The sequence below is a fragment of the Micromesistius poutassou genome, assembly GCF_964030765.1.
Source record: "Micromesistius poutassou genome assembly, chromosome: 9".
Taxonomy (NCBI): domain Eukaryota; kingdom Metazoa; phylum Chordata; class Actinopteri; order Gadiformes; family Gadidae; genus Micromesistius; species Micromesistius poutassou.
In genome coordinates this window covers 15129262-15188716 of record NC_140279.1, presented here as the reverse complement: position 1 = coordinate 15188716, position 59455 = coordinate 15129262, and the positions used below count along the sequence as shown (strand labels likewise).

Here is a 59455-nt window from a genome sequence, read left to right as displayed (position 1 = left end):
CTGACGGACAGATGAACAGACGGAAAGACACAGAAATGATCCCGCTCCTGATAATGCTATTTTGTTGTTTTAATCGATCAGTTGTATGACAACAACAAAAAAAACATTGCCATTACCACATCAAAAAAGAGTGAGACATTGCTGTGTCTCACTCTCCACGCAGCATTCCACTGTTGAGTCTTCAACCATGATAATGATGAGACGAAAGGTATATGCACATATATTTTGGAAAGAAAATGTTTTGTCCACTGTGTTATACCCACTGCTCTACAGGACAGAGTGAAGGAGAGAGAGAGGGAGTCAAGGAGAGAAACAGGTGTGTATTTATCAGAGAGAGAGAGAGAGAGAGAGAGAGAGAGAGAGAGAGAGGGTGAACAACAGGTGACAAACCCTTGATGATCTCTACTCCGCGTGTCCGGAAGGAGGGCTCCCTTCACCCAGACACACACACATGCCAGGCCGTGTGTGTGTGTGTGTGTGTGTCTCCCTCATCTTAGGGAACAGGCCGGAGGAGATCAGGGCTCATTGAGGAGAGTCCCCACACACACACACACACACACATGCACACACACACACACACACACACACACACACACCAACAGAAATAACTCCATAAGTAGCCCAAACAGATTATTCGGTTCCACTTCACTGAGTCGTAAACCCAATTTGAAGGGCAGATGGGATATGTATATTTACATACTGTCGGTGCTGAGCCAGGCTTTCAAGATAAAAGCATGGTAATCAAGTCTGATTGGTTCTTGTAGGCTATAGCAAGCCGTTGAATGTTGATTGGCACGCATGACGCAGGGACTATTCTGACCTGATGAGGATCGCTGTCTTCATTTCACATAAATATCGAAGGGGTATGGATGGGGATGTGTGAGGCACCACCACCATCACCTCCACCACATACAACTTACATATCGACCACCACCACCACCACATACAACTCCATATCGACCACCACCAACACCACCATTTCTATCAACTTTGCCACGATAATGTCACCACACACACCAAATCCATCATATCCATCACCAAATCCGACCCCATTTCTATCAGCACCACCAACATCACCAACACCCCACCCACCAAAACCATCTCCACCTCCAACACCACCGACATCACCATCACCCCCACCCACCAAAAGCATCTCCACCTCCAACACCACCACATACACCACCAGCATCTCCATCACCCACACCATCGCCACACCCACCTCCATCCCCAATACTATCATCTCCATCACCATCTCCTCCTCCACCATTCCAACCCCACCCAACACGTCAACGGCCTCACAGCCGCCTACCCAGCATGCCGGGTTGACTGAAGGAGTAGTAATCACTAGTAATCACTGTTATTGTGAGTTGGTCTCTCCTCACCGCTCGCCATCCCAGAACAGCAGGGGGCAGCTGAGAGGCTATTTAGGGCCGTGTGCAGATGGCCGCTCTCTCAGGTTGGACCCCTCGTGTGTGAGAAGCTTTAGCCCTCTGAGATAAAAGCTGATAAGAGCTGGGGAAAGAGGGCATGTGTTGATAGTGGCTTATTCTAACAATGCAATGCAGTAAAGGCATCCTATGCTACAGTCTTTTCTATTTTGTGCTATGCCGGCCCCTACAGATATGAACTGCTTCCACACTCACTGCTACACCTTTGGCACCTCTTAGAGAATAAGAAACACAGGGGGAAAAATATCTCGCAATCCGGGAGGATTGCTGGTTCAATTCTGTTAATGTTCGTGTGGGCGTGGTTAAGAAAACAAACGTTGAACTGCTCCTAGTGCGCTGGTTGTTGTCCCCGTGTGATTGAATGGATGAAATGTAAGGCATTTGATGCAACGCACTTCGACCGTGGCCACGAGGCTAGAGATGCCATTCATTAATGATGTCCTTATATCATTATGCAGAAGTACAAACATAATAGGTTCCTTCTGAAATGGCACTTGGTACAAAACGTGCTATGATTATCCACACCGCACACACACAAGAGAGAGAGAGAGAGAGAGAGAGAGAGAGAGAGAGAGAGAGAGAGAGAGAGAGAGAGAGCAAACACGTCTTAAGAAAGTATTAATTTCATTAATTCACTGGTTGTCATGGCAAAGCTCTCTGCTATTGGAGGGAATTGTAATCCGAGAGGCAGAAGACAAAATGCCTGGAAGGGGACCTTGGGGCACATGCTTCTGTTCTGAAGCATGACGCAGTTTAGACTGAAACCATGAACCAAACAGGGAGGATGGGATTGGTTCTGCCACAGTGGAAGCACTTTGAACACGCACCCAACAGGGTGATGACTAAAACGATACTCAGTTGGGAAATAAAACGTGAACTCAATCAAACAACGTGTCTTATGTAGGACCAGGGATTGATCATCCTCTGAATGAAAGATTTTTTTCCAGGAAATCATTTTAATTTCATATTTTACAACACACACAAAGCAGACTAATCAAAGAACCTTTCCCAGTGTGAACGTGGTTCTCTATGTTCTCTCTCCCCCCCGCCCTGTGTTTGATTGTCTGGAGTGGGAGGCACTGCCAGAGGACCAGGGCTGCAGCTAATTTTGAATGGAGATTTGTGTGTGTGTGTGTGTGTGTGTGTGTGTGTGTGTGTGTGTGTGTGTGTGTGTGTGTGTGTGTGTGTGCTTCAGTATATATGCAGGCGTATTCATGTTTGCATGGATGTGCCTGAGTGTGTAAATGCATGTGCCTGCATCTGTGTGCATGCATACGTTTGCGTCTGCATGTATGTGTGTGTGTGTGTGTGTGTTTGTGTGTGTGGACTTCATCACACACACACACACACACACACACACACACACATACACGCACACACACACAGGCATGCGCTACAGGACCATTGAAAAAAATAAAGCAGACCTGCTGTCTATATTCTGCTACAGTGCATTTTCCACCCATTATGCTTAAATTGAGAGCAGGTGTGAAAAGCCAAATCCAGCAGGTATTCAACCAATTAGAGCCTCGCTGGGTGAGGGTCTGGGTCTCGCTCTGTTGGGCGATGGGGCCTCAGCATATGCACCTCGTAAAATGGTTTACAACAGCTGCCCTTCGACGAAGACGCTCACCCACTGTCTCACCTCCGATGTGTCGGATGGGGGTGTGAGAGAGAGAGAGAGAGATTTCATGTTTTTATTGGAAGGTTGTACCGTATGTCGATTGCTCTTGTGGTTGCTATGGAGACTGCTGCTCTTGCGTCCTTTAAAAGATCTGAAGACCCTTTCTGTCCACTAAACTTGATTCATCTAGGAACTTCTGGATACATTATTACAGACATAACTGGGGGTGTTCAAACCCATTTTGTAGGATTGGTGTGGCTCCACCTGGCATCATTTGCAGTTTCAATACCATGTTTTACAATACACAGTGGCATTCCTCTGGTTTGATTTAAGTGTTTGGTTCCTCTTTATTATGAGCTATTCCAGCCGTTCTCATCACATTCTCATTTTTATTATGAGCTATTCCAGCCGTTCTTATCACAATTCAAAACCAGGGGGCATAATTATTTAAACCACCCCCTAAAGCAGACCCAAGCAAACTAAAAGGATAATATCCTTTTACCAACTGAAAACAAAATTGTATTGGTCCCCTTCTCCTCAAACTTGTAAATAGAATAAAAATCTCAGATTACTATTTGATTACTGTCCTTCCGAAGACAAATACAAAGTTGAAGTCATAACTGCACATAAAACAATGCACGATAATCTGTTTAATTTCCCATAAATACTCAAGTTGTAAATAAACCCTGCGAAAGTATTCGACTGATATCGGACACTCCGCTCACCACAACACCCTGGGACGGCAGTAGGGTCCATCTGCAGTTTGGTCCATCCACTCTGTCCTGCCTCTAATCTCATTGGGATAATGGAGCGTAGAAAATGCCCCGGGTCTATTTTCGGCTGCGGGCCTATTCGTTCACCCTTTGGCCCCTAACCATGTTAGGCAAGGCATGTTTTGCCTAACATTATGGATCATCAAACTTACCATGGCTCCACATTGCCTCGATGGAGCAATAGAATGACACGTTGAAGTCCAAGATGGAGGGAAAACAAGTCAGGCATTGAAAGAGTGAAGACAAAATCAAGATGGACTGTTTAGTGCTTTTCTAGCCACTAGGGTCATTCAAAGGACTTCACATCCTATCCCATCACATATCCAGGACATACATGTTATCCCTCATGTTCACCCACTACCACCATGTCAACCACACAAGACTTTAGGCCACCCATTAGATGCAATTTCGGATTTGGGCATCTGGCTCAAAGACACTTCCAACACAAGGGTGGGATTGAACCAGCAACCTTCCACTGTCCACTCTGGCTCACCCTGAACCACCGATTGTTGATGGTGACAAACTATGGCATCTGACATCACCTGGCAGTGGCACCCCTCCTGGCCAATCACAAACCACATAGAACTTAACCCCGGGATGTGTTGACAGTATCCTTGTGTTTTCTTGTGACAAAGTGACTTACAATGAACACAATGAATTTTGAACACGTTATTCAGGAGCAAGGTGGTCTACAGGTGGACTGTAGTCCTTGGGGGAGTCCAGCAGGCCATCCTAACCACCGCTAGACTGCTCTGTGCCTTTATGACAGCAAGGTGTTGTGGTGCTTACATAAGCAGGCTCCGGACACACAAAGGGGACGGCCCCGCTCCACTGGGACCCCGTACAGCTCCCACCCGCCGCCTCTGATGTCACAATAGAGGGTGAAAGCCAACACCGCGCTGACCTCCACTTCCTTCGTCTGCTGAACGCTTTGAAAGGTCATGTGATGCAGGTTGACATTTGTTTTCAAACACACACACACACACACACATGTAACACACACACGCACAGACGCACACGCACACACACACACACACACAACAACAACAACAACATGCAAGTGTGGTACAGAACTGCCATATTAAATGATAAATATAAGTGCTATTTAGGAAGTGTGCCTGATGAGTTATGAATCCTTTTATCATTTTTTGTTTATTGTATTTTCATGCTTTTCATTTTTGTTTTGTATTCTTGATATGTCTGAAATAAATTGAATCAAATCAAATCAAATCAAAAATCCAAGAAATGTGAGTAAACAGCTAAACTGTATTTATATAGCAGACAGTTACAGCGATTCCGGATAACTCCCGGCTTAAGAGACCTACCGTAGGTAGGTAGGGTAGGGGTTAGACAGTACAGAGACAGGTCATTAATGACCAGGTAGGGGTTAGACAGTACTGAAACAGGTCATTAAGGAGCAGGTAGGGGTTAGACTGTACAGATGCATGTCATTGAGGAGCAGGCAGGGGTTAGGGGTAATCTTGCTTGAGGGGTTAGATCCGAGTAACTTTTGCCTTAGAGTCCAAGTCCCTACACTACTCTTTCAAGTGATACTGCAGTGTGGGAAACAGGACAACAGGAAAAGGAGGAATCCTTCCTTTCAGGGATGGAGTGCAGTGTAATAGTTGCAGGGTGGGTGCAGAGGAAGAAAAGCTAAATAAAGCTTTTTAATCAGGAATCAAGTGAGGCTTTCAAATTGTAGAACAAACTCACAATGGGGTAATTTGCAGTTTTTTGTCTTCAAAATGATGATTTGTCATTTTCTTGCCAGTCGTGCGGGGTGCACGGTAGCGCTAGCATCTAATCATACAATCATTATAATTACTGCATGTAGCAGGCCCGACAAGCGGTTACTAATAGGCAGCGCAGAGGTTGAAATACACGGCTAATGAGGACAGTGATTCTAGGAACATTCAGAGACAAAGGATATAATTGGAGAAATGCTGTTATTATATCAATGGGAACAGTGTATCGTTCAGAAAGAAACCGTTGAGATTAATTTCCTTTGTTTGTGAACCTGAGAGACGTTTTTGCTCTTGCAAATAATAGTTCTATTAATGGGAGACCCGTTTTTTGGGATCGTGCAACTAGGAAACATAAGCTAGGGGCTGGCCATCACGTTCACGGACGCTTACAGGTGGGCTGAAGACCTTTGGGATCGAACCCGGGACCTTTCGGCTGGGAGTGAAACACCCTAACCACAGTGTGAATCATGAAGGGGAGGGTGGGAGGGAGGGGGGGGGGGGGGCGAGCCCGCAGGAGACCAGCCTCGGGGCGCGGCGCGGCAAGCAGCTCACCATGGCTGCTGTTTCAGCTGCTGCAGTGGTTACTGGGCGTCCCTATGGGCTCAGGCTCAGGATCAGCTACGGGGCCTTCAGTACAGGATCTTGGCACAAGCACCCCACTGGGAGACAGCTCAGTGAGGACAGCTGAGGCTCTGTCTCCTCCTCGTAAACCGCGTCGTGGTGTGGAGAGCTGCGTGACGTGCCCGACTGTAAATCATGTTATACTGCTTGTCGCATGTTAGGTTGGCCCTGAACCAGAAACACATGAAAGATCCGCTGAGGATTTTGTCTGCCGCGTTTTCATTTTAGGGAATTATTAGAGAATGAACTATCAATATTTATAATGCTTTAAAATCAACCGAAATATTACATGAGAAAAGATTTCCTGGTCACCCCCTTATTTCATGGAAGTCTGACAACAGACGAAGCCATTGCCATCCCCCTCAGGTTTCATTGATATTCTATCTGTGGCTCACACACATCATGTGAGGATCACCATAGTACCTCTCTCAGCCATAACAACACGGCACGAGTACAGTTAAGATGAGTTATATACACCATGATGAACTCAATGCTGAATCATTTGATGATTCCACCACTTTGGAAGTTGGAAGAGCAAGAGAGAGAGTGTGGGTGAGTAAAGGGAGTGAGTCAAATTCAGAGTTTGAATCAACGTTATTGTCAAGCATTCTCTCAACAAACACAAAAGCCAAATAAAATAAACTGCATGTATAAATTCAAGATAACTATGCAAGTAGATTGGAAGTGTAAATGCCTACACTAGGATTCTGGAGTGACACACTATGTAAACATAGACAATCATACACATAAACACAGATGCAGCTGACTGGCAACTAGACAGAATGATCTCTTCAGTGTGAAGACAGACACACACAAGTTAATGGGCACTGTTTGCACATGGAGGAGAACAGATGGGCAAATGATCCATGAAATGCAAACACACACACACACACACACACACACACACACACACACACACACACACACACACACACACACACACACACACACACACACACACACACACACACACACACACACAACCTGTTTATGAAAACACACTTATGCAAGTGAACAGACAAACACTGCGTTCTGGCCTTGTTTAGACTGAAAACCCTCTGATAAAACCCTAAATTGGTCACGTTATTTTCTCTCTGCTTAGTCAACAGCACAGCGCTAAAGTAGAACTAAACCCGGGAAATATGTTGGAAATACCAGACATTATCAACACGAAAATCCATTCCATCAACAAGCCTACCAAATGATGCTGGGATCTGCCTGCCATGTCGACCAATCAAACAATGAGGTTTTCTGCTGTGCATCTTCTGTTAAATTGCTGTAATATGGCGTTTTAAAGATGTACGACAGCAGTGGTCTCCAGGTTGTTTGCCAACCCTTGCACTCCCTCAATGACAACACCCTGGCAGCTCCTCAAGAAAGAAGGACTGATGTTTCATTGTTAATGATGAGGGATGTTTACGCTTTAAATTTTAATTTCCAACCGTCAACTTCCCGTGAGGGTCCGAGTATGGTTAAGGCCAGGCGATGGATCCGGGTGGCAAGCAATGCCTCGTTTCACAATGATCGCCAAAGAATTTTGTCCAAATGCACACACCATAAAATAGCTAGGCTGCTTTGTTTAGACTATCCGTCTCTTTCTCCTCCCCCACATTCATTCATTCATTCATTCATGCGTCTGGATGCAGAAACAAAAGCAATGCCAGGCTGATTATCCCTAATCAGGCTTTCCTTGCAGCCAGAATCTGCACAGCACGTTCAGCCAAGGCATCATGGGTGGGAGCGATTGGAGTTGATGAAAGGAGAGAGAGAGAGAGAGGATTTCTCTCCTTTAACTTTACACAGGTTTTAAAGAAAAGTCTTGTTCCCTCAAATTCAAAGTGACAATTATCGAAGCTGCCCTCTCTCATTCTGAATGAGAGAGTTTGCGAGTCATAGACCGAGAAAGAGAGAAATAAAGAGATTGTAGTTGATGAAAGGAGAGCGCGAGAGAGAGAGAGAGAGAGAGAGAGAGAGAGAGAGAGAGAGAGAGAGAGAGAGAGAGAGAGAGAGAGAGAGAGATGTGGAAGTGTACTACAAGGAATATCTTTTTTAACCGATTAGGTGTGAGCAATAAAGAGCTCAGTTAGCAGAGCTGTTGCGCGAAGGCATCACATAGCGTTTTGCCCTTTCCTCTCTGCCCCTCGCCCCCAGTCTGGGGCTCCTGTTAGCGTTCCTGTTAGCGTGTTCGCTAGTTTGTTCCCATGTCCATTCTGGTTGAAGGGTCATGTTTTATTAACTCCTACACGCCCTCCATGAAGGACCTCCATTGATCAGCGGACGTGACCAAGCACGGCACCACTTTGAGCTCATTTGTCCGTAGGAGCAGCAATAGAGGGTGCGTTCTGATTGGCGTTAGTCTTTGTGATTTGTTATTGTTGTTGTTCAGATTCTGTGTCGGGTCACTCAAAACAGTCAGGGTCCGTTGAGCTAAACACAGAACCACAAGCAAGAGGTGTAACATGAGTTCTGCACATTACAGAACTGTTAGCAGGAGGAGTAGCATCCATGCTGCTAAATACAGAACCACAAGCAAGAGGTGTAACATGAGTTCTGCACATTACAGAACTGTTAGCAGGAGGAGTAGCATCCATGCTGCTAAACACAGAACCACAAGCAAGAGGTGTAACATGAGTTCTGCACATTACAGAACTGTTAGCAGGAGGAGTAGCATCCATGCTGCTAAATACAGAACCACAAGCAAGAGGTGTAACATGAGTTCTGCACATTACAGAACTGTTAGCAGGAGGAGTAGCATCCATTCTGCTAAATACAGAACCACAAGCAAGAGGTGTAACGTCGGTTCTGCTAATTACAGAACTGTTAGCGAGAGGAGTAGAATCGACGCTGCTAAATACAGAACTGCTAGCAAGAGTTGCAGCATCACTTCTTCCAAGTCATTAACACAACAAACATCAATGCTGTTCCCCTGAATCCTAGTTCCTTACTCTCGTTACTCACTGTTGTTGTTGTTGTTGTTGTTGTTGTTTCATTGTGGTTGGGAAGGCCATATGATCAATATTACAAAACCGCCACCATCTGAAACACTTGAAATGTATTAAAAGTAAACAACCAACGACAAAGATTGCCAAACAGATAAAAACACCTTTCTCCCTTTTTCTTCCTCTCTCTTTCACCTGATTGTAGCTCTGCCCACAACCGCTAGACAACCAAACTAAGTCATGTGACCTCTGGAGGTTGTCTACGTATGTGGGTGTGACAAGACTTAAAGGTGCCATGACATGCCACCAGGTGTGGTGTGATTAGCCGTTACAGTTGTAACGGCTAGATGTGTGACGGATAGACAAGCAACGTTTGCTACAGTCCACTGGGTAGGCTGGTAGACTGATCTATCCAGCGCACATCTAGGTGGACACGCCCACTGTCTGCCCCTTACGATGTCATAAGGGGCAGGTTTCCAAAACGGCTTGTAACGGCTAATCACACCACACCTGGTGGCATGTCATGGCACCTTTAACCTGCATGGCTTGATGTTCACAGCCTATTTAGGTTATTAAGACATGTACATGTTAAGTGTTGTTGAACATCCAGGTTGCTATTTAGAGACGAGATGTGACGCCTTGAATAATGTTATTCTCATCAGGTCGAATGAGGAAGGAATGCACATAATAAAGTGTCACTCCCTTATAAAATGAATGAACGCTGGAAGTATGCTTCATTAAAGAAAAATGCCCCCCTTATCTGAGCAGCCTCAGGATCAAACTGTCCACTTCTTTCCATTACTCCTAGATTAGAGTCTGCACACACACACACACACACACGGACGCACACGCTCAAACACACACACACACACACACATGCACTCACACGCTCAAACACACACACACACACACACACACACACACACACTCCCTTATTGCACCTCGATCAAACAGTTCACACGTCGCCATGGCAACCCCATCTTCTCGAGACTACATATTTTCTCAACATCCTTGTTCTGTATGAAAAAGGAAGCCAGCATCACCTTGATCTTCTCTTTATATTTATATCTCTATATCACACACACACACACACACACACACACACACACACACACACATACACACACACACACGCACACACATACACACACACACACACACACACACACACACACACACACACACACACACATACACATACACACACACACACACACACACACACACACACACACACACACATACACATACATTCTGCTCACACAGTGACTCTCTTAAAGGTGAAGACATTCTATGGTAAACATTAACATTGTCCTGTGCTTGTGTGTGTGTGTGTGTGTGGGGGGGGGGGGGGGAGGGGGGGGGGGGGGGGGGGGTAAACACAACTGTGTGAACCCATCAATGTGAGGGCTAAAAAAAGTCACATAGACCCATAAGTTATGATCAAGCCAAACGATAAGCAATACAAAGTTTAGTAGATAATATGGATAATACTGATAAACGACTGTGTGTTTATATGTTGTTTGTTTGAGGGGATAGGATAAGGTAGAATACAATGATAAGAATAAGTACAATAACCTTTGTAATTATACAATCACATGGAATTATACAACAAATGTATAATCTAGTTCAGACCTCCATTCTTGGCAAAAACACACACAATTAGTTATCTTTATTGTATCATTTGAGAGACATTTTCATTTGAGGGACAAGTCAACAATGCTTTTTATAAATCTACAAATCAAGAACATTTGCTGTCATTCATGCTTCTGTGCCGGTGAAGAACTGTGTGACGTGGTTCATGTTTCTCTTCCCTCTCCACTTCATATTATTTTCACTGTCGGCAGAAATGACTCACCGGAACACGTAGCAGGCAAATGTTCATAGGGCTGCGCTGAAATATAAACCAGCCTGTATTTTACCACCAGGTTCACACACACTCACGCATACATAGAAAGACACACACACAACCACACACACACACACACAGAACCCTATGCACAGAAACACAGATACACAAACACAGAGAACCATCCACAAACACACACAAACACACACAACACACACACAATCCTACGCACAGACAGACAGACAGACAGACAGACACACACACACACACACACACACACACACACACACACACACACACACACACACACACACACACAGCTGTAGACAGTCTGTTATGGTTGGCTTGCAAAGTAAATGAGGTCTAAATGTATGAAGACTAATGCATCCCCAGGGAGACATTCTTAGTGAGAGAGAGCCCTGACAGCAGAGGGAAAGGGACCATAACAACAGAGAGAGAGCAAGAGAGACAGAGAGAGAGAGAGAGAGAGAGAGAGAGAGAGAGAGAGAGAGAGAGAGAGAGAGAGAGAGAGAGAAAGAAACAAAGAAACAAAGAAACAAAGAAACAAAGAGAGACAGAGAAATAGAGAGGGAGAGAGAAAAAGAGAGAGAGAGAGAGAGAGAAAGAAAGAAAGAGAGAGAGAGACAGAGAAATAGAGAGAGAGAGAGAAAAAAAGAGAGAGAGAAAAAAGAAAGAAAGAAAGAAAGAGAGAAAAATAGAGAGAGAGAGAGAGAGAGAGAGAGAGATAGAAAAGAAGATACAATACATATCATTCCATATCACTGTGAACATATCTCTGTACCAATCACATTCCAGTCATTATGTTTCTCCTATGGCTTACTATATTACTCCACACACCTATCCAAACTTCACTTCCCATATCAGTCATTATATCACTTTAATATCACAATATACACAAGTGACTCTCTTCATTTCATGCCTCACATCACTCTTTCTAGCTCCACATGTCACTCCTAATATCTCTCTGCATACCAGTCACTATATCACTCCCCATATCTAACTAAACGTCTCTCTCAATGCCACTCTATAACTCCTTACATCAAGTATACTTCTCCTAAAATCACTCCATAACACTGTCTTTATACCACTCCTTAAATCACTCCCACGCCTCTTCATACCACTTTGTATATCACTCCTCATATCACTCCTGACACAACAGTTATGGTTGGTGTCAGTGAGTCAGGCAGCTATACATCAGCCTTAATGACACACCGACCGCTCCACCGTCCCTCAGCTTAAGGGCTGATTATGGTTCCACATTCACGCAACGCAAGGACCACACAGACGCTTCGACGCAGTCGTGAACCTTTATGGTCCTGCGTCGGGTTTTAGTGAGCGGACCAATCACTGCCCTTGCGGCTGTGTCGCCTCGACGGAAGGTTACAATTTTTGGGAGGAGCCGCACGTCAGGCCCTTGCGCTGGATGCAAGGAGGGTCCGCAAGGACGTAAGGGGTCCGTAACCCCCTTGCGTTGCGTGAACGTGGGACCATAATCAGCCATTTACTCTTCCACTTGTTGTTTTGCATTCTTCCAGTGTATTACTTTGTGGATGACCTTTCCCAGACTCGGTAGGACATAATAAACCATAAGGCATCGTCCCCATGCCAGTCCGGTAATAGGCAAAGAGGCTGGATGTACTATTTCCCATCTCTCCGCCGCTAATAACATTATGCATTCCCTTGAGCTACACAGACACAAGCTGAACCTTGACCCCTGTTGCCACGGTGTCACTTCCCCGCCTGTCACTCATCACCATTGCTCCACCTCCCCCTGCTGGGTGAGCAGCCTGCACCTCTCAGCCGACCCACAGAGGCACCTTCAACCCCCTACTGTCACCCAGGAGCAGCGGGCCAGACGCCCAGAGCATCCCCAACAAGGCCTGTGTCTCTGGAGCCAGAACAATAACAACACACGGGACTTCATTGTGCATTTCTTGGTATAGGCTTAAGAAGGATATGTGGAAATTGAAACATCAATGTTAAAAAGAGCCACTAAGGATAAGAGGCTATAGGCTAAAACAAGTCAAATATGGAGAGGTTTAAGCCTGCTGTCATCATAGCATTCATGAACACCACTGCTGCACAAAAGAAATGCGTAGATGTATGAATGCATGTATGTATGTCACGTATGTATGCATGTATGCATGAATGAATGAATGAATGAATATGCATGTTACGTATGTATGTATGTATGTATGTATGTATGTATGTATGTATGTATGTATGTATGTATGTATGTATGTATGTATTGTGGCAACCCGGTCCACAAGAGTCAAAAGGTCTCACGGCAAGTACCATACAGAGGTTTCAAATAAAGCCGTATTCGGCGTTTGCTCACAGGTATGGTAGATAACAGGTAAAACATCAACTATACTATGGCCTCCGAGAGACTCGAGTGGTAGGATGTATCGTCGGCCTTCTGCTGGGTCGTTGTGCCTGCTTCTCCCTGGGTTGAGTTCCCGGTCTGCTTTTAAGATGTCCGCCCGGTCTTTTCCACCCTCCGGCCAGGTGTTCCCCATCGGGCTGATTGCGTGGAGTGAAGATGTGCTCACTGCCGCCGGCTAGTGGATGGCGGTGGTACACACCGTCCACCACTAGCCCACGGTTCCCCCTGGTGGGGAGCGGGTTGCCACACTCCTTCACTGCTGGCTGAAGCCTCTGGTCGTCTGGGGTCCAGCCCAGACATGCATCCCAGCGTGACAGAGCGTCGGCGTTGGCGTTCTCCTGGAGGGCCAGGAACCATCTCGGCACCCGGGCATTGGTGTCCTTGGAGCTGGCCATCCATTTCAGTGGGGCGTGGTCAGTGACCAGGGTAAACTCCCGACCTAGGAGATAGTATCGGAGTTTATCTAGGGTCCACTTTATGGCCAGAGCCTCCTGCTCCACCGTGGAGTAGTTCCTCTCGTTGGGCAGGAGTTTCCGGCTGACGTAGGTGATCGGGTGTTCCTCTCCAGCCCGGACCTGGGAGAGAACTCCCCCCAGCCCCACCTCCGAAGCGTCCGTGTGTACTATGAGGGGTAAAGCAAAGTCAGGGGTTATGAGTACTGGCTCCGAGCATAAGGCTCTTCGGAGTGTCCCGAAGGCCTTCTCGGCGGCCTCGGACCACCTGATCCGGTCCGGTAGGGCCTTCCGGGTCAGGTCATTGAGCGGGCTGGCCATTGTGGCAAAGCCGGGTATAAATCGCTGGTAATATCCTACCAGCCCTAAAAATGATTTCACCTGCTTTTTGGAGGTGGGTCGTGGCCAGTCCCGGATGGCGGCGACCTTGCTTTCCTGTGGCCGAACGTTCCCTCGTCCTACCTGGTACCCCAGGTAGGATGTTTCCTCTAGTCCAAGGCGGCATTTGGCCGGGTTGGCGGTGAGGCCCGCCTTTCGTAGCTCCCCCAGCATCGCCCGCAGCTGCCGGAGGTGGACATCCCAGCTGTCGCTGTGGATGATGATATCATCGATGTATGCTGCTGCGTAGGCCTGGTGGGGTCGTAGGATCTGGTCCATCATTCTCTGGAACGTGGCCGGGGCTCCATGGACGCCGAAGGGGAGGACGGTTTACTGGTATAATCCTCCCGGGGTCGCGAACGCCTTCTTCTCCCGGGCTGACCGGGTCAACGGCACCTGCCAATACCCCTTGGTTAGGTCCAGGGTGGTGAGGTATCTGGCTGGACCGAGTCTCTCAATTAGCTCATCCACCCTGGGCATGGGGTAAGCGTCAAACTCAGACGCCTCGTTCAGCCTCCGAAAGTCATTGCAAAACCTGTACGTCAGGTTTGGGCACGAGGACGACCGGGCTGGACCAGGCGCTGCGTGATTCCTCAATGACCCGGAGCCGAAGCATTCGGCCTACCTCCTCCTGGATGGCATCCCGGCGGGCTTCCGGGACTCGGTACGGAGGGACTCGTACCGTTACTCCGGGTGCCGTCCGGATATCATGGTGTGCGACCGATGTTCTCCCGGGGATCTCCGAGAACACGTCCTGGTGTTGCATGACGAGCTCGCTTAGGTCCTGCTTCTGGGCCGGGCTGAGGTCCTCCCCCACTGGAACCACTGGGATGTCGTGTTGGGCCGCCAACACCAGGGACGCCAGGTCTGGAGGGTCCGCTCCCCCCCTCCACTGCTTCAGGATGTTGACGTGATACAACTTGGTGGGCTTACGTCCCCCGGGTTGTCGTACCCGGTAGTTCACCTCTCCCACTCGCTCAATCACCTCGTACGGCCCCTGCCATTTGGCCAGGAATTTACACTCCGCCGTGGGGACCAGGACCAGTTCTCCTGGGTGGAAGGTGCACAGCTGGGCTTCCCTGTTGTAGACCCTCGCCTGGGCCTGCTGGGCTCGCTGGAGGTGGTCTCGGACGATGGGCCAAACTTGGGCCATGCGGTCCCTCACCTGCTCCACGTGGTCCAGCATGGTGCGGTGGGGAGATGGCTGGCTCTCCCATGCTTCCTTGGCGAGGTCCAAGATCCCCCGGGGCCTTCTCCCGTAGAGCAGCTCGAAAGGGGAGAATCTGGTGGAGCCCTGGGGCACCTCCCGTACGGCGAACAGTACATGGGGTAGCAACTGGTCCCAGTTCTTACCGTCAGTGTCCATGGCTTTTTTCAATATTTGTTTCAGGGTTTTGTTGAACCGCTCCCCCAAGCCGTCTGTCTGGGGGTGATACACCGACGTCCGGAGCTGCTCGACCTGTAGAAGGCTCAGCAATTCCTTCATTACGCGTGACTTGAAACATGAGCCCTGATCAGTGAGTACCTCCCGGGCTATCCCCACCCGGCTAAACAGTAGCATCAGTTCTTTGGCTACCGCCTTAGCTGTAGCCGCGCGTAGGGGTAGGGCTTCCGGGTACCGGGTGGCATAGTCCACTAGCACCAGGATATACCGGTGTCCCTGGCTGGTCTTGGGGAGGGGCCCCACAATGTCAAGGGCTATCCGGTCAAACAGGGTTTCTATAATGGGCATAGGGATGAGGGGATTCCGGACCGTGGCCCTAGGGGCTACCCGCTGGCATTCGGGACATGCCTGGCAATACTGCTCTACATCCCGCTTTACTCCCGGCCAGTAAAACCTAGCTAGGACCCTGTCCCGAGTTTTGTCCGTTCCCAGATGCGCTCCCAGGAGGTGAGTGTGTGCCATAAACAGTACCTTGCTGACGTATGGTCGCGGGACCACTAATTGTTCCGTCACCCCCCCCCCTCTTTTTCCACTACCCGGTAGAGCAGCCCCCCCGGTGCTAAAATGTGGGTGCGGTAAGCAACTCACCGAGTCCCGGGCTTGTCCGTCATGGGCGAGAACGTGGCTCCATGCATGTTTCAGGGCGTCGTCCTGGAGTTGAGCCCTGCGAACTGTCCCGACCGAGCAGTACCTTCCCCCCCTACCGGGAGAAAGTCTGAGAACTAGGTAAGAGGGGAACTCTCGGGCTCCTCGGGTGGGTCGTTCTGCTCGGACGCCGTGAGGGTGTCCGTGGTGCCGGGGGTTGGTCCCTGGGAACCGGAGCAGGCGGTCCCCCTGCTGTGTGGATCGGGGAACCCGGTGGTGAGGGTCTGTTCCCCTCGCTCCCCTGGTCCCGCCAGCTGGAAAACTGGCTACCTGCCAGTTTTCCAGCTGGCGGATCAGATCATCCACCACGTCGGGGTGGTGGTGGGCCAGGATCCTCCGCGCGTCTGGTGGCAGCTGGCGGATGGTGTTGTCGATGAGGACACGGTCTACCGGGCTGGGTCCCTCGCCGGTCGCCAACCACCTCCTCACCAGGCGGCCATGCTGGGCGATCTGTGTCCGCACCGCGCCCCGGATGTCGAATCGCCAGTCATAGAAACGTTGGGCCCTGGCCGCGAGGTTGTGGCCGTAATAGGCCAGTATAGCCTGCTTGAGAGCGGGATACTGGCTAGCAGTCTCGGCTGAGAGGTCCTGGCTTGCCTGCTGTGCGGGTCCGGTGAGGAAGGGCGACAGGATGTGGGCCCACTGGTCCTCCAGCCAGCTCTCTCTCCGGGCAGTCCGTTCGAATACCTCTAGGTAGGCCTCCACATCGTCCTCTGGGCCGAGCTTGGTGAGCCGACTGGTCGGGGCGGCGATCGGTGAGTTGCGGACGGTGTGTTGGGTAAGTCGGAGCACCGCTTCCCGGAGCAGGGCCAGGCTCTCCGCCGTCTCTCGCTGTATCGCTGCGGCCTGTACCTGGTGCTGCTGCTGTCGCTGGGCAGCCGCGGCCGCGGCCCCATCGGGGTTCTGCATACTGGGTGGGCGGGTACTCTACCGTGAGTTGTAGTAGGTTCTGACTGTCCGCATTCTCCATCATATGTGGCAACCCGGTCCACAAGAGTCAAAAGGTCTCACAGCAAGTACCACGCAGAGGTTTCAAATAAAGCCGTATTCGGCGTTTATTCACAGGTATGGTAGATAACAGGTAAAACATCAACTATACTATGGCCTCCGAGAGACTTGAGTGGTAGGATGTATCGTCGGCCTTCTGCTGGGTCGTCGTGCCTGCTTCTCCCTGGGTTGAGTTCCCGGTCTGCTTTTAAGATGTCCGCCCGGTCTTTTCCACCCTCCGGCCAGGTGTTCCCCATCGGGCTGATTGCGTGGAGTGAAGATGTGCTCACTGCCACCGGCTAGTGGATGGCGGTGGTACACACCGTCCACCACTAGCCCACGGTTCCCCCAGGTGGGGAGCGGGTTGCCACAGTATGTATGTATGCATGTTACGTATGTATGTATGTATGTTACGTATGTATGTATGTATGTATGTTACGTATGTATGTATGGATGGATGTATGTATGTTACATATGTATGTATGTATGTATATATGGATGTATGTATGTATGTTACATATGTATGTATGTATGTCAGTCACACTAGGTGGGAAGACCTCTCCTGACGTCTAGGAGGGGGGTACCCTATACTGGTTTCTCTTCGGCCCCGGGGCTTAACCTGTGCTGGCCCTCTTGTACGTGTTAGAGATCCTCGGCTAAGCTCGGTGCAGGAAGACTCCGGTCTAAGCTAAATTTAGGCTACACGCGTTTCGATCAAACTCTGGGGTGTCTCTTACCACCTCAGTCCCTGTGGGCCACGAAGCAGGGAACAAGTCTGAACCTCTTTATATTGCCTCACTCTCTGGACTGGCCATCAACCCGTTTGTATCATGCGCCACTCACCCCTTGTGCGAGGCTGGGAGAGCTGCGGGCTGTCGGTCGGGCCCCTACTGGGAAGCCGGACCAATGACTGAGGCACTGATTTAATCGCCAACTACAACACATAGTAAGGTAGTTTTATTTAGATTGAAAACTTGTTTACACAATGATAGAGAAAAGTATGGTCCTTAAAAAGAGCCTAAATGCTAACGGAGTCTAATGTACATAACCGTTTTACACAATCCTAGAGAAAAGTATGATTCATTGGAAGAGTCTAAATACTAAATCATCATGAGGGGTCCTCGTAAGAGGGCTACACGTTCTTTCCTCGCATGTCTGTTAGAGTCAACGAGTGAGTCTGTTAGACTGCGTGGGCAGTGTTTCGATAAGCTAGATCTAAACAAAATATGCACGATCCCCACAGCTTGAGTCTGTGTGGGGACTATTTCAATAAGCCAGGTATAAATGAAATAAGCACGGTCCTCACAGCTTGAGTCTGTGTGGGGGCTATCTCAATAAGCCAGACACAAATGAAATAAGCACGGCCCTCACAGCTTGAGTCTGCGTGGGGGCTATCTCAATAAGCCAGGTATAAATGAAATAAGCACGATCCTCACAGCTTAAGTCTGCATGGGGGCTATTCCAATAAGCTAGAAGGGGAATAAGGAGAAGAAGAAAGAAGCAGTGTCCTGGAAGATTCTGAACACGCTTTATAAACACAAGCTATGAAGCTATGTTCCGCTTTCTTTAGGGACAGAGGGATATGGGGGTTCCCGTTTGTACGAGGTAGTCGGTACACTTAGTGTTGACGCAGCAGATCAGCAGTACAACAGTTCAGTTCAGTTCAATAGAATTCACATATTGTTGTGCGATTAAAAGCGGAAGTCCTACCCTTAAATGGGCATCGGGAAGCTTAGGGCATAGGTGCGTCAACGTGTGGCCCACGGTCACACAACAGTATGTGTGTGTGTGTGTGTGTGTGTGTGTGTGTGTGTGTGTGTATGCAAGCTCACCAACATACATGCAAGCATGCACACATTCAAACATGCACACACGTGAAACATACATGCACTCAATGCACACAAAAACCGCAGCAAAACGCACACTCTTTCTCTCTCTCTCATACACTCAATATATACATACACTCTCTCATGTCTCTCTTTCTCTCAAACACACACACACACACACACACACACACACACACGTGCATGGGTGCGTGCGTGCGTGTGTATGTGCGGTGAGGGATCAGTTGCCATTGAGTATGGAGAAGGTAAGTCTGGAGTGCTGAGCCCTTGGAGAAGGTATCCATGGCAACGGGATGTTGAGGAGCCTCACGCTAGAGGAGCTGAGAGCTCTCTGGCAGACGGAAGGGCTCTAATAAAGGACAAACACAAGCTCCTCTTGTGTCGTCCTCCTCCTCCTCCTCCTCCTCCTCTCCTCCTTCATATCGCTCTCCTTCTCCCTCATTATTCTACCCCGCATGGGTCCAACACTGGAGCAAAATGCGTCAAACCCTTCGCTTCATTTGACAACTGCCATGCCATGGACTTCTTTGTAAATAATAATAATAATAATAATAATAATAATATTATTATTATTTTATAATAAGAAGAAATGCTGGTGGCCCTTCCAGGAACCAGATTCACCAAAATATTTCAAATGAATCTCAAGAAGTTTCCTGGTAAGAAATTTTCGAAGAATGCTTTGAACTGCATTAATCTTCCTTTTCTTAATAACTTCATAAATGTTTTTCTTAAGAAGTAATTTTATTCAGTTTTGGCTAAAGTAGGCCTAGTCAAACTTTTGGGCCACATCTAAGAACAATCGTAAATCAATCACTTTTAACTATATTGGGGAATGATAAACAAATTGTGTAGCTAGTTACATAACGTTTAGTCGCCAAGACCTATGTATTTTTCTTTCTCACGCACACACACACACACACACACACACACACACACACACACACACACACACACACGCAAACAACCTTTCACACGCACTCACCTTGATCGCACTGCAGTGATCAAAGACCAAAGCGATTCAATTACAATAACTATTCACGCCAAGGCTGATCCGGTTGTAATTATACTGGGGGCCTTAATGAGCAACGCTCGGTTGACTGCAACTACCAACTTTACCACATAAAACGTTCCGACAAACGTTCTCATTGGTTCAAATGGCACGGTAACATCAATTCATTAACGCTGTCCCTTCGGTGTGTGTGCGTGTGTGTGTTTATATGACACAGAGGGATCTAACGGGTCGGGGGTGAAGCCTGGGAAACATGCAGTTTGACAGAGAGAGAGAGAGAGAGAGAGAGAGAGAGAGAGAGAGAGAGAGAGAGAGAGAGAATAATAATTAAGAAATGCAATTCTGCGTGGTAAAATACTGCAGTCATCACATTATTTACAGCTAAAGATTGAAGGCCTTGTCGGTAATGAGCGGCCGGCCAACGGCCCGTGCTGTGAAGCTCACACGCTCACAGGCCTACGCCCGCTCCTCCCCTCACATACAAACAATGCTATCACTTTCTGCACTCATTTTCCCCTCCATTTCCTTACCGCTAGATTGCGTTGGGTTGCGTGTCTGGCCGTTGTGGGGTGTCTGAGTTGGTTGAATGTGTGTTGTCAAATCCATCCTCATTATTCGCTATTTATGGTTGCTTCACTACACATAGCTTTAGCCTGTGATAGGCCGGTGTGGGCGAAATGGGGCGGGGGGGGGGGGGGGGGGGGGGGAGAGGGAAGCTGGTAATTAGAGCGCATGCGTTGGGTAGGCTACTAATTGGACGTTTTGTAAATTTTACTGGAAGCTGTGGATCGCTCATGGTTTAACGATACAGGTCCTTCACATTGACTTATCTCAGCCCCTGTCTGACTACACATTTCCATCCGTGCAGCTTCGGTCAATGTTAGATTAACCGGCCACTGGGACTGGAGGGATATCTGTTATCTGTTCAAATGCAAAGGTAGGCTCTGCAATTGTTATTGGTTGTTATGGCTTATTCACATTTCAACATCGTCACAGTATGCAGCCCATATACGTACACTATTACGTCATTGTAAATTGATCTGAAGTTGTTCAGACGTCAGTAGATATTGCTAGGAGAAAACGAGTGCTGCCCTCGTGTGGCCGCTAGCCGTACACAGCACCGCCCGCACCCAAGGAAGAGTGACCCTGAGCGAGCGAGAGTGAAGGGCTGATTATGGTCCCACCGTTGACGCAACGCAATGAGCACACAGACGCTTCGACGCAGTCGTGAACTTTTATGGTTCTGCGTCGGGTTTTAGTGAGCGGACCAATCACAGCCCTTGCGGCTGCGTCGCCTCGACGGAAGGTTCCAATTACTGAGAGGCGCACGTCAGGCCCTTGCGGTGGACGCAAGGAAGGTCCATAAGGATGTAAGGAGTCCGTAACCCCCTTTGCGTTGCGTGAACATGGGACCATAATCAGCCCTTGAGACAATTGGCATGAAAACTGTCCAGGCCCTTGGTCCATCTGCTCAACACGTATTTACATAATCACTCTAAAAACGGCATCACGACAGGACTTTTCACCATGAATAGAGAAATCCATTTATTTATTAGTCTCCTCATTATGTGGTATACAATGACCCCCCCCCATGGGTTTAGTAGTGTTTTCAGTTCAGGGATTTGTGTGTTTCAAGGAGTTTCCAGGTGTGGTCCACACCTGGATGAGTCCGAGAGGCGCAGGTGGAAAGCAGCGAGTCGCTCCAAGGCCTCCTCCAGGAGGACCGAAGAGACCCCAACACACAGCCTGGGAGGAGGACACACACACAAACAGGCACACACACACACACACACACACACATGCACACACACACACACACATACACATGCACACACACACACACACACACACACACACACACATACACACGCTAATTGAGTCCATGTCTACCTAATGTTTCATTTCCATTAAAAGACAAACACATGTGTCTGTGTGTGTGTGTGTGTGTGTGTGTGTGTGTGTGTGTGTGCGTGTGCACGTGTGCATGTGTGTGTTACTTGATGGGTCTAACCTGAGGTGGTAGTCCCCGCCCGTGTTTCCATTCTCACTCCCTGCTCCGACACACACTCCCTGCTCCTCCAGGAGTTCCTGGCAGTACAAAACATCTGCCTCCACACCTGCAGCCTGGAGACACACACACACACGCACACACACACACACACACACACACACAAATACTCATGCAGGAAGCGAAGGAGGTATGCAAGTACCTTAAGTACTGTATGCACATCTATGGTAAGTATCCATGTATAAACGAGAGGTAAAAACACATAACCATTTTCAAATGCTTGCTGACATTTCTGACATTTCTACTGTTTCTACTGTTCCTCCATGAGGTTGAGCTGTGCTGCAATGCATAGGCAAGGCATATTTATTTGCACAGCGCATTTCATACACGTGGCAATTCAATGTGCTTCACACAAAAACAATGAAAAAAAAATAATAATAATATGGAACCATACACAATTTGAACGATAATAAAAGTAAAATGTAAAAGTGTGCAGTGTGTTGACCTGGGCCCGCTCCAGCACCCCAGCAGGTAGGTCTACACGGGGGTAAACGTAGACCCCTCCTACGGCTGGCTGGCAGCTCATCCCTGGGAGGGAGGCCAGGAAGTCTCGGGCTCGAAGAGCGTTTTCAGTCAGAGTCGTCCGGTTGGTCAGTACCTCCTGCGATGGACGGAAGTACTATGGTACTATGGTACTAAGTACTATGGTAGCTTACCTTATTGACTACATTTGTTGACATTTATTGGTGGGATAAGTTTAAATGATTGTGAGGCAACTCATTTAGAATAAATAAATCATTAAATGTATCTAGCATTTTATTTATTATGCCTAATCTTCATCATGAAAATATCATGAAAGTCTGGTCTAAATGGCGCAAACTAGTGCTTATAAATCATAGCATGATGATGTTCTCTGTGTGTCTTTAAAGACACAATGAAGCAGCTCAGCTGTCACAATCGGTCCCAGGTCCAACAGTGCTGGTGTTGGATGCTCAAGTGGCCGAGCTATAAGCTTGAGCAATAAGACAAAGACTTGAAAGGAACCCCATTCTGGGACCTCCACCACGCTGAGTCGCCTGCTGTCCTACCTGAGCGTACAAGTCGTAGGAGGGCTCAGAGGGCTGCGGTGGGTGGAGCAGGATGTCCAGAGAAAGCTGGCCTGGGACTGGGCTGCTGATGTCCATATTCACCATAGTCTCAACTAAGAGCATCACTTCCTGGTCCACGTTCACCAGCTCCATGTATCCAGCCCTCAGGCCACATCTAGGAACACGATACGGTATGATATACGCATGGTTCAATATGATGCTCCATATGAAAACATTAAACTGGTACTGGAACAGGTTATTTTATTCATTACAAGAACTCACTCTCCCATGATGCCATTGGATAAGGAGTCGAAGGATGCCATCTGCACTCTGTCCCGGTACTTCGGTCCCATATCAAACAGAACCTTCTTATAGGAAACCCACTGGATCCCTGATCCGTGAACAGTGTGCTGTTCCACCTACAGAATACGATCATTGAAGGGGAAAGGCTGTAGAAACAATTTGGACTCTGAAAGACGTTAGACATCAAATGTGATTGTTGTACTAATCAATGTCACTCAGTCACTAATTCATAGAGTTACCTCGTTAACCAGTAGGAAGAGTTTCTCAGCTGCAGCAAATTTGATCACTTCTTCGATTGACTTTCTGTTCTGTACATGGCCTGTTGCACGAAGACAACAGAGGACAATTAGCCACTTGATCAAATTTCAAATAGATTATAAATTGTTAATAAATTTACATAAATACAACACCTAACACGGCCTATTAACTAAACTGTTAAATAAAAGGTTTTACGGTAGAAGCAGAGAGGGTCCCGATACCTGTGGGGATTCCTGGGTTACTGATGAATACGGCTATTGGCCTGCAGCACCCCCTAGCGGTGCGAATGGCGCGTTGCAGCTCTTCCAGATCCACAGCCCAGCCGGCGTCTTCTCGTAGGCGGTAGGGCACGGGTCTGATCCCAGCCAAGCCCAACACCGTGGCCAGGGTGTGGGGGTAAGGCAGGGGGACCAGCACACCGTTCTGGGGCTCCCCCTCCGAACTACTGAGCAACTTGGTCATCATCTGTAGACAACCAACCGCATCTTTAGGATATCACTTCTATGAATACATGGACGGAAAAAAGTTGGATCATTGACGTCAATGGTCAAACCTTAATGAGTTGTTACATTTTAATTATTTTTACATTTGATCATATTCCCAAATGATTAACACCAAATATGAGGCGTCACCTAACCTTAAGAAAAACTGGATTTAAACATAACCAAAATACGTATCCATATCTAACCTAAACTCAACCTAACTAATTAATCTAATCTAATTCGATGCAATTTGCTACTCTCACAAAGTGTTAATATTCTATATAGAATAAAGATCTAATTAATCTATCTAATTATTATTTGAAAGGCAACCCCAGCCCCATCTAGGTATCATACTACAGATGTGTCACATTTTTCAGTGATTTTCTCAAATATATCTCAAAATATCTGCGTTAAAATTGGGCTTTTACACAACAATTCTAAAGACATCTCCTGAATAATGATGCCCCCAGACCCCACTCCAAGCTTTTGGTTGAAGCCACAGGGGTTTTTGTAGGGAATCGTGAGAGAAAGATTACGGGAGATTTTCTTCATCTTATATGTAGACCCCCTCTAATGCTAGGCAGTAGCCTAATTCAGACACTGCCTTGACTGAATCTAACTAACCCAGATGTCCCCTAACAAACCTAAAGTTACCTATACCAAATCAAGCGCCAGATACATTTTAACCAATTGGCCTAACATACAAACACAAAACACAATCCGGGCGTATCCGTGGTAACTAATAATTGGTATTGGGTATAATTGGTAATAGGGTCGAGATACATAGAGCAACCTCATATGGGGCTGAGGTGTACCGTCAGAGTTCTCCAAAACCCAGCGCAGATGACGATGTTGTGGGCGTCTGTGGGCACGCCGGCGTCTCTTCTAGTGATGAACTCAGCGATTCTGTGCTGGATGTAAACTAGGCCCGATGAAGGAGTGTAGCAACCTGGATGGATAGGTAATAATACTTGATTGATCCCAGGGGGGGGGGGAATTCATCTAGTCACAGCAAAAATATTTATTTTGAGAAAATGACACTGAATTATTTAGCATATCCAGTTAATAACTGAGCAGAACTTTGGAAAGTTCATCTGCTTTCTTAAAAATTAGCATTTGGCCACCACTGCCATCATAAGTTGCTTTATGCAAATAAGTTTGACCCCATATTACACTGGGGCTGGGACTCAAACCCTCTATGACAAGACTATCCTGCTACCTGTGGAATACATATGTACCAGAATGTGTGTGTGTGTGTGTGTGTGTGTGTGTGTGTGTGTGTGTGTGTGTGTGTGTGTGTGTGTGTGTGTGTGTGTGTGTGTGGCCGTGCTGACCCTACCCACGCTGGATCCCTCGCAGCTCTGCACGAGCCTCCGAGCTCTCTGGCGAACGTCCAGCGCAAAGTTCTCATCGCTGAGGAGCTCAGGGTAGAGACACACTGCCAGTACCTGAGAGGGAGAGAGAGAGACAGACAGAGAGAGAGAGAGAGAGAGAGAGAGAGAGAGAGAGAGAGAGAGAGAGAGGGGGGGGGGGGGGGGGGGGAGGGAGGGAGGGGGGGAGAGAGAGAGAGAGAGAGAGAGAGGGGGGGAAGGGAGGGAGGGAGGGAGGGAGGGAGAGAGGGAGAGAGAGGGAGAGAGAGAGAGGGAGGGGGAAAGAGGGAGGGAGGGAGAGAGGGAGAGAGGGAGGGAGGGAGAGGGAAAGAGTGAGTGAGAGAGGGAGGAAAAGGGAGAGGGATAGAGAGAGGGAAGGAGAAGGAGAGAGAGAGTGAGCGAAAGAGGGAGGAAAAGGGAGAGGCATAGGGAGAGGGAGGGAGAAGGAGGGAGGGAGAAGGAGGGAGAGATGTAGGGAGGGAGAGCGTAGGTGAGTTGGAAAGATCACACACAGACACACACACAGATTACATCACGATCCCAATTAGAGAGATTTTGGTAGAGAAGAACAGAATATAATGCCGTATTCGATAATAAATATATCGGCCTAATCTTATCCATGGACCCAGCAGAATAGAGTGGAGTATTCAAATTGTTATCCGTAGACCCAGGTGCTGACCTGTTTCAGGAAAGTAATGGATGGGACCCCTGCCCGCTGTGGATCAAATGAGCACAAGTCGACCACCCGGGAGAAGGCCTTCGGGACCCCCTACGGGTGGCGGGGAAGAAACATGTGAGAAGTTGCTTTTTAAATAATCATCTGTAAAATATAATTTCTGCGAGTTAACCAAACTGGAAACCGTGTGGGGGAGGGGGGAGGAAGGGGGATCAGCGCCCTACCTGTGCGAGCTCTTGGGTGATCTGTAGTGCGCGTGATGTCAGCGCATTGCACGGCGACTCTCCGATGGCTTTCAACCTGGGGTTGACGTCCCGCAGAGATGTCCTCATCCTTTAACCCCGCACCGAAAAGTACTACTCAATGAAAGCCGTTACTCCCCATTCGGGCGAGCTGCAAATGGAGCCCAATATATAGTCGCCGTGTGTGAATCGCGCAAGATGCCGTCCTTAACCAGAACCGCGCACGGTAACCGCTAGACGGTCAGCGTTTTACGTTGCAATGTTCTGGTTCAAGATGAACCATTAACTGTTGTCTGTCGCTGATTTGTCTGTCGCTGACTTTGGTCGAAGCACGTGGAAATTAAATTTTAGGTCAGCGTTGCAGGCAGCGCTCAACTTTATGCAGCAGCATTCATTTATCAAACAGTTCAGCTCCTTTTTAACGATATTATGGCAAGGCTTTTTCTACCGTTTCTACTTAAAGATTTTTTTTCTGAAATAAATTAATAAATTAAATCTAAGTCAATGGGCGGAATCTTCAAATCCTCTTCAATTAGGCCTACTTTGAAATGCTACTCCTTCTGCATTCTATCTGTGTATTGCGCTGCTTCGAGTATGATGTCACCAACTTCAACAGCTTCTTCAAACATTATTCTCACTTCAACCCTTGTAACATCCACAACTTTCACCTCTCATACACAATGTAGCCTATACATCAAAACGTAGAAAAATGTACACATATTTTTAACATCTGTAACTATTCAAGGGCCCTCATTGTGCCTCATTGTGCCTAAAGCACAATGAGATATCACCATGATATTTGATATCTCTCTCTGTCATTTCTAACCTCATCCACACAAATGACATTGCTGCCGTCTTCAGGAAGCTCTTCCGGTGCTCATGGTGAAATATGTTCAGGTATACAGCCTACAGTTATTGAGCTATGGTATTTTGTTCAACTGGTACCTTGCCAGGGCAAGTGTGTTATAACCAGTTCTGCTCAACAATGACTCTATCTCTCTCCCTCTCTCTTACTACTACTACATTAACTTCTACTACCACCACAACTGCTACTACTAGTCTACTACCATACTACTGCTACTTCTACTTCTACTTGTAGTACCACCACTACTATTGTAGTACTACCACTACTCGTACCTTTTCAGGCAATTAATTTAATCTTCCAGCTTTGACAGTATTAAAGTTTAGCTTGTATTTCATGCTCTCTTTATGTCATGCAGTTAGTCAATGGCAGACAGTGAAATATAATCCAAACACAAAAAAAATAGACCATAACAGGATTATTAACTCATATTTAAAGTGGTTTAGAAGCAATACATGAAGAGACAACTAATAAACACACCAAACAGGGTCTTTTTTGTCAGATGTGGGTCCTGACTAACTTTCAATTAAGATCTAAAAATGGGTGCACACTATGTCCTGTAAGGCATGAATGAGTAACAATAACAATAATCATTATTATTTAAACGTCATTCTACAGGACATGAAAGACTGGGTTACACAAAGGTAAACAAAGGAGATTTATTACATGCAAATAAGGATAATACCAATTATATTAATATTTCTCATAATACTGGGCCGTTAGTGTACATCTAAATAGAACACACACACACACACACACACACACACACACACACACACACACACACACACACACACACACACACACACACACACACACACACACACACACACACACACACACACACACACACAGACAGAGGACAACACATTAAGGTAGATTGAGTTACATTCTTTCTCAGGAAACACTTCACAATGTCCGGTCCATATAGGCCATTAACATTATTTTATGATCATTTTATTTAGTCTGTGGCTAATGGCAAGATCTTTATAGTGTTATGAATAAAAACTTATAAATAAAGCCTGTTTACACAGAGATGGAGGAGACAGGAGCTCAAAACAGGTGGCAACTAAAATGTAGTATGCCATACAAGGCGTGTGTGTGTGTGTGTGTGTGTGTGTGAGTTTGTGTTGGTATCGAAGAACAATACACACATTTTAGGTTGAGGTGTGTGTGTGCGCGCGAGTGTACATGCGTGTGAGAGTCTGTGCGTGTGTGAAAGTCTGTGCCAGGCTTGATCCAAGCTGAGGAGGCGTGGATCCATGAACCTCAACATAAACTGCTGGGGTGATGTTGGCAACCCATATGTTGTTCTAAGTGAGGTGGGGCACTTGGTTAGCTTCTGCAACAGCCCTTGTGTGTGTGTTTGAGCGTTTGCAACCGACATCGACACACCTTAGCGCTCGGGTCACTTCCTCAGGGAGAGAGAGACAGAGAGAGCCAGAGAGAAAGAGAGAGAGACAGAGACCAAGAGAGAGAAAGAGAGAAACGGAGAGACAGAGCGGGCAAGAGAGACAGAGAGAGATATTCTGGTTTATACTGGACTAGTTTAACCGAGAGCCCTAAAATCGTTTTTTGGCATAGTACGTTAGTAGAAGGATACAAAAAAGTCTGCAGTGCATAAATGTACAAATTGGATTCCCGGCTATTGTTGAAGTTTCAAGGCTTTTAATATTGGTATTATTCAGAAAAAACGTTGACCAATAGAAACACTGCTGTGATGTCAGCTACTCCAATCACATCACCATGTGTTTTTATCCCACCCCTAATTCATAATTCCTAATTTCTTGGAAATACGTTATATAAGGGTGTGAAATCACATCGTCTTAAAGATTCCTGATGACTTCCGCCATGATAAGAGATCAATAGAGGATTCTGGGTAAAACTAGGCCAGTTTGAGTCAGACTTCCTCCTCTCACAATGCCCACTCGCCAACAAAGGAAGTATAGCATATTAATTAGTATATTGAGTACATTTAGCTTATTGGATTTACGTATAGCGTTTTAAGGTAAACCACCTTCTAGGGAAGGTTTGGAGCTGAGCTCAAAGTACAAATCATCCAGTTAGAGTTCTCCCAGGTAAAACATGAAGCAACAGCCATCTGGGAGGCGGGACTTCCCGTCGGCTCAGCCAATAGAAGACATGGTCTTGATTATGAGGAATAGACTTCCGTCTTGACTCTTTTTCTAAAGTCCTTTTTATAACCCATTTTGTGAGCATCAGTAAACCCAAACAAGTATTTATTTTTAAAAAAATTCAAGCAAAATATGGATTGCTCTTCCAGTCTTTAGTTCCAAGTCTTTAGTTCAAGGTGCAGTTTTCAGAGTCAGAAAGAGAGTTCAGAGTTTGGGTTCTTTGGCTCTTGTGGTCACCTAGCAGTCACTTTGACCCCTTCATAGTCACATTTGTGCCCAGAGCCGGATATCTCCCAAATCCACATGAAAGGCACTTCTTCTGCTTTTGCGGTTTTTGGCCCAAAACATTTTCTTTTGGCCATGAGATATTTCTAAAAGTATTCCTTTCCAATGCGACTTTAGTGAATATATTACTTTGTAGAGAGAGCAATGTTTCTTCCAGTTTTCCATTTGTTTGCGTTGGGTCAGCAGCACACAGCTGCAGTCAGGGCGGTCACAGAGGAGTCAACGCCCTCTAGTGGAAAAAAAACCTTAACTGCGCTTTGTGGCCAACTGTGGCCTCAGCCTCTCTCTCCTCTTCTTCTCCATCAACCTGAGAAAATCAGAAATAAAGAGCGAGAGAGCACGGAGAGAGAGAAGGTGCGGGGGTTCACTCAGTGGGTCCTGTACATCAGTGCGTATTAGTGTGTAGCATATCAGTGCGTCGTGTCATGTACTGGTGTGTGTGTGTGTGTGCGTGTGCATGTGCGTGTGTGTGTGTGTGTAGTAGTAGTAGTACCTGTGGTTCCTGGCCTCCACCAGCTCACTCAGCTGGTCCTGGGCATCCCGGAGCTCTTCCAGGCTCTGCTGGTAGCTCTGGTCCCCGGAACCCGAGCGCTCCAGCGTGGACACCTGATTGGACAGCTGGCTGGTGAGGTCACGCAGCCGCTGGATGGAGGTGTAGAGGTTCTGGTCGTCCTCCTCCTACGGGAGGCGGAGCGGAGAGAGCAGGAGGTGGTCATCTCTATAGCAACACACTCCTCCAAGAGCAGCAGAGGGAGGGTGTGTGCGTGCGTGTGTGCGTGCGTGTGTGTGTAGTGCGTGTTTAGTTAGTTAGTTAGTTTATTAGATGTCCCCTTGGGGAAATTCTTTTTCACAGTCATTCCTAAGTTCATACATTTTAAGTTTAAGTATTGTGAATTAGTGGGAAAGAGAGACAGAGAGAGAGAGGTTACCTTAGCATTGACTATTAGAGAGACAGAGAGAGAGAGGTTACCTTAGCATTGACTATTTCAATGTGGACGAGGAGTGAGGCTAGCTCTAGCTCCTCGCTGTAGCTGTTCTTCAGAGGAACACTCCGATAGCCTGAACAGAAACACATCTTTTAACTCAACAACATCAGACTCATTAATAAAGGTTCAACATAACAACTCAACCTGGGCTTAGTATGAAGACTAAACATAAAGATTCCATGTGAACACTTAATATACAATCAATATTGTGTCAAAACCCTACATCATTTATTTAATATAAAGAATCAATATGACTCGATGTAGGTTTAAATATGACGGATAACGTTCAATATGAAGGTTAAACCTAGTAACTCAAAAAATAATTGACATCAATTCTATAAGACTCAATATAGGGACTCAACATAAAAAAATCCATGAAATGAATGACTCTATATGACAACAACATATAGTAACAAAATACACCAAAAGTCCATGAAGTAACCCATGAAGACTTTCCGGCGAAAAGAGACAAACAATACTAAGACTCCACATGAATGTTGATAATGAACCCAACACAGACCGGTGCGCAGCGAGCGGACGGGGTAGGTGGCCTGAGCCAGGAAGTTGGGGTCACTGAACATGTCCTCGTCGTAGACGGTGAAGCGCAGGAAACAGAAGGACGGGTTCCGGACGTCAAAGACAAACGGCGTCTGGAGCCACGCCGGGTTCAGCCCGTTATCCGCTGGGGAACACAGATCCAACAATCAAATCAAAAACCCTCCGTGGACAAAACCACACCACTCATCATAATCACCTCACGTAAACCAGACCACCAATCAGAATCCCTGTAGGCAAACAGGACCACCAATCACAATCATCTAACGTAAACCAGAACACCAATCAGAATCCCTGTAGGCAAACCAATCATCAATGACCAATCATAATCACAGCACACAAACAAAACCACCAATCATCATTGTAGACAATCTTCCAAACACAATCACCACAAGTCATTCTTCATACTGGATATTTCTGTGACAACATCCCCATGTCCATGGGGGCGGGCCTACATGTCTAACCAATAACAACCCTGTTGGTATGTGATGTACTTATAATCAAGCACTAGCCAATATGTACTCCACCACCGTGGCTAGTCCCACCCTGATCCAAGCACATTGCTTCTACTCTATATCCCGCCGCTAGGATTTTCTTTGACTTGAAGAACGCACCACACCACAGTCAAGACTAGGGAATGTTTGGAACATTCCTGGGATGCAGATTTCCGGGTCTTACCGACAACATCTGTCTTGCTCTTGCAGCTGTCGTAGTCCGCGCCGCTGATCTCCACCTCGACGAAGGGACAGACTATGCTGCGGCCCGTCTTCGGCAGATGGCGAGCCCCGAGGACCTGGGAGAGAGGAACGGAGAGGTCGTCGTCAGGTCGTACGGTGGTAAGACATGGACCAGAGTCCGCAGGACTGGACTCACTGTGGATGAGTTGGGAGAGGTAGAAAGTGGATTGTATGGGAAGAGACTGGAATGGGTTCTCGTGGAGGTGAGAACCGAACGTGGATTATTCGGATGTCGCAAATATTTGATAAGAAATCGTTGTATACTCTAGGAGTGGACAACTGGAAAAAGAGAACATTTAAAATCTATGTGGAATACAAATGTATTTGAATATCTTGGAAAAGGTTATCTTAACAAAGGTTATAAGTGAATAAAGATTGGTAAAAGGGTGTGCCAAAGTGATGGCATGATCAGCTGAACGGTGATTGGTGGGTCAGACCTGCAGCTGAATGGTGATTGGTTCCAAGCGCAGGGTATCCTTATCAAAGGGGTCGAAGGAGTCGTCTCTCATGACGTCAGGGTGCGGGACAAAGCCACTCCCCCCTCCCAACATGAACAACGCTTGGTTCATCTGCATTGGCTTGTCTAGACACACACACACACACACACACACACACACACACACACACACACACACACACACACACACACACACACACACACACACACACACACACACACACACACACACACACACACACACACACACACACAGTAACCAGAATATAATTGACATTCAATCACATCAAAAAGTGTCACTCTAACCAGAATATAAATGAATAGCCAAGGTCACAATAACTAGCACATAGACAAACACAACCCTCACTAAACCTAACCAAACATAACCCTCACTAGAACCTAACCAAACACAACCCTCACTAGAACCTAACCAAACACAACCCTCACTAGAACCCAACTGATAACCGCCCACTCCCTCTCACCGGGGGTCTGGAAGTTGAGGGCGACCAGCTGGGAGCCACAGAGCCACATGGCCAGTGGGTCGTAGTTGGAAGAGTCCAACCGCTGGCCGCGGGGGTAGACGCGGGACAGCTGCCGCCGGTTGTACTGCAGGAAGCGGCGGCCGCGGCTCCGCGTGGCCAGGCGCTCCGCCTTGGTCTCCGGGAACGACGACATGTCCCGGTAGCACGCCCGCTCCGTCCCGATCTCTGGGGAGAAAGAGAGAGAGAGAGAGACCCGGGTTAGAAACTACAGGCCAGAGTGCATGCACTACAGTTATGATTGTATTAATGTATATTAGAGCGAGAGAGAGAGAGAGAGAGAGAGAGAGAGAGAGAGAGAGAGAGAGAGAGAGAGAGAGAGAGAGAGAGAGAGAGAGAGGAAGAATGAAAAGAGACAAAAGAGAGAGACTGACACAGAGAGCTTAGGCTTAGGGTCTTACTCTCCTCGTTGAAGGGCACAGGTCTGCAGTAGACCACCAGGTCAGACAGCTCCACCGCTATCTTCTTCCTGCGCTCCATCTGCTTCTCCTCCTGGAGCTGGACGGGGGATGTCCACAGGCCAGATGAGGGATGATGTACGGGTACAGCCAAGTCAATGTTGGAAAATTATCATTTTGTTTCTTGAAGGGGGTTTATTTTGTGCAAATGATCAGCTCACTGTACATTACGCCGCTTATTACAGGGCTAGTAACTAATGATACCAATAACGTCACACAAAAAATAACAAAATCATTATTTTTTGTTGACTTGAGAATGATTTGTCCGTTAGATTGTATGACTGTAAACAGCACCGATAGCAACGGTCTGTTATCTGTTAGCGTTGGTCCATATATAGAATATAGAAATGACTGTAGAATGTCTAGATTGACGATACTTTGTGGATGTGTGTGTGTGTGTGTATCTGTGCATGCGCATGTGCGTGCGTGTGAGTATGTGTGTGCGTGCGTGCGTGTATGTGTGTGTGCGTGCGTGCGTGTGAGTATGTGCATGTGCGTGCGTGCGTGCGTGTATGTGTGTGTGTGTGCGTGCGTGCGTGCGTGTGAGTATGTGTGCGTGCGTGCGTGTGAGTATGTGTGTGTGTGTGCGTGCGTGCGTGCGTGTACACGTGCAGGCGCCACCTACCCGAGCGTCGGCGTTCTGCGCGGCCTCCCGTATCTTGGCCACCCAGGCGGTCAGGTCCTCCGCGGAGTCGGCCGCCACGTCCAGCGTCTGCACCGGCCGCGAGGAGAGCTGCTGGGTGTGCAGCGTGAAGACGAAGGGCCTGGAGCTCTTACCGTCCTTCAGCACCACTGGACGGGGTCAGGGACGGGGCAGGGTGTGGGGGGAAAGGGAGGGTAGGTGTGGGGGGGAAAGGGAGGGTGGGTGGGAGGGTGGGTGTGGGGGAAAGGGAGGGTGGGTGGGAGGGTGGGTGGGAGGGTGGGTGTGGGGGAAAGGGAGGGTGGGTGGGAGGGAAAGGGAGGGTGGATGGATGAGGGGTTAGGGGGAGATTAATGTGGGATCCAGCAAGCACTATGTTATACAGAATTTCTGGGGTGGAGACGACGAAGAGTCTGGGCCGGAAAGCGAACAACTATAAAGGTCCGGAGTTAAGCCTTGTCGCGTGCTTAGTTGCTGAGATCCCGGGGATTTAGAAGGGGAGTGTATTTCTACCACGGCAAGTGTCCTGAGTGCGGATTTGGAACCTTTACAGACACCGTTTTACAGTTCACCACAGCTGGCCAAGTTTTTGTTCACCAATTATGCGCTTACAAACCCGCCTCCATCAACCTCATTGGTCTAGACAAATATGAAGCAAAATAAAGTGATCGTCCCGGTTCACCACGAGACTTTAGACAATAATCAGAGGTCTGATTTTTGAGACCAGTTGGTGAGGGATGGATGCATTTCAACAAATTTCAACGGCCCAAAACAGCAGAGGGAGTGACTCCAAATGTCCCGGTCACCAAAGGCTTAGTGCGAACCAGAGCAGCCGCACTGCTCATGTGAGAGTTGAGAGATTTCCTGGTCATCCAGCTAGAGCTTGTGTTTTGGTGGGTGTTAGTCGAGCACGGATGGCGCTGAAGTTCTACGCCCCGGCAGGAGCGAGGATAGGGGCTTGCACTCACCAGCGTGGCAGCTGGGAACGTCCACGAAACCTTTGAGAAACGTTCCCAGGGGGCTGTTCTCTGAGGCCTGCAGAGACAGAAGGAAAGGATAGAGTTATGTCATATAGAATAAATTAGAGAATAGGTTTATTTTTAACCAGAAGCTGGCCGAATATTGTATAAACACGATCGGAAGGTCAAATGACTAAACCCCGGGACGAACTCTACCATCCTTGGAAATACTTATCGCATGATCACATTTGGTTGGGAGAGAATTCCCCTGTATTTTAATGCAAACACTTTATGTAAAGAAACCCTTAAGTTCTTTTGATTAAAACCATCCCGATTTATAGATTATAGATGGATTTATTTATAACTGAAGGGATCCTTTTCTACTCACTGCTTCATCGGGCTCCCTAGTGGGGGAACTGGGAACTTCCTCTACATAGTTAGCGGGAAACCAGAGCTGTTTCTTCCCTCCGTAGTCCCCACGCCACCTAGTGGAGAGGCGGGGACACACAGGAGTGAAACGCAGCATACATGTGGACATAGAAAAACACAAACAAGCATACAGATAGAATATAATAGAAACAACATCAATTATAATACTTCTAATTGTTAAAATATTGAAGAAATATATATGTATCGTCTATTTGTCCATAGATGGATAAAGAGCCCCATCCTCAAAGCAAACACTCTCACACACACACTCACCAGCCCCCCTCCTGCTTGTCCACACTGAGGATCAGGGCCTGCTTGGGGAAACACAGCTCGTCTTCCCTCTGCGCGCGGTAGTCATACAGCGCCTTGACCGTGCACTGAAACACACACACACACACACACACACACACACACACACACACACACACACACACACACACACACACACACACACACACACACACACACACACACACACACACACACACATTTAGATAAATACTTGTTTCCCCATGCCTCTACTGGTTGTTCAAATGTACTTTCATGGCGTAGGAAGAGTATAGTATGAGAAGCATCCAATCAGATGTTGGTCATACATAACATTTACAAATCTTTACTAGCAACGGGCTGACAGTGAGCTCTCCTACCCGAGCCATGGGCATCTTGTTGGCCTCCACGTAGAAGTGAGGGGTCCGGACCTCATACAGAGCCCCGTAGTCCAGCTCCTGAGGAACAAACAACCAATCAGCTTCCAGCAGTCCGCTTCAACCAATCCACTGCACTGGGTTATAAAACAAGTCTGTGAGTGTAAGTCGTTTAAATTCACAGATTGGAAACGAGACTATACATATTTACATTTAAATTTGGGACATTCAGCAGACGCTTTCATCTGCAGCCACTTACAACCGTTCATACATACAGTACACTCACACACCAACGGCGGAGTCAACCATGGAGTCAACCATGCAAGGCGACAGCCAGCCCGCCGGGAGCAGTTAGGGTGAGGTGTCTCGCTCGGGGACACCTCGACTCAGCCGGGAGGTGCCAGGGATCAAACTAACAACCTTCCGGTTCCAAGTCGACCCGCTCTACCTCCTGAGCTAAGCCGACCATAAATGGACTACATATGGACTATAAAGACTATGTACTATGATATGTTCACTCATTTATAACAATAATCTATTCCACCTCAAACGACACGTTTAGTAAGTTAATGCGCAATCTGCAGCCCACTTGCAACGCAACTCTGTCACCTCTCGACATGGAAAATGTGCACAAAGTACCCACAACGAAAGTTAGCCAGCCAGTGATGCTAGGGCTCACCGCGGCCGCCGATTTTAACGAATGCAAAAAATGCTAACTAACAGAACGCCAACGCATACAGAACACTAAAGACAAAGAGGCTGAAGACCATGAAGCACATCCACACGCATCCACACAGCCAGCTCCGGCCAGCCGCCGGGCCGGGCCGGGCCGTACCCCCCCCCCCCCCGCCGGCTCACCGTGGTGCCCATGCGGTCCAGGGCGTCCTCGTTGATGGGGTAACGCAGCCTCATCTTGCGGTACAGCGGGTGCTTCTCGTAGTAGCGCACCAGGTCCACCAGGCTCTCGAACTCCGCCGAGCTGCCCAGCATGAAGAGGCGCCCCTCCTGGTGGATCCGACAGTGCTTGATCTTCCCCTCCGCCCTGGGGGAAGAGAGAGAGACACAGGGACAGACACACACAGGGAGAGACACACACAGGGAGAGACACACACACACACACACACACACAGACCGACACAGACAGAGAGTTAGACAGTGTATAGGTGTGTGTGTGTGTGTGTGTGTGTGTGTGTGTGTGTGTGTCTGCGTGGCGTGCGTGTGTGTCTGTTTATGTGTACGTGTGTGTGTGTCTGTGTGTGCATCTGTGTGTGTGTGTGTGTGTGTGTGTGTGTGTGTGTGTGTGTGTGTGTGTGTGTGTGTGTCTGTGTGCATCTGTCTGTGTCTGTGTGTCTGTCTGTCTGTCTGTCTGTGTCTCTCTCTGTCTCTCTCTATACGTGTGTCTGTGTGTGTGCGTGTGTGTTACCTGAAGGAGATGGCGTAGGAGTGCACCTCGCTGCGTTTCCTCAGCAGGAAGGCCCCGTCCCGGGGGACCCTCATCAGCATGTGTTCAGCCTGGACCCGACTCAGGTTGGAGTGGAACCACCTGCGCACCGCATCACACCACCACCATTAAGATCCATACAGTACCATCACGTCCTCACTCTGTCTCAACCACCTGCGCTGCACATCACACCACCACCATTAAGATCCATACAGTACCATCACGTCCTCACTCTGTCTCAACCACCTGCGCTGCACATCACACCACCACCATTAAGATCCATACAGTACCATCACGTCCTCACTCTGTTTCAACCACCTGCGCTGCACATCACACCACCACCATTAAGATCCATACAGTACCATCACGTCCTCACTCTGTCTCAACCACCTGCGCAGCACATCACACCACCACCATTAAGATCCATACAGTACCATCACGTCCTCACTCTGTCTTAAAGGGGCAGTGCGTAGGATTTAGTGGCATCTAGTGGAGAGGTTGCAGACGGCAACCAACTCAACATAAATGTCAATGATTTATTATGCACACATTTAACCACCCATCACAGACGTGACCTGCCAAACACACACACACACACACACACACACACACACACACAAAATTGCCATACACATGCAAACACACACATTGATTTACATTTAACATAACCCTGTCACAAACATACCTACCCCAACACACCTCGTCCCACACACACACACACACACAAACTTTCAGAGACACACACACACACACAAACACTCACTCTCGGCTCTCGTGTGCGTTGGGCTGGGGCACGGGGCTGCAGAGCGCCATCTCAAACTCGTTGCAGCGCAGCGGCGTGTGGCGGTAGTGGGAGATGAGCCGCTGCAGGCTGGCGAACACCAGGTTGTCCGTCAGGTAGAAGCGGGTGGAGCCAGACTCCTGGCGGGAGTGGATCCGACAGTGCTGGACACGCCCCGAACGCCTGCCACGAGAGAGAGAGAGAGAGAGAGAGAGAGAGAGAGAGAGAGAGAGAGAGAGAGAGAGAGAGAGAGAGAGAGAGAGAGAGAGAGAGAGAGAGAGAGAGAGAGAGAGAGAGAGAGAGAGAGAGAGAGAGAGAGGTGGTGGAGGTTATTTGGATGGATTTTAATTCTGCTGAACCCCATTAGATAAGAAAACATTAAGAAAAAAATCAAACAAGACAAGGGAATAACCAAGAGCGTCCGAGTTTTGCGTAGTGTAGGGTGTTCTGACTTCCAGCAAGAGCTGAGTGAGATGTGCCCTTTCGACCTGTAGGCCTACTGGAGCCAGATGCCTTACCCCAACCTGCTCGCTAATGACAATCAATCTGGCTTCTGAATTTACTAAAACGCGGCTTAAGATAAAAGTCCCAAAGATAGACTTGTATATCTTAGAATCCTCTATATCCCCACAGGTTTGAAACACCAGAACAGAGGGAACAGGGAAACATCCGCCAATGAAGCGGCCGTGTGTTCCTGTCCCGGCGGCACTGACCAGAAGGAGAGGGTGTAGTCCCCCACGAAGGTCTCGCTCTCCCGGACCAGGAAGGTGCCGTCCTTGGCCCCGCCCTCGCAGTACTCCTGTAGGAGCTTCTCAGCCACCTGGCGGCCGTCGCGACCGCCGCCCAGCTTCCCGTGGAACCAGCGCTCCACGCCGGGCTGGTCGTTGTTGTTGCACTCCTGGAGGAGGAGGAGGAGGAGGAGGAAGAGTGGGTGGGGGGGGGAAGTGGATATCAGAGAGGAGGGGGGAGGGAAGAATTGAGAGAGAAGTGAGAGGAGAGAGAAGGTGGAGAGTGACGGTGAGAGAGAGATTAGTGGAGAGAGAGAAGAGAGAGAGAGGAGGATAGGAAAGAAGGTGGAGAGGGGAGAGGAGGCAGGGAAAATTGAGGAGAGGGGAGATTAGATTAGGAATATTTGGCTACATCAAGTTTTCCTTCCGCACCATGCGTCACCATGACAACCAGCGATAGATGAACCATAGATAACCTTGGATCACTTGCGTGTGAAAGGTTTTATTTGATAGCAATGAAGGCAATGCATTGTCTTTGTGGATTTCCTGTCTGTGTGGATTTCCTGTCCAACTAGTTCATTGTCAACAACTGCGTGCCGGAGGAACACGAAGGAAAACACTGACGCATTAAAACGGAATAGTGACACACATTTCAAAACTCGGCTACATTAGTGACCTCTGACCTTATGCACTTCTAGAGGCTTCCAGCTGACATGATCCGCCTCCCATGCCTTCCCATGACCACATACAAGCTCACCTGTTCATGATCATTTGTGGAGAGGCAAGATAGCCTGTCCATAATCTTCATCATATCATCATCATCATCATCATCAGTACCTCTTTCCCATCTTCATCCTCCTCTTCCTCAGACGTCTGGTAGTGAGACGTCTCCTCAGAGTAGTAGATCTTGTTACTGGTCAGAACAAAGTAGTGGGGTGTCCAAGCCTGTAACACACACACACACACACACACACACACACACACACACACACACACACACACACACACACACACACACACACACACACACACACACACACACACACACACACACACACACACGAGTAGGTCAGTACCACCAATAGAGAGACAGCATAGCCAATAGAAACGCCCCAGTGTGCTCACATGGTCGATGGGGTCCTGCAGGTAGAGGATGCCGTTCTTCAGGGAGTTGCTGATGTCGTTCTCCGAGTAGCTGGCCGAGGTCACCTCCTCGTACAGCGTGCCCTCCACCAGCTTCTTGTGCTGGAACGCGCCGGCGACGTGACTTCATTAATCAAACGACATCTATCGCAATGACAGTCTAACCACGATACCCCATAACCCGAAGTCATCAAACATTTACATTTACATTTAGGGCATTTAGCAGACGCATTTAGCAGATGCTTTTATCCAAAGCAACTTACAATAAGTACATTTGTCATAAGAGGTGAAACAATATATCGCTGTCGGTGCAGTAATGTTCAGAGAACCAAGTGCAAGTACTAACAATCTCTAGGCCAACCCATTCCCCGTATACAGCAGTGATAGTGATATTAAGTACTAATAATAAATACAACGTACATTAAGTGAGTTCATTAAGTGCGTAAGTTAAGTGCCAGGACGTACAACCAACAATAGTGGGCGGGCCGGGGGACATGTGGCTATGCAGAGTCTAGGTGAACTCTGAACAGGTGCGTTTTGAGTCTTTTGCGGAAGCTGGTGAGCGACTCTGCGATCCTGACATCGGCAGGGAGCTCGTTCCACCACTGTGGTCCCGAAACAGAGAAGAGTTGTGATTTTGCTGATATAGACACAAGGAGAACCTTCCCAGATACCACTAAAAAGAAAAGCTGTAGGCATCCCTGAGCAAGATTCCTCCCCCTTTCGGCTCATGAATAACACGCATCGGGAAAAACGCACACCATAAGCACACCTTCACATAGAAATGGTCAAGAACAGCCCACAATTATCACCTTGATCAGGATCTTCCTGCGCAGCTGGTAGGGCGAGGGCAGCTCGTCGGCGCTGGTCTCCACCGGCTTGGTGAGCAGGAGGTCCCCGAACACCTTCTTGAAGTGGGTGGCCATGTTCCTCTGCTGCACCACGCTGCAGTGGTCCTCGATGGACAGGATCACAGGGTACCTGCACACACACACACACACACACACACACACACACACACACACACACACACACACACACACACACACACACACACACACACACACACACACACACACACACACACACACAGCTGGGTTCTCCTCATGGTTCTAGCGGTGGGTTCTAGTCATGGGTCTAGTGAAGGTCTGCTGGTGGTTGCAGTGATGGTCTAGTGATGGTTTTAGTTATAGTCCAGTGAGGGTTCCAGATATGTTCTAATGATGGTTCTGGTGATGGTCTAGTGATGGTCTAGTGATGGTCTAAGGTTTTAAGTGGGGTTCTAGTGATGGTCAAGTTATGGTCTAAGGTTCTAGAGGGGTTCTAGTGATGGTCGACGGTTCTAGTGGTGTTCAAGTGATGGACCTAGTGCTAGTGATGGTCTACGGTTCTAGTGTTGTTCTAGGGACGGCTCTAGTGGTGTTCTAGTGGTTCTTTCAGGTTCTAGTAAGGTTCCAGTGATGGCTCTAGCACTGGTCTAAGGCGAGGGTATAACGGGATGGTTCGCGTTTGGCCCGGGCCGGAGCAGAAGACTCACTCGGAGGTGACGAAGGCGTGGTCTTTGATGGTGTGGAGGACGTCCAGGAACTTGATCTTGGAGGTGAGCGTGTGGCCGTGGTAGATGATGGGCAGGTCATCGGGTCCGTCCCAGCAGTCCACTTATGGGTCAAAGAAAAAAGATTTTGTCAAATAATGAACAAAATATTGAATACGATAGCTTTTAAAAAATAATAATAATAGATATATAATGATAGATATAAAGTCTTGTTTTAAGTTGTTCCTTACGTTCGATGCAGCGACAGCCCATCCTCAGACAGCGAGCGTACGCCTCCAACGAGGACTCGCTGGAGAACTGGTCCCCAGTCAGGTACCTGGGGGCCACAACAGGTTCAGGGGCCAGGACTCCATGGTTAGAGAGAGGGATGAATCAGGCAATGGTTGAAAGAAGAGACCCAGAAGTAGCGAGGGAGGGGAGGGGAGGGGAGGAGAGGAGAGGGAGAAGAAAGAGAGAGAAGAAAGAGAGAGAATAAAGAGAAAGGAGAGAGAATAAAGAGAAAGAGAGAGAGAGAGAGAGAGAGAGAGAGAGAGAGAGAGAGAGAGAGAGAGAGAGAGAGAGAGAGAGAGAGAGAGAGAGAGAGAGAGAGAGAGAGAGAGAGAGAGACCTACGTATTGTGTGAGGAGGAGATCCAGTACTGAGACAAAGGTCTCTTCATGTCGTCGGGGGCAACGGGAGACGGTCGGGGGTCAAACACAGAGTTTTCTTTAGAGAACAGGAACGTCAGAAACTTTAAAGAAAAAGAAACATGGTTAGACATAAATAGAAATAACATCATGTGTGTATTTAAGTGTAAGTAAATGTGTGTGTGAGCGTGTTTGAACATGGCGTGATTATGTGCAAGTGTCCGTTTGTTATGTGCATTTTGTTTGCTTTTGTGTGTGTGTGTGTGTGTGTGCGCGTGCGTGCGTGCGTGCATGCATGCGTGCGTGCGTGCGTGCGTGCGTGTGTGTGTGTTACCTCGTCCAGTTGTAACATGGGTTCTGACTGGGCTGAACCCAACAGGTAGGCCAGTAGAACCTCACGGACACGGCCCAAGTCGGACGCCCATGACTCCTGCCATCAGAAATAGAGCATCACTCACAGGGGCAGCCTTAGAGGGCAGGTATCATCGTTTCATCATTTTTAAGATTGCTTATTCATTTGTTTCATATTATAGTGTAGGTTTTTTGCTCTTTAGTCAGGTTGATGACATAAGCTGCTAGAACGGCAGCCTCAGCAGCAGAAAAGATATAATGTACTATAATGTAATGTAAGTTATTTGCATCTAAAAGGTGCAGCCACAGAAAATATATCAGATGTGTACAAGTTACACAATCGGTGCACACTGATTGATCTGATCTGATCTGAGGCGTTGTAGTTGCTGTCGTGAAGCGCAAAGTATGCAGCAGAAAATAAGTCTTAAATTGCCAAGAATGACCGTGTGCCAATACAAGCTTCTGGGTTGAAGGGGAGAAAGCCGAAAAAAGAGGCTGTGCGAAAGGTATGCAGCACCACTTAGTGGATAACATTCGCCATTGCGTTAGAGGAGTGATCTATACAGTGTAAATAGCATGGCGGTGCATGCCAAAAAATGAATAAATAAAGCAGGGGGCACTGTTTAGGAGGGCAGCCACATGGCCAGGGCTGGCTCTGATTACTACTTCACTCATACTTCACATCCTGTCACTCCTTCACTGTTTTGTGTCTGGTTATTTATTCTGATTGGCTATGGAATATGACAATGTGTTATGGCTAGGGGGAATTGGTATGAACTACTCTGATGGCTTAGAATGGAAAAATAAATACTTTCATTTATCTTAGAATGAACATACAGTACTGTTATTGGATTATAATATAAATAAACTACAGTAGTTTATTAAGCATGGAAGGGAACAACTCAAAATGGCTGAGAATGGATACTCACTGCTGGGATGGCTAAAATGGATATAAACTACTATGGGAGCAGGTACCTTCTGGTCAAGTTGGAGAAACTTCTGGAAGTCGTAGAGAGAGATCTGACAGAGTTCTGGACGGTCCACATTTCTAAGGGACGGAGAACATAGTGTTTCAGTCCAGTGCAATCCAAACAAAAGACATACATCTCTTCAAGTGCTGTATCATACATCCAAGAACAACCCTGTGACTAGGTCTCTGTGACTCAGATTTAACCTCAGTACTTTTCAACCACATTGTGTCGAGTCAATGCTATTTGTATAGCCTTTCATCACAGCAACAGTCACAAAGGACTTCAATGGAAAGGAGGGGTCGGCGGGGATAACAGAGGAAGATGAAAGATGAGAAGAGAGGATGAGTAGAAAATAGGAGATGAGAAAAGAGGAGAAGAGAAGGAGACAAGGAAGCAGGACTCACCGCAGGGGGAAGGACAGATCCAGCTGTTCTATGATCTGCCACGAGAGAGGGGAGGAGTCAGATGACAAACAGGATGTTGGGACAAACTGGAAGAGTTTACACTTTTGTAATAGTCTATGTACATGCTGAAAGGCTATTGGGCGGTCACAAACAAGTGTGTATAAATAAACACTACAGTACGTGGGTTATTGAATGGGAATGTACTAATGTATTCAGGCAAAAACTGTGAACGTACGCTTCTTTGTGCGTCAAACATCAGGGTCCGGTAGAGCTGGGAAAAGTTGGGGTAGGAGAGCTCGCTCCTGGCCTCCACTTCCTGTCCAGACAGGAAGAAGCATGAGTCACAGAGTACTGACATTAGCTTAGCATCAAAGCACTGTATTTTTAAAGAACTCTTACCTAGTTAACATTACTAACTGCATCTGGACAGAACCACCTTCTATCTTCTTCTCAAGTGAATTTAATTTTTAAGAACCCTTATTCACAGATAAAGTCTCAAAGAACTTCACGGGACAGATATACAACACCCCCTAACCCTTTGAATAAGGAAAAACTCCCCTAATTAGGGAAGGAACCTACAGAAGGAACACAGACAGAAGCTCAGATCAGGCACTCCTTCTATGATACAGCAGAATTTAGTAAGGCCGCATGTTTCATTACAGAGTTATTCTCCTGAAGACAGCTCAGAGGAAGCTTTCAGAATCTGACAGTTTACCACTCCTGGCTGAGGTTGTATTCACCACTTATACGCTTACATATCCCGACTTCCAGCGACATGATTGGTTGAAATAAATGCAAGCAAATGAAAGTTGATATCTGAGCACGCCTGCCATCGGACTTAATTAATTTTTAAATTAATTAATTAATCCATGGTCTGATTTCTGAGGCTAGGATTGCCAGAACGGACAGACATATAATGTTGGCATGAGAAGCAAATCAGTTTTGGTAAAATTGTCAGATAGTTTCATTGATTCATGACGTGGTCTGACCTGCAGCTTGTCCTTTAGGAAGCGCATGCTGGGCACTCTGAAGTTGATCTGAGGCAACAGAGTCTTCACATCCTTCACCGTAATACTGGCAGGGAAAGAGGAGAAGAGGGGTGGAGAGAATTACGGGCATTATTTAAACACCAGCAGTACCAACCCCTGGCTCAAGCACATCCCTATATGTCACTGACCAGCGTCCATCCTTTCACCAGCAGAGGGCGTTGGCAAGCTTACATAGTCAATGACAGGTACCGGTACTACTTCTCTTCAATGAAGGTTTAGAGGAATAAATCCAACTGGTTTTAGTGTTTAGGCCCAGAGGGGCAGGCTGGGGTGCAGGGGAAAAAAGCAACCTCTGGGGGAAAAACTAGACAACTTTACCTTTATTATTGACTACCAGTGTTGGGGTAGTTACTCCAAAAAAGTTATTAGTAATTACAAATTGTAATGAGAAATTGTAAATTGTAAATTGTAATGAGATTACTTTACTTGTTACTGCATTTGAAAAGTAAATTCACTACTTGTTACTTTACTTTCAATAAAAAAATATAAAAATAAAGGTCACTTTATCCCCTACAATTAAAACAGAAATGCACTTAAGCCGCGGTGACACATGCTGTTACTTTATGCGATGGTCCAAAGGCTGAATGAACCTGATCTAAGCTATGACGTCGTGTCTTCCTCTCACCCTCTTGCAGGCAACAGCAGCCTTACGTTTAAAACTAATGCTGTCTATCCAGTGCACCGTCATTCCTAAGTGACTTCTGTCCGCGGTGGTAAACACATGATCTATGATTTTTCTAAATCTGTGTTGTGACAGTTGAAAGACACCTGTCACCTGGGCATAGAGTGCATTTGACTCGAATATTTTTGTCCTTTCGAGTTATAAACTGAAAGTGATTGCCACTGGCCAAAACCCCCGTCTCCAATTTCCCTCGCTCTTTCGCACCAGCAGCTACGTCACTCAAATCGATCGCTATGGCAACGTGCCGAGGCAAGCAGCACACACACAGGTAGCACGCATGCACGCATCACTTAAACAGATCAGAACTTTACACACAGACACACACAGACACACTTATACACACAATATCGGTACTGTAATCCGTTACTTTGTAACTCGTTGGGGGTACTACTTTGTAATTTAGCAGAAGCTTTCATCCAGAGCGACTACAGTGTTTTGTATGACATATCATTAGGGAGTAGGTAGGGGTTAGACAGGACATTGGGGTACAACACCCAGCACAATTCGGCTGGAAGTCACCCTAGTAACCACCAGACTATCCTTTTGCTTGACATTTATATTATTATTATATATATATCGGCTATATAATATATATATATATATATATATAGTTTATTTTATATTGCACCAATTACTGTCAAAGGAGACTGCAGGTAAGCATCACACTGCATGTTGTACGTGTGTCTTTGTGTTTATGACCACTAAACTTTGATACAAAGTATTTGAAAGGCAGGGCTAAACTGGGATAGGCAGGTACTAAGTTTAAATGTGGACTATTAACCTATTCGGACTGTCCATCTGGTTCAGACTTTCCATTTCCATCAACACTTTATGTTACAATTATGTTACAAACGATATTCAGATGCAGCATAATAGTTTAGGTTTATCATAGTCTCATTTTCCCCCTCTGTAAGATGTTATCGTTCACTAAGGGTTTTAAAGTCCTGATTCTCTTTCCTCCTCTCAAGGGAAATAACATATGGACAATCAGTTGATTAACAAAACACACACACACACACACACACACACACACACACACACACTAAATCACCAGTGTCTAAACAAGGAAGTGAGGGATAAAAAAGAATGTTTAGGATGAGGAGAGGAAGAGAGAAGGAGTGGAGGAGGATACACTGGGTGGAGAGGACGTGTAGAGATTTTATTTTATTTTTATTACCTAAACTTACCATCTCTAACCTATTACCTGAACTTACCATCTCTAACCTATTACCTAAACTTACCACCTCTAACCTATTACCTAAACTTACCATCTCTAACCTAATACCTCAATTTAACCCTCTTTAACCTAATACCTAAATGTTACCCTCTCTAACCTAGTCTGTATACTTCACCTAAACGTAACCCACTCTGACGTATACCTTCAAATTAACTTAATCCATCTACCAGTAACTGGATAGGACATCCTATCAGTTACAGGGGATCATTTTGGCTAAGTGTTAAACATATTAATGAATAATAAATTGACAACATTGTGATATAAATAGCCTATCTGGGATAAATACCAGGCTCACAATAATACTGATGAATCATTCATTCCTTTCTTATAAAGTAACTCATTTTTTAAAGAGACTGATACAATAACAGTCGAAGGCGATGTATTTGTAACTTGACATTTACAGCACAAAAAAAACATTGTTGAGGGTGGTCTTTACGTAACCTGGACACACTGCTTTGAAGACACACCCAATGTTTGGCTCTGTGGTCTTAAGCTCCAATCAAACTAGTGATATCACAAGGCTATGTGTATGTGTCGGTTCATTGTTCAGGTGAATGGAGACGCTAGAGACCACAGCACCAGCCTCTTCTGGTGCCGTTCCATGAAAGAAAATCACAACTGAATGATCAAAAGTTCTCAGAGACCCCGGCCATCCCTCGTCTCTACCGTTGCCCTTCCACGCGGACAGGAAGTAGCCCTCTCCCACTCCATCACATCACTTCCTGTTGCTTATCAGCCGCTGGCAGGCTGTTTGTTTTGGATCTGCTTCCCCCTAAACACGTATGTGTGTGTGTGTGTGTGTGTGTGTGTGTGTGTGTGTGTGTGTGTGATTAGGGGTCAAGGTTCTTCACGATGGGGGGGGCGATACAAGGCTCATCGGTGATAATTGCAATAAGCAGCCGATCTGCCAACGATTGGCTGTTGTTGTTTTTGTTGTTGACGTGGTAACCTATCAGAACAATGGGACGCTGGCACGGTAACATGCCGTTGCTGACCGCCCAGTGGCTGAGGTGTGCGATTGGCTGTTGCCGTGGTAATGTGAGATACCAACCTGCCCTCGTGGCTCCGGTCTATGGAGTCAAACTGTTTCCTCAGCCACCTGTTGGAAAGACAGACATATGAAGAGATAGACAGACATACAGACCGACAGACAGATACAGGTAAATCGATTCAGACAGTGGTCAGGTACAGATAGCCAGACAGACGGACCGGACAGAGAGGACAGACAAACAGACAGGGAGAGGATACGGACAGACAGACAGACAGAGGTTGGACAAAACGACAGACAGACAGATGTCAGACAGACCGACAGACGGACTTCCTTCAGATTAGTGACTGAACTAATTATAATAATAACTAATTATAGAACTACCAGACAGATAGTTGAGTGGAACATCGAAACGCACAGGAGCTCTGTGTTGTCTCTAAACGACGAGCCTAAACTACAAACTACATGCAGTGACCCTCCCTCCGACAGTGTCTCTCACAAGCGGAGGTTGGGGAAGGTTCAACGCGTGTAATCACATCCGCTTCAATAACAGCTTATTTGGTGTACAAACAGACAAAATGAGGGGCATTTTCATTTCCGATCGGACCTTTCTATAAACAGCAACGTCCACTGTGCTTGGACGCCACAGACTGAAGCTGGCAGCCTCTCTCTACTCCTCTGCCTCCTCCTGACTCCACCAGGAGACAAACCCTTCTCCCCGGTGATCATCTGGAGTAAACATCTTCCATCGCAAACAAATAGTGACCTGCCCCTCCCTACCTCCTCCTCCTCCTCCTCCTCCTTCTCCAAGGTCTAGTCGTCCTTTGATCGAATTCAACAGATTTTGCAACATCCTGAGCAATGACTACTGCCATCTTGGTTCTAAACACCAGCTGTGTGGGGGGAACAGAATGTGCAATTCCACCCTCAGTTTCCCCCGCCCAGCTAGAATTTAGATGGCCGCTCTGTGAATATGGCCTGGTCTGATGGTAGTTTAGTTTAGAGGTGAAGAGTTTAGTTTAGAGGTGGGGGCATCCTACCTGTCAATCAGCTGGGGTAGGGGAGCTTTCTGGGTGTCACTGACCAACCAGCTCAGACCACTCATCCACATGGTCACCTCCTCCTCGCTGAACGCTGTAGACGCACGCACGCACACACACACACATGTAGGTAGGCATATACACACACACACACACACGTAGGTAGGCACACACACACACACACACACACACACACACACACACACACACACACACACACACACACACACACACACACACACACACACACACACACACACACACACACACACACACACTGACCGGCCACGCTGAGGGTCTTGAGGCGGAACTCGGAGCCGTACAGGACGATGAAGCAGTGGGAGGCCTCCAGCCGCCGGGACTCCTCAGGGTAGCGCTCAAAGTCCCGGGATCCCTTTCCCCGCCGCAGCTCCCTCACCTCCCGCAGCTCGACTGGGGGAGCAGGGACACACGGAGGGGTCCTGTTAGCGCTGGTAGCTGTGACAGGTGTTGCAGCAGTAACCAGCCACCGTCCATTTGTTACATTTGGTTACTATTACTATCGCTGCTACAGCTACGTTAACATACTGGTAGTTACGGTGGTTCCCCGTCGGGTACAGTTGCTATATGCGTTAGTAGTAGTAGTAGTAGTTAACTAGTAGATAGTAGTTAGGTGCTATTACAGTTACAGACCACTTATTACTGTTACTTATATATTATGACTTTCAATTACATATACATTTACTTACTGTCAATTACTCCTACTAATACTGTAGTGAGTCCACTACTCACTTTTAGTAACTCATATGAAGCAAATATGCAAAGAAAATACTTAAATCAGTTTGTAGTTATATTGTGCGCAACACACATACATGCACGTACACACACACAGAATCAAATGGCAGATGTCTGCAGAAAGACAATATTTCAAAAGTCTCTCTTGAGGATTAAAGTTGGAAAGACACATGTGCACCCACGTGCACACACACACACACACACACACACACACACACACACACACACACACACACACACACACACACACACACACACACACACACACACACACACACACACACACACACACACACACACAGTTCACTGTTATCAGTAAAAGTGAAACAGTAATACATATTAAATAGTTATATAGTAGATATGTAGTGGATCTATAGTATAGAAGGGAGAGGAGCCACCGGGCCAGCTCGGGTGTCTGACCAATGAGGGTGATGTAAGCCCGACATGGGGGCGGAGCCTTACTTCTAACAGACCACAGATACTCCCTCTGAAAAAACACTACCAGTTTACTCTCTTTGCAGATGTCCCTGCAAACCACTCACACATGCATGCACACACTCCCTCAGTTACACACACACACACACACACACACACACACACACACACACACACACACACACACACAGGAACCTGGCGTTTATTTGACTAAGGGCTCTTAGTCAAAAGTTTCAGCCCACGTCTACCAGATGATCCACAGAAAAACTAGGCTTGGATATGAAATAGTTGTAGTAGTACCAGAAGTACCAGTAGCAGTAATAGTACCAGTAGCAATAGCAACAAAAATATTGTATATACAAATTTTTTTTACACATACACATATACACATATTTTTTTACATAGAATAAATGTACTACACTGCAACGTGTGATTTTTTAAAATGCGTATAATTTGTCACATAGCACACATAAGTAAATAAAGCAGTGCCTTTGTGTGTCTCACATAAGACCATTAATCCTTATCTGACGACCAAAAAGGTCAATAGTAGAACACGGAGGATGTTATATCGGACACAAAGGCTGGTCTTAAACTGGTCTCAATAGGAACACAACAAGTTGCAACAATCCAGAGACTGGCGTAGAGGTGGCTCAATATTAATAGTACTATAGCAAATACGCCAGCCATAAAAGCGCCATTTGGAAGCTGGTTTCCTACTTTTATTACTTCCTGCCATTGACTCTGGATGACAGACAATGAGGCTAGCATACCAGCAAGGTAACAGCCCAGCATCATCGTGTTAAAGCATTGAAGGAGCTAGCTACAATCTTATTGAGATATTTCCCCTAGATATTCTTGGCGACAGGATAGTGGAAAGGCTAGGGTATTCCATCTATAAAGTACTGGGTTTGATCCCCAATTTTCACTGCCTGCCTGTAGGCATCGTTGAGTAAGATGGCCTCACCCCTCCCTGCTTGTTGATGACCTGTTTCTGTATTCAGTGTCCATCCCCTACCTGCTTCTTTATGACATGTCTCTGTTTTCACTGTCTAACCCCTACCTGCTCCTTGATGACCTGTCTCTGTTTTCACTGTCTAACCCCTACCTGCTCCTAAATGACATGTCTCTGTTTTCACTGTCTAACCCCTACCTGCTCCTCAATGACATGCCTGTTTTCACTGTCTAACCCCTACCTGCTCCTAAATGAGATGCCTCTGTTTTCACTGTCTAACCCCTACCTGCTCCTAAATGACATGCCTCTGTTTTCACTATCTAACCCCTACCTGCTCCTTGATGACCTGTCTCTGTTTTCACTGTCTAACCCCTACCTGCTCCTAAATTACATGCCTCTGTTTTCACGGTCTAACCCAGGGGTCGGCAACCTTTTCTTTGTAAAGGGCCATTTTGGCTAGAATTGGGGTGTGGATTATAGGGGTGGGAATCTCTTGGTACATTTCCATGCAGGATTTTCAAAAATATATATATATACACATCTGAGTTTGCTACTCAGAGTTTGCTTCCTACGTGTATGATGATACTTCCTACGTGTATGATGATCATTAAAGACAATCAACAGATGAATTACCTTATCTAATATTTTATATTAGATAAAGTCGGCTCTCTGCGCAGAGAACCCGCAGGCAGAAAGGAGTTTTCTGTAGCGCTCTGCAGCAGGCGAACAAATGTAATAAAAAAAAAATAATAATAATAATAATAATAATAATATATACATATATTTTTTTTATTAAATTTGTTTCCAATTTGTTTCTGATTATCATTTTTTCTGCATCGAGACAGAATCGTTCTAGAGAGAATCGCGATGCATCGAAGAATTGATTATTTTTCTCACCCCTAGTGGATTTTTTGTCGTAATAGGCTATTTAGCTACTTTAGCAATTAAATAGCCTGTATGAGCATGTGCAACAATTGGAGTTTATGCAATGAATATATGCAATTGCTATAAAACATACAGCTATAAAACAAGCATTTTAGTGGATGTTATATCTTACAAGACATGAGGGAGGAAAGCAGGAAAAATCAAGGTTTTTAAGTTGAAATTGTGTAGGCCTAGCTCTTTGGTTTCAGCCCTCTTTGGTTTCAGTTTGGTTTCAGTGTTTGTGCAAATGAAATGATTATCATTGCATCATAGAAAATATCAGCCTAACCCTGTTATTTTAAATGAAACATCATCTTTAAAATAACAACACTGGTAAACATTTCAAACAATTGTGAATTGTGTCCAGTTCTGTGCTAAGCAGTCTTGTTGCATTGATTCTCAGCAAACCTTGGGGCCTACATGAGCAAAAAACAATATTAGCTCAGGGCTTTTTCTACGAAAAATGACAACAACTTGCTATAATGAGATAATCAAACACCCCTTACCTTTCTCAACCAGTTTAATGGGATTTTTGTTTCTGAATTTCATTGCAGAGCTTCTGAATATCAGGGCTGTATGATGTTGTTTTCACCCTATATATATGGATCTTCTTTGGATCCATAGCTAGGCGATCTTAGCAAGCTACCCACTCAGAAAATAGGCGCAGGATAGTCTAGTCTAGTCTATCAATTTTTACAAATTGATATTGTATGGTTGACTTTTGGCCTACAACAATCATAGGAAAATTAATCCAATAAATATTTATTTTGAGTTATAAAAGAATAATGAAAAAAAGTATTTTGATTTATTTATTTTTTGGCCAAAGGGCCGCAAAGGGCGGTGCCAAAGGGCCGCAATCGGCCTGGTCTAACCTCAACCTGCTCAATAATGACCTGTCTATGCTCTTGCGGTGGACGCAAGGAGGGTCCGCAAGGACGTAAGGGGTCCGTATCCCCCTTGCATTGTGTAAACATGGGACCATAATCAGCCCTCAAGTCATTCAAACCCTTTAATCTTAAGGGATGAAGTGGGGAATTTGATACTGGGCCTGGGCCGCCTGTGAGGCAGAACCAACAAGCGTGGATGACCGATACCGTAGCATCTTGTTTTTCCAAACAGATAGTTCTGCTACAGAGGACATCAGAACATGTCAGATGTGTGTGTTTGGGGCAAGGAGTGAGGGGAGAGAAAAATAATGATCAATAGGCTCAACAAACCGCAGTGATGGGAGAGAGGAGTGGAGTTACATGGTGCAATTAATCAGGGATTCTTTTTCACACACACACACACACACACACACACACACACCAATACTGTCACTCTGTCTACACACACGCACACACAATAGAATACTACAACCCCATCTACACACGACTGCCAAACCAAACACATCCTAACACCCGACCTCACCCTCCCACCCACACCTACACACACAAACAAACAAACACACGCACACAGAAACAAATACCCCCCAACATACACAGTCACACACACCATCAAAGGAATTTAAAGTAGCTCACTTTTAGACACGCACACACACACACACACACACACACACACACACACACAGACACACAGACACGCACACACACACACACAGACTGCTTTTCCTGCGGGAGATAACAGGCTCTTGTTTTCCCTGAGCGTATTCCTTCAATCTGAAAAAGGAAGTCAGACGCTCCCTTGTAAGACACAACTTCCTGTCTCCAAGATCCAATACCTTCCCTGTATGCCCCCACGACAACACTCCTCTGGAGCCCTGGAGAGTGTGTGTGTGTGTCTGTGTGTGTGTGTGTGTGTGAGGTTAGGGCATCTTGTCATTCTCATTGACTTCTCATTGATGCCCACACACCACTAGACTAGCCGGCTGTTCATTAGTATGCCGACAAAAAAAATCGCATTCAAACCATCCCAGGAAGGATGGGTGCTTCTACTGTGTTCCGTCTCCAGATTGCCTGTGGTGGGACAGGTCAATGTGTTGGAGTTAACCAGACAGTGTGTCGGCGGGCCCCGTCTCCGCCGGTAATATGGTGATCTACGACGTTGTGTGTCCGTTACAATACCTCTGCTGTAGCACCCAGACGCGGTTTGAGAGTTAGTCAGATGTGCCGAGACAAGGGAACAACACACAATAGAAACAAACATTGGACAATAACACAACACAACCCTTATATAGCCATAAATTCAACAGGAGCATGAGCAAAATAGGCACGAGGAGTTGAGTGACTATTCATGAGGGAAAAACACGCTGGGAAAGAATGGATGGGGGGGGAAAAAAAGGATGGACGAGTGGTATTTTTTGTTGAATGTGGAGGTGAATGAGAGAAACAGACGAATAGTTTGTGAGAAAGTGAGAAAATCATGGACTTTAGGACCCAGGGAGAGACAGGGAGAGACAGGGAGCCACCGAGGAGTTTGTTTGTGAAGTGGGAGGCAGAGTGGGAGGGAGAGAGACAGGAGGAGGGGGGAAGTATCTATATGTGTGGGAAAGGTGTCCAGTTGCCAGTGTGATGTAAAGCCCCTTCTGTTGATTTTATTTATCACACACACACACACACACACACAGAAGTGAGTGGAGGAGTGCTTCTTTCTCTTTGGATTGGCCCAGTTATGGTTTTATCTTTTAATAATAAAGAGATAAATAAGTTGTGAGGGTGGAGCAGTTAGTTATACTGCTGCCCCTCCATGTGTTTACACAGAGAAAGACAGAAAGAAAGAAAGACACACACACACCCACACAACATTTTTGAAGAGAATAAATAGAGGAAGGAGAGCGCAACCAAAAGAAACCAAGGGAGAGAAGCCGGAGGGAGAGAGACAGGAGAGAACGGTTGACGAGAGAGAGAGAGAGAGAGAGAGAGAGAGAGAGAGAGAGAGAGAGAGAGAGAGAGAGAGAGAGAGAGAGAGAGAGAGAGAGAGAGAGAGAGGTTGGGGAGGGAGGGAGGAAAGTGTCAATTACACAGGCCCTCATTTATATGGGCGATGGAGAGCTATCTGGTGGGACACACCCGTATGAGCGCACGCCGCCCTATTATCACGCAGGTCAAACTCCTACACATTCCCTCGTAAACTCCAAGAACACACAGGGGAGGAGAAGCCTGTAGCATGAACAGGGGAGGGAGCTAGCTGCTGGGCTAGAAGGTTGCTAACAGGAAGCTAAAAGGTATAACCGATCCTAGCTCAGGACCCCTAACCCTGGCCCCCAACAACAGTGACCGTACCCCGGACAGACAGATCGACAAATAGACAGACAGCTGGACTACCTTTCTGACATCGAGATAGGTTGGCAGGTAGTCAGTCAGACCGGCAGGCAGGCAGACAGACAGACATGCAGATATGCAGTCATTCTCAGACCGTACAGGCATACAGGCAGACAGACGGTCACTCGGTCAATAGACAGATACACAGACCGTCTGTCACTCATTATGTCAGTTAGATGGACAGACATGCAGCCAGTCTGTCCATTAGCCATAGTGTCAGGGCAGGGTCAACTAAAATTGCTTGTCAGAACTGAAGGCGAGGGAGAGTTTAGAGTTCACGGGGTCACAACCTGCCTGGCTGCTGAGGGTGGGTTCAGGCAAGAGTGTTCAATACCAAGACCAACCATTCATCAATCATAATATGAATAATAACAATAATACCCTAGCAATGGAGAGGTGGTCAATTTCAATAATAATGGTGTAGAGGCCCCTATAAAGAACTCCTGTCTGATGGGCCCACATCATCCATCCATCCATCCATCCACCCGTGTGTGTGTGTGTGTGTGTGTGTGTGTGTGTGTGTGTGTGTTTTTGTGTGTGTGTGTGTGTGTGTGTGTGTGTGTGTGTGTGTGTGTGTGTGTGTGTGTGTGTGTGTGTGTGTGTGTGTGCGCGCTCACTCTCTCCTTCCACTTTATCCGGGTTGCGGCTCCACACCATTTGGCGCGTGTCCTGCCGGATCTGGAAAGTCCTACGCTCGGGTCTCTGGGACTTCTGGTAGAACACCGTCATCACCGTGCCCACCTCTAGCGCGTGCAGGACCCGGGGCCCGGCTTCGTTCCAGTCGACCAGCCGTGACACCGGAGCCCGCGCGCTGGTGCTGCTGCCACTACCGGGGCTCGCCTCTTCCGCAAACCCATTGATGCTCCCGTTGAACCGAGCGGCGCACATCACTGCATAACTACACCGCGGAACGGCAAAGGATCCCGGGGAGTAGGCCTATTGTAGTTGTTGTTGTTGTAGTAATTTAAGAGCTTAACATATACGAGTCCATGTCACCAATCCCAAAACATGCTGCGTTGTAGGATCGTGGAAATGGAGACAAACACACCGAAGCTGTGATTGCATTTCACATCAATGGCACTAAAACTCCCTCCAACAGCTCTTATAAAGAGGTAGTGAAACACACGGTGCTCCGTTAGCGACCATTCAACGTAGAAGCCTCCTGAACACGTCTCCTGATGTGGTGTGGATTATTTCCCAGTCCTTGGAGAGGAGGAGGAAGAGAGGGTGGGTGTGTTGGTGGGAGTGTTTCTCTCGGTTATCCTTTCCAGATGTTTCTGGCAGAACACCAACATCGGGCTCCAGTTCTCATCACAACCTCCTCCTACGGGGCCCTTTCTCGGTTCTAGTCCCGGTAGACGCCACCGGTTGATGCAGGCAGGCTGTTGATCCTTTCTGAGGGGAATTCCGTGCGACCCCAAAACACACGTTATGTAAGCACGCGTAACGGCGGCGGAGGAGGGTGTGTGTGCCACGGAGCGGCAGTGGAGTTGGAGAGGATAGCTACCACCGTCGCTCCCGGGGCTTCCGGACTCGACGGAGACCCCCGGTCAGACAGCGCGTGGACGGGAGAGCTGGGCGCTGTCCCATCTGCAGAAGAAGCATAGCGGTCAACTTCATCCATTCAGCGAACACCGTTGGAAGCGCACACCGCACCGCCCACACGATGCATATCGTCGGTGAGTTGGTGTAAAGTCCTCGTTGTTAGTGGGTTTTAGGAGCTGCAACTCCACTACGTTTCCACAGCAGCGAACCTGTGTCTCTGGTGCGTAACCTCTTCTAGCTCGGTAGAACGACAGAGGTATCTTGGAGGAGGAAATTAGGGGCTAGCAGACCGGAAAAGCTTGAGCAGAGGTTTTTTTCTTTTTCTTTCGCTTGTGGTGTACCGGAGGAAGGCGGAGAAGGGAGTTGAGAGACGCGCAACTTACAACAGGAGAAGTGAAGAGGAAGAGAGACCGTGCTGACAGTGACCTCAAGTGGCGGCAAAGAGATTTGCAGCTACAATGTGGAAGGATGGATTTCACCTTAATTTGCACCAAAACAACAGCTGAGTGCTTGGTGGTTAGGGGTGACCGAAGTCAATGGGGGTGGAAGCTCTCGATTGCTCACGACATGGAGCTACTTCCCGTGGTATACCAAAATATGAGTTAATTCCAAAGTTATGTGGTTTAGTGTATCATGAAGTTAGGTTGTTAGGATATTGTGGGATATCAATCATACAGCATTTGTCAGTTAAACCAGTTGTTTATTTGTTACGACCATATATCATCCTACCATCCACATTCCCTGGGTTCCTGCCAGATAATAAGGCCTATTCATTATGTAATGTTATTCTGTTGTGTGTTAGACTACAAGTAACATACGTTGGCAATGTTGTCATGATACTAATGGCAACAAATAAAGCCTATTGAATTTAATAAAATTTAAACTATGTGTAAACTTTATTTTTATAAATGTAAATTCATACATTTTTATGGTATTCTCATCTCACTCAACAAATACAATATTAACACTATCATCTCAACCTAGTCCAACCCCTTAATGGGACCTTGATACAATTTTCCAAAGAATCTCAAACTTCTGGTCAAAAGTAAACAGAGAAAAACACTTTTAGGTGGGCCTAAATCCAGAGAGCAATACAGAGAGAATCCCCCATTGGGTCTGCTGTCCACACCAACGGGGTTGACATCACAGCCTTGCTATGTCTGATCAACTCCATATGTCTACTGGGCTGATCCCCAACTACCACCTCAGCCAATCAGCTTCCAGAGGAACACCCTATCCACCACAGCCTTGGGCCTTGAAGAGAGAGAGAGAGAGAGAGAGAGAGAGAGAGAGAGAGAGAGAGAGAGAGAGAGAGAGAGAGAGAGAGAGAGAGAGAGAGAGAGAGAGAGAGAGAGAGAGAGAGAGAGAGAGAGAGAGAGAGAGAGAGAGAGAGAGAGAGAGAGAGAGAGAGAGAGAGAGAGAGAGAGAGAGAGAGAGAGAGAGAGAGAGAGAGAGAGAGAGAGAGAGAGAGAGAATGGATATCTAAGACAACAAGTGTGTGCTTCACTTAACAGTCAAAAAATAAAATATTTTGTGGAACAATTTTCATTAAGGCAGTTTGGTCATGACCCAGAATGTTTAGCCAATACGCAGAATATTTTAATTAAAAGAAAGAAGTATACACTGAATAAATACTGCAAACACTGAATAAACAATATGCTTGCGACGGTAATGAAGAAAAGAAGAAAGTATTCAAATCAGATACGAATACCTGAAGACACCATTTTGAAATGAATGTACACATAAGAACAAACAATCATTTTAATTGTATTGTTATTATTATTATTATTATTATTATTATTATTATTATTATTATTATTATTATTATTGATAAAATACCCACTAACACGAGTGAGATATTTTTAGGTTTAGCAATGAAATATCAAATTACACAATAAACAACTGTTTACTCTACTTCTCTTCAAGGAAGTAGACATAGCAGAACACTAAAGTCTTCCAAGCATTGGCATGGTATTAACAGTACAAACATGTTCCAGTACAAAAACGAGTGTCTCTCTCCCACTCTCTCCTTCTCCTAGTTGGTGGACAGGAATTTCCCGTCGGCCGAGGTTCTTCTGCGGATCTCTGCTATCAGCTTGTGGAGTTTATCAGACAGCGCCACCTAGTGTCAGACAAGTGAATTATATTTTAGAACACTGCATATCGTGTGTGTGTGTGTGTGTGTGTGTGTGTGTGTGTGTGTGTGTGTGCGTGTGTGTGTGTGTGTGTGTGTGTGCATCTTAATAAACGTTTTTTTCTAAAGAACTATCAACTCACGCCTTAATGTGTGGCTT

General features: G+C 46.9%; 3 protein-coding genes across 4 annotated transcripts in view; all 3 read right to left on the bottom strand.

The window, feature by feature from the left end:
• The window catches only part of LOC311353099 (pituitary adenylate cyclase-activating polypeptide type I receptor-like), a gene marked incomplete at its 5' end in the record, with an annotated part of 22972 nt that extends 21705 nt beyond the window's left edge, over window positions 1-1267 (bottom strand). The window contains one exon of the mRNA XM_084472928.1: window positions 1179-1267. Coding sequence (XP_084329054.1) covers window positions 1179-1267 — 89 coding nt within the window. The remainder of the gene's footprint in view (window positions 1-1178) is intronic.
• Window positions 1268-21793: 20526 nt separating this feature from the next.
• On the bottom strand, window positions 21794-26679 carry LOC311353304 (alanine aminotransferase 2-like; the record flags this gene model as incomplete). Its single annotated transcript, XM_084473172.1, has 11 exons — window positions 21794-21908; window positions 22174-22286; window positions 22676-22831; window positions 23259-23433; window positions 23541-23677; window positions 23801-23880; window positions 24041-24284; window positions 25117-25250; window positions 25641-25749; window positions 26351-26440; window positions 26572-26679. The coding sequence occupies 11 exons, from the start codon at window positions 26677-26679 to the stop codon at window positions 21794-21796; spliced, it is 1461 nt and encodes a 486-aa protein (XP_084329298.1).
• Window positions 26680-28238: 1559 nt separating this feature from the next.
• On the bottom strand, window positions 28239-57288 carry LOC311353300 (1-phosphatidylinositol 4,5-bisphosphate phosphodiesterase gamma-1-like). 2 transcript variants are annotated; one of them, XM_084473164.1, is made up of 32 exons: window positions 56234-57288; window positions 49554-49703; window positions 49272-49365; window positions 48295-48342; window positions 45265-45349; window positions 44511-44591; window positions 44276-44310; window positions 43876-43948; window positions 42884-42979; window positions 42535-42653; window positions 42154-42239; window positions 41906-42026; window positions 41181-41349; window positions 40351-40470; window positions 40063-40170; window positions 39211-39395; window positions 38480-38680; window positions 37699-37818; window positions 37134-37317; window positions 36279-36356; window positions 35905-36008; window positions 35591-35687; window positions 35212-35278; window positions 34229-34395; window positions 33547-33643; window positions 33089-33313; window positions 32587-32732; window positions 32091-32205; window positions 31378-31539; window positions 30842-30930; window positions 30365-30549; window positions 28239-30178 (listed from the first exon to the last, which is right to left on the bottom strand). In XM_084473164.1, the coding sequence occupies exons 1-32, from the start codon at window positions 56502-56504 to the stop codon at window positions 30118-30120; spliced, it is 3939 nt and encodes a 1312-aa protein (XP_084329290.1). In that variant the 5' UTR covers window positions 56505-57288; the 3' UTR covers window positions 28239-30117. The 2 variants fall into 2 exon arrangements, with proteins under 2 accessions (XP_084329290.1, XP_084329291.1); XM_084473165.1 differs by lacking the exons at window positions 48295-48342; window positions 49272-49365; window positions 49554-49703; window positions 56234-57288 and having other exon boundaries at window positions 44511-44577; window positions 45265-45322.
• Between the last annotated feature and the right edge of the window lie 2167 nt (window positions 57289-59455).

Coding starts and splice junctions, on each gene's coding strand:
- LOC311353300 (XM_084473164.1), bottom strand. CDS start 56,504: ATGTGCGCCGCTCGGTTCAACGGGAGCATCAATGGGTTTGCGGAAGAG. Junction 49,366..49,553: donor CAAGACCCTCAGCGTGGCCG/GTCAGTGTGTGT, acceptor GTGCGTCTACAG/CGTTCAGCGAGGAGGAGGTG. Junction 44,592..45,264: donor TCCTAAAGGACAAGCTGCAG/GTCAGACCACGT, acceptor CTGTCTGGACAG/GAAGTGGAGGCCAGGAGCGA.